The sequence below is a fragment of the Triticum aestivum genome, chromosome 7A (genome assembly GCF_018294505.1).
Source record: "Triticum aestivum cultivar Chinese Spring chromosome 7A, IWGSC CS RefSeq v2.1, whole genome shotgun sequence".
Classification (NCBI taxonomy): domain Eukaryota; kingdom Viridiplantae; phylum Streptophyta; class Magnoliopsida; order Poales; family Poaceae; genus Triticum; species Triticum aestivum.
The window spans coordinates 168,013,940-168,085,572 of record NC_057812.1 but is presented as its reverse complement, the minus strand read 5'-3'; the positions used below and the strand labels follow the sequence as shown (position 1 = coordinate 168,085,572).

General features: G+C 44.6%; 3 protein-coding genes across 3 annotated transcripts; 1 reads left to right on the top strand and 2 right to left on the bottom strand.

Moving 5' to 3' along the window:
- The first annotated feature begins 32,564 nt into the window (after positions 1 to 32,564).
- On the top strand, positions 32,565 to 38,514 carry LOC123149676 (microtubule-associated protein 70-3). Its single transcript, XM_044569383.1, has 11 exons — positions 32,565 to 32,962; positions 33,043 to 33,128; positions 34,990 to 35,055; positions 35,138 to 35,308; positions 35,756 to 35,926; positions 36,033 to 36,188; positions 36,270 to 36,416; positions 36,584 to 36,655; positions 36,751 to 37,317; positions 37,404 to 37,588; positions 38,076 to 38,514. Exons 1-11 carry the CDS (start codon positions 32,800 to 32,802, stop codon positions 38,113 to 38,115), a joined length of 1,824 nt encoding a protein of 607 aa, XP_044425318.1. The 5' UTR covers positions 32,565 to 32,799; the 3' UTR covers positions 38,116 to 38,514.
- LOC123149677 (MACPF domain-containing protein At1g14780-like) lies at positions 38,515 to 43,489 on the bottom strand. The gene is made up of 8 exons (XM_044569384.1): positions 42,916 to 43,489; positions 42,052 to 42,293; positions 40,325 to 40,526; positions 40,141 to 40,224; positions 39,881 to 40,064; positions 39,592 to 39,761; positions 39,452 to 39,516; positions 38,515 to 39,329 (listed from the first exon to the last, which is right to left on the bottom strand). The coding sequence occupies exons 1-8, from the start codon at positions 43,204 to 43,206 to the stop codon at positions 38,699 to 38,701; spliced, it is 1,869 nt and encodes a 622-aa protein (XP_044425319.1). The 5' UTR covers positions 43,207 to 43,489; the 3' UTR covers positions 38,515 to 38,698.
- Positions 43,490 to 48,236: 4,747 nt separating this feature from the next.
- LOC123151141 (proline--tRNA ligase, cytoplasmic) lies at positions 48,237 to 67,406 on the bottom strand. Its single transcript, XM_044570903.1, has 12 exons — positions 66,720 to 67,406; positions 65,979 to 66,073; positions 65,392 to 65,484; positions 64,703 to 64,819; positions 63,456 to 63,643; positions 62,778 to 62,844; positions 51,823 to 51,945; positions 51,563 to 51,742; positions 49,230 to 49,514; positions 48,899 to 49,117; positions 48,707 to 48,800; positions 48,237 to 48,585 (listed from the first exon to the last, which is right to left on the bottom strand). Exons 2-12 carry the CDS (start codon positions 66,021 to 66,023, stop codon positions 48,521 to 48,523), a joined length of 1,476 nt encoding a protein of 491 aa, XP_044426838.1. The 5' UTR covers positions 66,024 to 66,073; positions 66,720 to 67,406; the 3' UTR covers positions 48,237 to 48,520.
- Positions 67,407 to 71,633: the final 4,227 nt, after the last annotated feature.

Here is a 71,633-nt window from a genome sequence, read left to right as displayed (position 1 = left end):
CCAAATCAGTCCCTTACGGAATAGCGCATAAACTAGGGTTTAAGCTTCTGTCACTCTCGCAACACATCATCTAATAACTACTCCGCAATGCATTCCCTTAGGCCCAAATATGGTCAAGTGTCATGTAGTCGACGTTCACATGACATCACTAAGGGAATCACAACATACATACCATCAAAATATGGAACGCATATCAAGTTCACATGATTACTTGCAACAAGATTTCTCCCGTGACCTGAAGAACAAAAGCAACTACTCACAAATAATAATCATGCTCAAGATCAGAGGGGTATTAAATAGCATAATGGATTTGAACATATAATCTTCCACCAAATAAACCATATAGTAATCAACTACAAGATGTAATCAACACTACTAGTCACCCACAAGCACCAATCTATAGTTCCGGTACAAAGATTGAACACAAGAGATGAACTAGGGTTTGAGAGGAGATAGTGTTGTTGAAGATGTTGATGGAGATTGCCCTCCCCAAGATGGGAGATTTGTTGGTGATGATGATGACGATGATTTCCCCCTCCGGGAGGGAAGTTCCCCCGACGGAGTTGCTCCGTTGGAGGGCAAAAGTGCTCCTGCCCAAGTTCCACCTCAAGACGGCGGCGCTTCATCCCGAAAGTAGTACCTTGTTTTTTCTAGGTCAAAATGACTTATATACCAGAAGAGGGGCACCGGAGGTGGGCCGAGGAGGGCACAACCCACCAGGGCACGCCTGGGCCTCCTGGCGCGCCCAGGTGGGTTATGCCCACCTGATAGGCCCCCTCTGGTACTTATTGGCTCCAATATTTCTTGTATATTCTATAAGAAATCTCCGTAAAGTTTCAGCTCATTTGGAGTTGTGCAGAATAGGTAGCCTGGCGTAGCTTTTTCAGGTCCAGATTTCCAGCTGCCGGAATTCTCCCTCTTTGTATGAACCTTGCATATTATGATAGAGAAGGCATTAGGATTACTCCAAAAAGCATTATTATGCATAAAAAAATATAAATAACAGTAGGTAAACATGATGCAAAATGGACATATCACCCTTCTGGCGATTCCCCCACCAGATCCATTCGGGAGATGATGATTTCTTGTTCCGCATTATAGTTGTTGTCTCTCTGTCCGTCTCTTTTCCAATCCGATCACACAAGGCTAAAATTCTTGACTAAGGGGAAGTGGCGCCATTTCGTACCGCACGCTATCTTCACTTGTCGTTGTCGTTGGGCGACTGGTTCCCCTACCCTTGCTCACAAGTTATGGATTTGAGAAAAAACCTATTTCTTTAATGAAAAATCATGGGTCTAAAAATAATTAAAAATTCTAGAAATACTCGTGAATTTTAAAACCTCGTGAATTTGAAAATATTTTTGCTAACAAGAATTTATTTGCAAATTTGATTAATTTTAGTCAATGTAAGAAAATGTGTGTAATTTTTAAAAATATTCCTGAATTTTCAAAAAAAACTTTATTTTGAAAAATGTTCTCAAGTTTGAGAAAATAACAAATTTCAAAAGGTCATGAAGTTGAAAAATACTAAAAAAATTAAAAATGGCCTGTTATTTTTAATAACAACATTTAAATATAAAAATAATAAACAAAAAATGAACAAAAGCTAATGAAAAATCAGTAAAAACAAAGTAAAAATAGAGAAAATCCAACCCAGAAACCAGAAAGGAACCTTCCAAGGGCGCTAATGTGGTATCTAATGTCTACTAAACAACTTATTCTTGTAGACTCGTGTTGGGCCTCCAAGTGCAGAGTTTTGTAGGACAGTAGCAATTTTCTCTTAAGTGGGTGACCTAAGGTTTATCAATCCGTGGGAGGCTTAGGATGAAGATGGTCTCTCTCAAACAAACCTACAATCAAATACAAAAAATCTCTTGTGTCCCCAACACACCAAATACAATAGAAAATTGTATAGGTGCACTAGTTCGGTGAAGAAATGGTGACACAAGTGTAGTATGGATAGTAGATATAGGTTTTTGTAATCTGAAAAAATAAAAACAACAAGGTAATAAGTAGTAAAAGTGACCACAAACGGTATTGCAATGCTTGAAAATAAGGCCTAGGGTTCATACTTTCACTAGTGCAACCTCTAACAAAATTGAATCATATAACAATCCCTCAACGTGCGATAAAGAATCACTCCAAAGTTCATGTCTAGCAGAGAATATTCAGAAAAAATGTTGTAGGTAGCAAACCACCTCAAATTTATCCTTTTCGATTAGTCTATTGACTCGTCCCTATAAGTGTCACAAACAGGCTAGAGTTCGTACTAAAATAACACCATATGAAAGAACATCAATCAACCCTAATGTCACCTAGATACTCCAATGTCACCATAAGTATCCGTGGGTCAATTATATGATATGCATCAAACAACTTCAGATTCATAATATTCAATCCAACACAAAGAACTTCAAAGAGTGCCCCATGATTTCTACTGGAGAAAGTAGGACAAAAACGTGCATCAACCCCATAGATTACACCAATGTCTCCTCGGGAATCCGTGAAGAGTGTCAAAACATACATTAAGTGAATCCATATAATACCCCATTGTCACCACGGGTATTCATATGCAAGACATACATTAAGTGTTCTCAAATCCATAAAGCTATTCAATCCGATAATAGTGAAACCTCAAAGGTAAAACTCAATTCATCACAACAAGATAGACAGGTGAAAACACCATATGATCCAACTAGATTATCAAAGCATGCGGTACATCAAGATGAAGGAAATATGCCCTAGAGGCAATAATAAAGTTGTTATTTATATTTCCTTATATCATGATAAATGTTTATTATTCATGCTAGAATTTTATTAACCGGAAACTTAGTACATGTGTGAATACATAGACAAACAGATTGTCACTAGTATGCCTCTACTTGACTAGCTCATTAATCAAAGATGGTTAAGTTTCCTAGCCATGGACAAGAGTTGTCATTTGATGAACGAGATCACATCATTAGAGAATGATGTGATTGACTTGACCCATCCGTTAGCTTTGCACTTTGATCATTTAGTTTACTGCTATTGCTTTCTCCATAACTTATACATGTTCCTATGACTATGAGATTATGCAACTCCCGAATATCGAAGGAGCACTTAGTGTGCTATCAAACGTCACAACGTAACTGGGTGACTATAAAGATGCTCTACAAGTGTCTCTGATGGTGTTTGTTGAGTTGGCATAGATCGAGATTAGGATTTGTCACTCCGTGTATCAGAGAGGTATCTCTGGGCCCTCTCGGTAATGCACATCACTATAAGCCTTGCAAGCAATGTGACTAATGAGTTAGTTACGGGATGTTGCATTACGGAACGAGTAAAGAGACTTGCTAGCAACGAGATTGAACTAGGTATTGAGATACCGACGATCGAATCTCGAGCAAGTAACATACCGATGACAAAGGGAATAACGTATGGTGTTATGCGGTTTGACCGATAAAGATCTTCGTAGAATATGTAGGAACCAATATGAGCATCCAGTTACGCTATTGGTTATTGACCAGAGATGAGTCCCGGTCATGTCTACATAGTTCTCGAACCAGTAGGGTCCGCACGCTTAACATTCGGTGACAATCGGTATTATGAGTTTATGTGTTTTGATGTACCGAAGTTAGTTCAGAGTCCCGGATATGATCATGGACATGACGAGGAGTCTCTAAATGGTCGAGACATAAAGATCGATATATTGAAAGGCTATGTTTGGACATCGGAATGGTTCCGGATGAGTTCGGGCATTTACCGGAGTACCGGGGGGTTACCGGAACCCCCCGGGGAGTGTATGGGCCTTAATGGGCCTTAGTGGGAGAGAGGAGGAGGCGGCCAAGGTGGAGGGTGCGCCCCCTCTAGCCCAATACGAATTGGGTGGGGCCCCTTCCCTCTCTCTCCCCCTTCCTTTCTCTCCTACTCCAACAAGGGAAAGGGGGAATCCTACTCCCACCGGGAGTATGACTCCTCCCGTTGGGAGCACCATAGAGGGCCGGCCCTCCCCCTCCTCCACTCCTTTATATACGGGGGAGGGGGCACCCCATAGATACATAAGTTGATTGTTTAGCCGTGTGCGGTGCCCCCCTTCACAGATTTTCACCTCGGTCATATCGTTGTAGTGCTTAGGCAAAACCCTGCATCGGTAACTTCATCATCACTATCATCACGCTGTCATGCTGACGAAGCTCTCCCTTGACACTCAGATGAATCTAGAGTTCATGGGACGTCACTGAGCTGAACGTGTGCAGATCGCGGAGGTGCCATACTTTCGGTGCTAGGATCGGTCGAATCGTGAAGACGTACGACTACATCAACCGTGTTGTCATAACGCTTCCGCTTACGGTCTACGAGGGTACGTGAACAACACTCTCCCCTCTCGTTGTTATGCATCACCTAGATGGATCTTGCGTGTGCGTAGGATTTTTTTTTTGAAATTACTGTGTTCCCCAACACAAGATCCTGCCAAATCAAAAACACAAGAGAGAGAGAGATCAAACACATAGCTACTGGTACAAACCCTCAGCCCCGAGGGTGGACTACTCCCTGCTCACCATGGTGGCCGCCGGGATGATGAAGATGGCCTCCGGTGATAATTTCCCCCTCTGGCAGTGTGCTGGAACAAGGTCCCGATTAAGTTTCACGTTGCGATCGCAATCACAGCGACGCTCACTATAGCCCGCATATGAGCTAGGCTCGGCACTCGAGTGTGACTTCCATGAATCATCGCTAGATGGGACCTCCAATTAGGCGCCATTAGCATCAGGAAAACCAAATGACGCTCACTATAACGCCCAATTGGGCTGGCCCAGGAACGCGCAAGCGCAAGGAACTTGTAAAAGCGCAAAAAACCCGCAAACAATGAGGCTCTCCCCGGGATTCAAACTCACGCCGTTGTGTTCAAGTATGAGTTTGGCTAAAAATTAGACCTACTCGACTGTTGTGACCGATAATAGCGCCAACCTTATAAGAACAATGTGTCCATGCTATTTATTGCACAGTACCATCTACTGTATCACTTAGTTTTTTGAATTATTTGAAGAAAAATTGTGAATTTGAAAATGTTCAACATTTTTCAAGAATTTGAAAAGGTTGATCAACTTTTAAAAAAGTTTATCAAATTTAAAAAAAGTTCATCAAATTTGAGAAAAAGTTCACACATTTGAAAAGGTTCGTCGATTTTGGAAAATGTTCAACAAATTTGAAACATAAGTTCATCGAATTTGCCAAAAAAGTTCAAAAAATTGAAAAAAGCTCCTTAACTTTGAAAACAAGTTCATTGAATTTGCAAAATTTTCAAGGCTTTGAAAAACAAAGTTTATGAATTTGAAGAAAAGTTCGCGTGTTTCAAAAAAAGCTCACAAATTTGAAAACAAAAGTTCATGGATTTAAAAAAAGGTATTGCATTCATAAAAGTTCACATATTTGAAGAGAAAAAGTTCATAAATTGAAAAAAAAACAAAAAGAAAAAAACAGAAGAAACCGGAAAAAAAAACATGGAACCACATGTTTTTAGCCTTATACTTAGAGTGGAAAGACGTATAGTCATCACAAATGCTAAGGCATCCTGTTGGTTACAGCGTACTTGTGATTCCTAGAGGTCGCGAATCCCACGCTCGGCCGGCGCATGTTTTTTGAAATTTTACATAAGAAGAAAAAAGGATGTACATGGGCCGGCCCAAGGTGGATGGGGTGTGTGTGCCGGTTGGCCTTTGGCGCCAACTAAGGATCTCGGCGCTCACGCAGGCACGCTATTGGGGCCGGCCCAAAAACGCGCGTGGTTGCTCGCTGGCAGGTCGCTTTAGTGTTGATGGTCGCCTGGTTCGCTGCTGATTAGTCCCGGTTGACCGGTCGAACCATTGACTTTCAAAAAAAGGAAAAAAGATCACAACAAAATATGAATTAAAAATGTATGTAAAACTAAAAAAAGTTAATAAATTTGAAGAAAAAATTTCATCAAATTTTAAAAAAAGTTCATCGGATTTGAAAAAATTTCACCGAGTTTGAAACAAGTTCATCTGATTTGAAAAATATTCATCGATTTTAAAAAAAGTTCGTCGAAAAAAACATGATTGAATTTTTAAAAAAACATCAAATTTTAAAATAAGTTCATTGATTTTCAAAAAAGTTCACCGAATTTGAAACGGTTCATCGATTTTGAAAAAATTCACAAATTTGATAAAAAGTTCATCAAGTTTTAGAAGAAGTTCATCAAATCTCAAAAAAGCAACAATTTAAAGAAAAGTTCATGTATTTGCAAACAATTCATCAAACTAGAAAGAACAAAAAAGGGAAAAAGGAATGCGAAAAAAGGAAAAACAAAAAGGGGAAAAGGAAAAGGGGAAAAGGGAAAAGAAAGAATAAAAAAAGAAAAATGTTCAATCTTACCAGATTCCGATGGGTGGCTGGGTGGTTACACTAGTGTAACTAGATGAATGAAGTCGTTGGTTCGAATCATGATGGGCTGGTCCAGCGTGGGAGCGCTTCAGGCGCCCGTTTGCGAAAACACTAGTAACGGGGGCCTGAAGCGCCAAATTTCTATAGTTCGCCTATATGGCTGGCGCCTTATGCCTATTTCCCGCGCCGAATAGGAATTTCCTTTGTCTCGCTAGATGCGTCAAAAAAACATCGCTAGAAAAAGAGATCGCCTATATGGCTGGCGCTACATGTTTGCAATTTTGTCCTTTTTTCCTTGTTTAAGTATATTTCCAAGAATTCAAAAACTGTTCGTGGGTTCAAAAGTTATTCATGATTTTAAAAAATGGTTCAGACTTTGGAAAAATGTTCACAGTTTCCAAAAATATTCATGGATTTGAGAAAACATACATGAATTCAAAAAAAAGTTCATGAATTCAAATAATGTTTATGAATTCAAAAAATAAGTAATGAATTTGGAAAAATGTTCATGAATTAAAATTTTGTTCGCAAATTCAAAAAAAATTCATTAATTTTATAATGTTTGTGAATTCAAAAAAATGTTAATGAATTCAGTAAAATGTTCACAAATTCAAAAAACCATACGTGAATTCAAAAATTACTTACAAATTTGTAGAAGTATTCACGGCTTCAAAAATTGTTCTCGGTTTTTAGAAGTAGTTTGCCCAAAAGAAAATCCCCCTTACTCGGCTGGTCTAAGTTCTCTCGCTAGCCCGTTTATTTCAAAAAAAAAATCTTGCATGGCTTTTGCGGATATGACTCTACTTTCCCAGATAAAAGAACTAATATGGTCTTTTATAGGTTAAAAAATCCATACATTAAAAGGGTGAAATAATCATGAATCTTAGAAAAATGTTCATGGATTTTGAAAAAAAATCATGAAATAAAAAAATTCACGATCCTCTCCTTCCTCGGGTGCATCGTCCCCTTCTTCCTCGGGTGATGCTCTGAGCTCTGATTTTATGCATTCGGCGGAGGTTGATCTCTGGCGCCGTGTATGTCAAGTTTTCTCCCGGTGCCTCTCTAACCTCCATCTTCGGAGGCCCCTTCAAGGGTCCCTGACGCTGGAGAGGGGTTGGTGGACTCAGCCCCATTCTTAGGTCATGTGCGATGCTCTCTGTTGTTGTTGGGATCTTGGTGTGTTGCTGCTCCTAAGCAACTTGAGTGTTGGTTGTTGGCACATATGCTTCATTGTTTGTCATGGCGTCGGCATAATCTCTACTGGTGCCATCCTTACCGCAGTGGTAGCTCCATAGCCCATGAGCCCAGAGATATTGCTAGTGTAGCCGGAGACTGGCTACACTAGCGGGCCATTGGCGGTGGTACTACCTAGCTGGTGGTAGACAAAGCACCTGCATGTCGTTGACAAGCCTCCTCCAGTCAGCGATGGTGTCGAGAATGCTGTGAAAGTTTGTTCTAAAGCCCGAAGCAACTTTTGCTCTCAAGACTGACATGTGGATCACCCACCAGCGGCGGGGGTACACATCTTCTTTTGGGATTTACTTGTAGTCTGTTTCTTCAGCAGGGTTGTTTCTGTTCATAGGGTTTGCCATGACCCTAATATGTACTATGAGCTTAAATGATATTCACGGAAAGCCATCATTTGGAAGGTCCATGTTTGCCAAAAAAGCAGGGTGTTTGATCATACCTTGTCCATTTGCATCGGCCTAGTGAGCCAACACCATGACAGGCTCAGTCACAAGACACAACAAAAGTAAGAGCATCTACAAGCGGAATTGCCTAATCTGGATCCCGATACGTTCGTAGATAGTAACCGGCCTAGCCTTAAACTCTATTTTTAAAACATCAAATACATGCATGTTGATCACTTTGGTCAAACATAGTTTAGTGCGCACAAATAGAAAATTTCAGACCTGGCAGGGTTGGAGGTTTTCAGTGTGGATGTAACATCCGTGCTGGGCCGGCAGGGTTGGGGGTTTAGTCCCACCTCGCCGCGAGAGGAGTGACACGACCGAATTAAATAGGCGCACGATAAGCTTCTCTCTCACTCTGAGTAGGGACATCAATGCATCCTTTGTGAAGGATATGAACTGTCACTATGAACAGATATTGATACCCTCACAAAGTGAGCATAGATGGCTCTGCTTTTTTATAAAGTTAAATCATTTTTCCATTTCTTTGTTATGTTTTGAATAATTTTATTGCAGATGAGAATCCATCTGCATACGGGTCCCATAGCCATCATTCCACGACGTGGCGGGCAAAGAAGGGGGGCGGACATGGACGAATTGGCGCGGACCCTAGCGGTCAGTCCAACGTGACGGGCATATGTCCGGGCGTCCCATATCTGCCTAAATTTGGGACGGATATGGACAGTGTCAATCAGTTCGGGCATTTGGGCTGGTTGCGGAGAGCCTGGTTTGGTGTTGCTTTTTTTTCAGCCAGTGACTAGACAGCCTATCCAGGCGTTTGAAGTGGATATGTAGGATCTGATTGTAAATGCTCTAACCACTCCACCTGCCAACGTCCCCGGAGCCAAGCATCTAATCCCCCGGGTATGCACCGCCATTAGCGTCAGATCACAACCCGTAAGCACGTTGGTGTGGGACATCACGGCCTCCTGTCGGATGATCACCAAGCAGCCGCAAATTAACAAAGTGGGTGAGAGCTTGCTAATCTCGTCGGCAGGGAGCGAGGCGGTCGCTAGCTAAGCCAGCTTGGAAGGCTGCGTGGTTCCTTTCCGGTAGACCAACAAGCAAGTAGGAAAGCATGTCCTTGGACACGTACGCCTCACAAGTTGGGTGGTGGATCATCCCCTTCATCGATCCTCCGGTGGGTTCGCTGAACGTACTACACTATATTGCATGTGCTCGCGATGGAGACTTCAAATCAATGCGATCGACCGCGCCGCATCGCGACTCTCTAGCTACTACTATCTCTAGCGATCGTATGCGGTTCTCCTTCAGCTCTTGCCTAACACTTTGCTTGGTGAATTATCTATCCCCTTCATCGATCCTTTGAGTGTACCATCTCTATCGATTGTATGGCCAGCATGTACGTCCTTCTCTTTCCGCTCTTGGCTAACACTTTGTAATAAATGTTATGTTGTGGATGTGGATTTCAAGCTTTCGGGTGCTCCCGCCGCCTCCCCCTTTTAAAATGTCAAATTCAAAAAATACCAGGAAAATAAAAAAACTAAATTTTTGGGATGTCAAACCTGGATGTCCAATCTACTCTAGTTTGAAGTTTCGTGAAGAAATGTCATCCGTAGTATTCTCCGTAAAAAAGTCAAAAAAATCCTTTGTATAGTGAAAACAGTTTGGATGGTTTATAGGTCGGACTGTATTTTCTTCGCCACGGATATCACATGAGCCATTTCTGTCAAATTCTAGTTTTTTCTATAAAACGATCTGGTATTTTTTGGAATTTAATATTCATAGGCGGGTGGCGCACCAAGGAGCTCATGTGTATTTTCCTTATGTTGTGTGCGTATTAAGCAAAAACATCTTACATTAAGTAACAGGGAGAGTAAATTACTATTACGAAAAGCTATCTAATCTGAACGTTTGTTGAACTTATGTGAGCACGTAAGTCGTCACGGATTGTTTATAGGGAAATGTTATTGTGTTGACGTTCCTTGGGAGGGCATGGCAATTTACGTTGTTGTGAGGGTAGCAAACTCCTTCAGGAAGCCCATCAAATCCTGGCAAAAAACTGAATTGGATGGATTTATCATGCTTACTAAAAGAAATTCATCTATGGACAACACAAATTGATAGGAAAATCGTTCGATTTTCCATGCCCTTCCAGCGAACGTTCGCTAGTTATGAAAATCAAAGTTTTATATGGCACCCGCATTGCATAAGTCGCACCAATCAAAAGATGAAAAGTCTGTGCGAGTGTCAATTCGGGTTTTCTTATAACTAAGAAAAACATGCACGCATAGGCCGCATCGCCGTGCATCCTAGGAACCATAGGTTGCAGTGATATTTGAAAACAAATGAATATCGACACGTCGTCATCCCAAAAATATTAAACCTATTGCGCCTCATATTAACTTGCTTAAAAATTATCTAGACTCACAAAAAATCACTTAATGAACCAATCAGAGAGAGAAACATGTTATTAATCGGGAGGTAGTTAAGAAGAAGTGAGAGAGTGTGAGAGTGAGTAGGGTTACCCGGAAGGGGGAAGGGGAGAGAGGGTGAGAGAGTGTGAGAGTGAGTAGGGTTAACCCGGAAGGGGGAAGGGGGGAGAGTGATGGGCTTATTTACATAAGGTCTAGCAGCAACGCACGTGGTCGGAAGTACTAGGTTGTGTGCAATGGCCCATAGTTCGGCGACGCGCTAGGATCCTCTACCGTTCGGCAGCCTGCCGTTCTACCACTGACGTGTGGGCCTGTTGGAAATCTGGCCTACATGTAAGCGACCCAACGTCACCTAGCGCACGGCAGAGGAGCCGTGTCCTTCGGCGACATGATTCTTGGTAAAGCACTGTGCCGATGGGACACCTCACATCGCACATGTGTATTTTTCGTTGACTGCATGCCATGAGCTAAACTAGAAGGACTAGCCTTTGGGTTTTGCCTCTTCGCAAACGGGTACATTTGGGTTTCCATATATAATCATTGCTTCTCACACACCATTAGGTCGATGCAAGATGCAGAGAGCTCCTAGTCAGTGCCTTATGTGTTGGCTAGCCAACTGGCGCTCACACCGTCGCTCGCGTGGACCGGCCCACTAACATTAGCTGCAGGCTCACTCGAGTCGTCTCCCCTCGCTCGTTTGGTTGACCGTTGACTTTTCTAAAAAGTTTGTGGATCTGAAAAGGTTCATGTTTTTGAAAGAAAAAAATCATGAATATGAAAAATTGTTCATGAATTTGAAAAAGTTCACAAATTTGTAAATTGTTTGTGACTTTAAAATAAGTTCATGGCTTTGAAAAAACATCAGGGATTTGAAAAAAGTTCATCTATTTTGAAGAAAAGTATCATAAATTTGTAAAAGTTGATGGATTTGAGAAATGATCGTGAATTTAAAAAACATGGATTCAAAAATATTCTAGAATTTAAATAAAGTTTGTGGATTAAATAGGAAACAAAAAAAGGTAAACTAACCATCAAAAACGGGAAAAACCCTAGTCCAAGAAAACCCAGAGAAAACCGGCCCGAAAGAACCAGAGGGAAGAAGGTTCCCAAAATCGGTGCAGATTAAAATATCATATGGGCTGGCCCACTACGGAAGGGATCGGGGGAAGCTATGGGGCATTGCGGACGAAGTACACTGTTTTTTTGTTTTTTGACAGCATCCTATGAAGTATTTTTTTTTATGGGAACGCCTCATGGCATTTTATTCAATTTGGGGTAAAGTAACATCATAGAGTACAAGAGGTAAAAGAAAAGCAGGCGTTACATCTATGAAGTATACACTGTTAGTGGCCCCTTAGGCGGTAAATAGGATCTGGCGTCGATGCGTGCAATTAGAGGTCATGTTAAATATGTGCCATATTTTACGCAACTTCCTACTGGCCTAGGCTTTAGTCTAGGTAAATAAACATATGAATCACATTTGTCAGGTTGACGTTGGCCTATAAACAAACTATTAAATGTGCTACAGTGAAAGCATCTGATTAGGGATCCTAGACTCTCCAACTTCCGAGGGTAGGGTACACGCTTTTTGACAGCCGCATGCTCAAGCGTCTTTCACAAAAAGATGTTTCTAATGGGTCATTTTCGGCTCTGTAGCTGATGCTCAAACGGTGCTTTGGCATGTTTTCGTTTTGCAGCAATACCAAAACTGGCGAGAGATGTAACACGATTTGATCTGTCGCCTTTGATGGTAGGAAGACAGTTACCAGCAAACGCTTTCTTTTTGTAGATACGGGCGAACGGTGGGGTAGCCTATGGTTGAGAATTGATTGTTGTGTCGTGTGGAAACCGATTGCTGCTTGTAACGTCGTCTCTCCTGTCAAAATGGCCGGTCCTATTCAATTCGTTTGAGATGTGATTTTCAGGTCTTCATCATCAATGGCTCTTTTCTTCCTGTCCAGACGCCCGTTGCGTCCCTTCATGCGAGAAGCGCCATGGACCTGATCCACAGCTGACCGCGCTAGTGTGCGGAGCAAGGATCGTGGTCTTGCACAAGCGGCCGTGCTGATCAAACCAGCCACTGTGAATGGTGGCGCTTCCACTCCGCTTGCGGCTCGTCAATGTCACTGTTCTTCTCGTCAACTTCAGACTCGCCAAAGACTTTCATGATGTCTTCCACACCTACGCCACCACTTCTATCTTGTACTTTACTCCCACAAGTTACATGCATGTACTACCATATTAATTTGGTAAGTGTTGCAATGGAGAGGCGCAGGTGATTTGTTGTCTAGGCTGCAAACATGGGCTCGGATGTGTCTGGTGCCTCTGTCGTTATACCCTTCTCATGTTGTTGTAGGTCCATGGGGTTTCGTTGGTGCGCCCCAAGTCTTTGGGGGCTGGAGTGGTTCTGCGTTGGGTGTGTTTGTTCGGGGGTCATGTGGCTATAGTCTGGGAGTAGTCCACATGAGTGAACAAGTTTCATCAGTTTATGTTAATTAGTTGGTTAACTTGTTTCTTCTTAATTAGTGGATGAGATCCTTTTCGAAAAAATTAGTGGATGAGACAATTTGTTTTTTGCGAAACGGATGAGACAAATTTTACCTTCGTTTCCAAAAGAAATAATACTAATTTGATTCGGTAGGTACCATATTAATAACTATAAAAGCTATTTACCAAACCGAAACTAATGTTTCAATACCCTTGCAAAGCGACATATCAAACAGATAAAGCCACCACATCGACAAATCGCAAAGCGCACAAACAAACGGCAACGCCATCAGAGCATCTACAAAGACATATGATCGCAAAGCGCACCTACAAAGGACGATTTTTTTGCCGAGCTTCTCACACACAAGCCGACTGCTGGTGTCAAATGGGTAGTGATGGGTGATTTCAACCAAATTTACAAGGCTCGAGATAAAAACAAGCGCAATGTAAACCTGAGCCGCATAAACCGCTTCCGGGCAGCCCTAAACCTCTGCGAGCTTAGGGAGATCCATCTCCAGAACAGGCGCTTCACTTGGAGCAATGAACGACAAAATCCGACCCTATGCAAGCTGGACTCCATTTTCTGCAATGACGAATGGGACATTCACTTTGGCTCTCATATCCTACACGCCTTGTCATCATCTCTCTCAGACCACTGCCCACTTCTCCTTGCGGAGGACAGTGGGCCTCGGCGGCCGCGCACGTTCAAATTTGAAAATTTCTAGACGTCCATCCCAGGTTTCCAAGATGTGGTGAAAGAGGCTTGGCATCATCATTCCGGGCACTTCGAGCCATGCCAGAACCTTTTCCACAAGCTTAAGAGGACTGGGGCTTGCTTGTCCAAATGGAGCAGGACACTTTTCTCCCAAGCTAAGATCCACTTTCGCGCAGCACTCATGGTCATCCTCAGACTAGATGTGGCCCAGGAGACAAGAGAATTGTCGGCCGGAGAGATTGAGCTTCGGGCTAGGCTCAAGAGGAGAGTTATTGGTCTCGCAGTGATCGAGCGCTCAAGGAAAAAGCAGTGCTCCAGAATAAGGAATTTAAAAGAAGGGGACGCCAATACTAAGTTTTTCCACCTGAGGGTGAATGCGCGTAGAAGGAAAAATCACATCCACCGTCTCAAGCACAACAATGGCTGGATCACTGGGCATTTTTAGAAAGAGGAGATCATTTTTTAGCACTTCTCTAGTGCTTTGGGCAGGGATGGCAGGCAAGAGAAGGACTTCAACTGGGATAACTTCAACTTTCCCGAAGTGGACTTGCACGAGCTTGGGAACCCTTTCTCGGAGGAGGAGGTGTTTGCGGCCATGTGCCAAATGCCCAAAGATAAGGCCCCCGGTCCCGATGGGTTCACCGGGCTGTTCTTCAAGAGCTGTTGGAATATAGTAAAAGACGATATCATGCGGGTTATACACTCTTTTGGGACTCTACGGACTTCCAACTTGCACTGGCTAAACTCAGCAAACATTGTGCTTCTGCCGAAGAAGGATGGCGCGGAAGGAGTTGCTGATTACAGGCCCATTAGCCTCATCCATGCCATTGCCAAAATTATAGCCAAGATGCTGGCACTTCGACTGGGTCCCCACATGGACAACTTGGTCTCCAATGCCCAGAGCGCGTTTATTAAAAAGCGAAGTATACACGACAACTACATGTACGTCCGCAACCTCGCTCGGCGTCTGAACAAAAGCAAGACACCCTCCTTGCTTTTCAAGCTGGATATCCGCAAGGCTTTTGATTCCGTACGATGGGACTACATCTTGCATCTCTTGCAGCGGAGAGGTTTCCCGAGCATCTTCAGGGATTGGATTGCTGCGCTCTTGAGCACGTCCTCCTCTCGTGTCCTTCTGAACGGTGTGGTGGGTCCCCCTTTTTTGCACGGTCAGGGCTTTCGTCAAGGCGACCCGCTTTCACCCCTTTTGTTCGTCATTGCCATCGACCCGCTCCAACAGGTTCTCGACTTGGCCACCAGGCACGGGCTGCTTCACAAGATTAGAGGTCGCGGGTCTACCTTTCGGACCTCGCTCTATGCCGATGATGCAGCAATTTTCATCAAGCCTATTAAGAAGGATGTGGACAACCTTGCTTCCATTCTGAAAGGTTTTGGGGAGGTCACGGGCCTCTGTACAAATGTCTCCAAAAGCTCAGTTGCCCCCATTCGTTGCTGAAACCTTAACCTTGACGCCATTCTTCATGGGCTCCCCGCTAAGAGAGCTTCCTTCCCGCTAAAATACCTGGGGCTGCCCTTGTCGGTGTGGCGGCTCAAACGTGCCGACTTTCAGTACCTGGAGGATCAGGTCGCTGGAAGGCTTGTACCTTGGGAAGGGAGATACATTGCAACACCGGGCCATATAGTGTTGGTCAAATCGGTCCTGACCTTGCAGGTTGTCTTCATTGCTACTGCTCTTCCCATTCCTAAGGGCACCCTGAACAACATCAGCAAGATTGAGCGAGCGTTCCTTTGGTCGGCCTCGCACAAGATGACTGGGGCCAAGTGTAAAGTCAATTGGGAGCGCGTCTGTAGACCCAAGGACCTTGGGGGCCTTGGGATCCTACACCTGGAGAAGTTCTGTCGAGCGCTTCGTTTGCGCTGGCTCTGGCTTGAATGGACCGCGCCAACGAGATTGTGGGTTGGCCTGGGTAGCATATGTGATGAGGAGGATAAGCTCTTTTTCTATGCTTGCGCGACCATCACCATCGGCAACGGCGCCCGTGCGCCCTTCTGGGAGTCCCCTTGGCTAAACGGGTGCAAGCCCAAGGACATCGCCCCCCTAATCTTTGAGGCATCGTCGCGAAAGCAATGGAAGGTCAGGGAAGCTTTGCACAATGAAGCTTGGATTAGCAAAATCAACTATACGGCTGCGTTCTCTTTTGACCACCTGAGACAATTTCTGGTGTTGTGGACTTCGATCCGCGGTTTTAGTCTGGATGAGCATGCCGAGGACTCCATCATTTGGAAGCATACGGTCTCAGGAGAATACTCTGCTTCCTCTGCGTACAATGCGCAATTTCTCTCCATCACTCGCACAAACATGTGCAAGGTTGTCTGGAAGACCTGGGCGCCCCCAAACGCCAAATTCCTCGCGTGGCTTGCTCTACAAAACAGGATTTGGACAGCTGACCGGTTGGCCAAGAGGGGGTGGCCAAACTGTTGCCCTTGCCGTCTTTGCCGCACGGGCCTTGAAACTGTCGAGCACCTTTTCTTTGGCTGCCGCTACACGCTGAGGCTATGGGGCTTGGTGAAGGACTGGTTTCAGCTTGTCAGCTTGGATGTTGCAGTCTGGGCAAGCTATAGCAGTATCAAGGATTGGTGGTTCGACATGGTTGCCACCCAGAGGATCCATGGAAGGGCGATGTCTTCCCTCACTATGCTAGTATGCAAGTCGATCTGGGACGAAAGAAACGCAAGGGTTTTTCGACGCAACTTTGCTCCTCCAACCATCCTTCTTCGCACCATCCAGAAAGCGGCGATTCTTTGGGCGACCGCCGGGGCGAAACATTTGGGCCACATTCTACCGGGAGAGTAGTGCGGATGGGTTATGCTCCCCATGCGTGGGGCTTTTATTTTCTTGTCCTCTGTAACTTTGAAAGACCTTTTCCCCTCTCCTAATTAATGAAAAGGGGCAAATCTTTTGCCCCACGTTTCAAAGAAAAAAAATGATCCCTCAAATGTCCGTGGATGCGCTCGAACGCGTCCGTGAGGAGTGACCAGGCACGCCTTAAATTAGCACAACTGCATCCGGACACCTCATACTAGATTCTTAAATCTATAAAAAAGCATGCAAAGGAAAAAAAACCTACGTACTACGTAGATCACCTAGCTACTCCACGTCGGAGATGTCGACTATTTTCGTGCCCGGCTCCGGGTACATGTGAGATACTACTCCTCCTCTATCTCCGCTTCGAGTTCGGCGAAGGATTCCTCCACTCCGGCCCCCTCCTCTATCTCCGCTTCGAGTTCGGCAAAGTATGCCTCCGCTCCGGCCTCCTCCTCTATCTCCGCTTCAAGTTCGGCGAAGAGCATTTCGGTCGCCACCCGCTCCTGCCAGAGGAACTGTCAGTTGCCCTTCACATAGGCCTCATCCTAGATGGACTTCAGGATGGCCTGCTGCTCCACCATCTCCGTGGCTTGAGCGACGGCGAACTCCGCGTCCTTCATGTTGAACCCCGGAACAGGCTGCTCCGCCTCGTCCTTCTCCGGATCCGCCACCTCCATCGGCTCCGGCAGCTGCTCTCCCTCCTCCTCCTCTGGCTGATGCTCCTCCTCCTCCTCCGGCTCCGGCGAGTCAAAGGCAACCCGGCAGCGATGCGGGCGCACCTAGACTGGATCTCCTCCACGATCTGCCTCCGGCGCTCCGACGTGAATATAGCGTACGTGGTGATCTTCTGTGGGACCATGGTGGGCATGCTCATCCATGGATGGGCTAGAGTTGGGGGGCGTCGTCCGGCTTAAATAGCCGGATTTGACCTCGGGCGGCGAGTCGGAGTGGCGCTACGCGGCATTCACACCGCGGCGACGAAGAAGGCATCCGTCGGACCGCCGGCTTTCCGGATGATTCCGCATGGGACCCCATCGGCAGTCCTACATGGCGGGTGCGCCCGGCCACACCCATATCCGTCCTCATATTTAAGCTGGATATAAGAGGTGTCTGGCAGTCCGGACATTTGAGACCTGTTTGAAACGTCCATCAGGATCAGATTTTCGTGTCCGACGAGCTGTCCGGACATTTGAGACCGGTTTGGAAGGCCAGGCTGTAAGATGCTCTCATGAGAACTGTGCACAAAGAGCGGTTTCCCTAAAACTAATCTCCGGCGGGCGACAATGGCCAACGATCAGCTAGCTATGTTCGTCTAGGTTCGACCACCTATGCATGATTAATTAGCTGGTGTAATATGGACCCAGGAGAGTGACGAGGCCTGTAGCTCGAACGCTCGACCGGCTAGGCCAGCCCACCAACCAGCTCATCGTTTGTGCTTCACGTGAGCCACATAACATGGCCAAAACCAACGATCGGCTAGCGAGCTATTCGAACTTGAGAGGAGGGAGGGAGACGCATCCATGCATGCACGGGGCTACTACGGACCAAGAGGGACCCTGCGCACCTGCGCTGGACTGGATGTACGCTCGCACTCGCGGTCGGAGGGCCGGGCCAGCGGTCCATGGGCACGATATTCTCTGCCGCCACGGACGGTCGGCCGACCATGCCGTTTTCCCCGTTGCACGTAACGGCCAGACCGTTTTGGTTTCTCGTCCGTGGTGGTCCTCGGCTCGTGAACTCACTGTCCATGGTTATGTCGGGTGATCAATGTCAGATACCTAGAAGGTGATACCTCCCGAGTTACATAGGCTTAAAATCTTGTGCAAGGCGAAACTCGTGCGACTAGGGTTAGCCGGTCCGCCATCTTGGCGGCGGCACTAGCGCCCCATGATGGTGCCCGTGAGGTGTAGTCGATGGCACTGGCCTTCAAGGTTCCAGGCCAACAGTAGATTTGTTTTCGTCCCGAGGACCTTATGCGGCATATTCCTCATATTAAGCCGATGTGTGTAAGTACTGAATATTATAACCAACCCGAAACACCAAACAATGGACAGCAAAACATGTTCAAGCCACGGTGGTTAAGGGAAGAGAGCTTTAAGGCGACTTTGCTAGAGGCCTGGTCTAAGATTGAGACTAACCCGGACGTCACATGTATCTATGAGAAGTTGAATAAGATGCACGCAGAATCCATGGTTGGGATTAGCGGGTGTTAAAAAAGAAAACGAAGAGAAAACAAAACTTGCAAAACTGATTGAATACCTAATGGGGTTCGAAGAAATTCAAGTTATGAAAAGGTCGCGTGCGACTTGACTGAAAAGTGGTGACCTCAACACTGCTTTCTTTCAGGCCTTTGCGTCTACTAGAAGAACGAGAAACTCCGTTAAAAGATTGAGAGATGGCAATGAGAATTGGTTAGAAGGTATGGCTGGATTAAACCCTCATATAGAAAACTATTTTACTTACGTGTGAATTGCAGCAAGCAAACCCCTCTATTCGGCAAAAATTCAGTCCAAAGTTACAAAATAGATGAGTAATTTTTTTATGGCACCTTATAATGAGGATGGTGTGAAAATCCAGCATTTAGTACGGGGTATCTAAAAGCATCTGATTGAGGAAAAAATAATAGTGTCTGGGGCTTGATAGAGATGTACGGGAAATTTCATTGGGAGAACAAGCATCTGGCATGATACCGTATGAGACAGCTACATCAAAGTCTTGATCGCCTATGGATTTTGTTAGGCAACCTTAACGAAATATAGTTCTTGAGTGATAAAGAAGGCGGGATTCCACGTCCATCTCGGTATATGCAAGCGTTCCAAAGAGCTATCGATGATTGCGAGCTGCGCGACTTGGGGTTATTGGGGACCCCTTCACATGGCATAGAGGACGAAATAGAGCAAGGTTGGACATGAGACTTGTTAATGATGCATGGACGACACTCTTCCACAATGCGGCATTTGAAATATGGAGTAAAACCATTATGATCATCGCCCCTTGTGTATAAATATTGATGTTATAACCAACCTGAAGTACCAAACAGTGGACAACAAAACAGGTTCAAGCTATGGTGATTAAAGGAAGAGAGCTTTAACGCGACTATTCTAGAGGCATTGTCTAAGGTTTGGGCTGACCCAGTCTTCACATGTATCTATGAGAAGCTGAATAAGATGCACACTGAATTCCATTGTCGAGTGCTAAAAAAGCCAAAGAAGAGACTTTGTAAGGCACAAAGAGACCTGAAAAAGGCCATGTCATGGCCGATGAATGACAAAAATGATACAAAGAAAACAGAACTTGCATAACTGATTGAATACCTACTAGAGTTGGAAGAAAGTCAAGTTATGCAAAGGTCTCATGCGACTTGGCTGCAAAGTGGTGACTACAACACCGCTCTCTTTCAGGCCTTTGCGTCCAATAGAAGAAAGAGGAATTCCGTGAAAAGATTGAAAGATGGGCGTGAGAATTGGTTAGAAGGTATTGATGGGTTAAACCCTCACATAGAAAACTATTTTACTCATTTGCTTACGTGTGAAGTGCAACAAGCAAACCCCTCTATTCGACAGAAAATTTAGTCCAAAGTTACAAACATATGAGTAATATTTTGATGGCACCTTATAGAGGATGACGTAAATACTGAAAATTATAACCAATGTGAAGCATTAAATAATGTACATCAAAGCAGGTCCGAGGCACAATGGTTAAGGGAAGACAACTTTAACGTGATTGTGCTAAAGGCCTGATCTAAGGTTGGGGCTGGCCCGAACGTCACATATATCTATAAGAAGCTGAATAAAATGCACACAAAATCCCATGATTGAGATGAGCGAGTACAGAAGAAGCCAAGGAAGAGACTCCGTAAGGCACAAAGAGTTGGAAAAGGTTTAGTTAGGGCAATGAATGATGAAAATGATACAAAGAAAAAAGAAGTTGCAGAGATGAATGAATACCCACTGGAGTTAGAAGAAATTCAAGTTACGCAAAGGTCTCATGCGACTTGGCTGCAAAGTGGTGACCGCAACACCGCTCTCTTTCAGGCCTTGGCATCTGCTAGAAGAAAGAGGAACTTCATAAAAAGATTGAAAGTTGATAGTGGAAATTGGTTAGAAGGGATGGCTGGATTAAACCGCCATATACTAAACTGTTTTACTCATTTGTTTATGTATGAATTGCAGCAAACAGACCCTCTATTCCACAAAAAGTTTAGTCTGAAGTTACAGAACAAATGAATAAGTTTTGAAGGCACCTTATAATGAGGATGAAGTAAAAAAAAGAAAAGCAATATTTAGTATAGTGGATCTAAACACGCCTGGTTAGGGAAAAGAATAATAGTATTTGGCATTTGATGGGGATGTACGAGGAATTTCATTGGGAGAACAAGCACCTGACGTGGAACCATATGAGACAGCTACACCAAAATCTTCATCTCCCATGGATTTTGTTAGGTGACCATAATGAAATATAGTTCTTGCACAAGAAATAAGGCTGGAATCCACGTCCATCTCAGTACATGCAAGACTCCAGAGCGACATTGGTGATTCTAAGCTGCACGACTTGGGGTTTGATGTCTACTACACAACTTTATTCTTTTAGACTTTGTTGGGTCTCCAAGCGTAGAGTTCTGTAGGACAGGGGCAATTTTTTCTCAAGTGGATGACCTAAAGTTTATCAATCCGTGGGAGGTGTAGGATGAATATGGTCTCTATCAAACAACCATGCAATCAAATACAAGAAATTCCTTGTGTATCCAACACACCCAATACAATTGTAAATTGTATAGGTGCACTAGTTCGGCGAAGAGATGGTGATACAAGTATGGATAGTAGATATAGGTTTTTGTAATTTGAAAGGACATAAACAACAGGGTAGCAAGTGATAAAAGTGAGCACAAACGTTATTGCAATGCTTGGAAATAAGGCATTGGGTTCATACTTTCACTAGTGCAATCTCTTAGCATTACTAACATAACTGAATCATATAATAATCCCTCAAAGTGAGGCAAAAAATCACTCCAAAGTCTTTATTTCTATCAGAGAAAGTAGAATGAAATCACGTAGGTAGTAAACCGTCTCAAAGTTGTGTTTTCACTCAATCTATTGAACCATCCCAAAGTGTCACGAATAGCTCTAGAGATCGTACTCCAACAACACCATATGATTCACATAAATCTAACTCTAATTTCACCTAGATAGTTCAATGTCACCACGAATATCCGCGAGTGAGACATGCATGAAGTGATCTCAAATCCAAAGTATTCAATCTGATAGAGGGTGGCATAGAGGTGAATCGGAGAGAGGTTTGACAGGGACTTGTTAATGATGCATGGACGACAATCTTCCTCAATGCAGCATTGAAAAAATATGAAGTACAACCATTCTGATCATTGTCTCATGCACCTTGGTAGAAAAAGTGATGACCGCAACACAACTTCCTTTCAAGCCTTTCTGTCTGCTAGAAGAAAGAGAAACTTCATAAAAGATTGAAAGATGACAGTGGGAATTGGTTAAAAGGTATGGCTGGATTACCTCTGAAGTGTAGAACAAACCCCTCTATTCTACCAAAAATCCGGTCCAAGATAGATGAATAATTATTTGATAGCACCTTATAATAAGGATAATATGAATAATAAATTAATGTATGGGATCTAAAGGTGCCTATTCCTGATGGACTACATGCAATTTTTTTCAAGAAATATTGGCATATTATCGATGCAGACATTAGACATTGGGTACACCGCCACCCTGGCATCCTACTCCATATTGGGGAACGTAGTTACTCAAAAAAATTCCTACGCACACGCAAGATCATGGTGATGCATAGCAACGAGAGGGGAGAGTGTGCCTACGTACCCTCGTAGACCGAAAGCGGAAGCGTTAGCACAACGCGGTTGATGTAGTCGTACGTCTTCACGATCCGACCGATCAAGTACCGAACGCACAACACCTCCGAGTTCTGCACACGTTCAACTCGATGACGTCCCTCGAACTCCGATCCAGCCGAGTGTTGAGGGAGAGTTTCGTCAGCACGACGGCGTGGTGACGATGATCATGTTCTACCGATGCAGGGCTTCGCCTAAGCACCACTACGATATGATCGAGGTGGATTATGATGAAGGGGGGCACCGCACACGGCTAAGAGATTAAGAGATCAATTGTTGTGTCTAAGGGGTGCCCCCTGGCCACGTATATAAAGGAGTGGAGGAGGGGAGGGCCGGCCCTCTCTATGGCGCGCTCTAGGGGAGTCCTACTCCCACCGGGAGTAGGATTCCCCCTTTCCTAGTAGAACTAAGAGCCCTTCCAAGTAGTAGGAGTAGGAGAGAAGGAAAGGAAAAAGAGAAGAGAAGGAAGGAGGGGGCGCAGCCCTTCCCCCTAGTCCAATTCGGACCAGGCCTTGGGGGGCGCGTGGTCTGCCTCTCTCTCTTTCCCCTAAAGCCCAATAAGGGCCATACACTCCCCGGCGAATTCCCGTAACTCCCCGGTACTCCGATAAATACCCGAATCACTCGGAACCTTTCCGATATCCGAATATAGTCGTCCAATATATCAATCTTTACGTCTCGATCATTTCGAGACTCCTCGTCATGTTCCCGATCTCATCTGGGACTCCGAACTACCTTCGGTACATCAAAACACATAAACTCATAATATAACCGTCATCGAACTTTAAGCGTGCGGACCCTACGGGTTCGAGAACTATGTACACATGACCGAGACACATCTCCGGTCAATAACCAATAGCAGAACCTGGATGCTCATATTGGCTCCTACATATTCTACGAAGATCTTTATCGGTCAAACCGCATAACAACATACATTGTTCCCTTTGTCATCGGTATGTTACTTGCCCGAGATTCGATCGTCGGTATCTCAATACCTAGTTCAATCTCATTACCGGCAAGTCTCTTTACTCGTTCCATAATACATCATCCCGCAACTAATTCATTAGTTGCAATGCTTGCAAGGCTTATAGTGATGTGCATTACCGAGTGGGCCCAGAGATACCTCTCCGACAATCGGAGTGACAAATCCTAATCTCGAAATACGCCAACCCAACAAGTACCTTCGGAGACACCTGTAGAGCACCTTTATAATCACCCAGTTACGTTGTGACGTTTGGTGGCACACAAAGTGTTCCTCCGGTAAATGGGAGTTGCATAATCTCATAGTCATAGGAACATGTATAAGTCATGAAGAAATCAATAGCAACAAACTAAACGATCAAGTGCTAAGCTAATGAAATGGGTCAAGTCAATCACATCATTCTCCTAATGATGTGATCCTGTTAATCAAATGACAACTCATGTCGATGGTTAGGAAACATAACCATCTTTGATCAACGAGCTAGTCAAGTAGAGGCATACTAGTGACATTTTGTTTGTCCATGTATTCACACATGTATTATGTTTCCGGTTAATACAATTCTAGCATGAATAATAAACATTTATCATGATATAAGGAAATAAATAATAACTTTATTATTGCCTCTAGGGCATATTTCCTTCAGTCTCCCACTTGCACTAGAGTCAATAATCTAGTTCACATCGCCATGTGATTTAATACCAATAGTTCATATCACCATGTGATTAACACTCATAGTTCACATCGACATGTGACCAACACCCAAAGGGTTTACTAGAGTCAATAATCTAGTTGACATTGCTATGTGATTAACACCCAAAGAGTACTAAGGTGTGATTATGTTTTGCTTGTGAGAGAAGTTTAGTCAACGGGCCTGCCACATTCAGATCCGTAAGTATTTTGCAAATTTCTATGTCAACAATGCTCTGCACGGAGCTACTCTAGCTAATTGCTCCCACTTTCAAAATGTATCTAGATTGAGACTTAGATTCATCTGGATTAGTGTCAAAATTTGCATCGACGTAACCCTTTACGATGAACCTTTTGTCACCTCCATAATCGAGAAACATATCCTTATTCCACTGAGGATAATTTTGACCGTTGTCCAGTGATCTACTCCTAGATCACTATTGTACTCCCTTGCTAAAAAAACAGTGTAGGGTATACAATAGATCTGGTACACAACATGTCATACTTTATAGAACCTATGGCTGAGGCATAGGGAATGACTTTCATTCTCTTTCTATCTTCTGCTGTGGTCGGGCTTTGAGTCTTACTCAATTTCACACCTTGTAACACAGCCAAAAACTCTTTCTTTGACTGTTCCATTTTGAACTACTTCAAAATCTTGTCAAGGTATGTACTCATTGAAAAAACTTATCAAGCATCTTGATCTATCTCTATAGATCTTGATGCTTAATATGTAAGCAGCTTCATCGAGGTTTTTCTTTGAAAAACTCCTTTCAAACACTCCTTTATGCTTTGCAGAATAATTTTACATTATCTCCGATCAACAATATGTCATTCACATGTACTTATAAGAAATGTTGTAGTGCTTCCACTCACTTTCTTGTAAATACAGGCTTCACCACAAGTCCGTATAAAACTATATGCTTTGATCAACTTATCAAAGCGTATATTCCAACTCCGAGATGCTTGCACCAGTCCATAGATGGATCGCTGGAGCTTGCATATTTTGTTAGCACCTTTAGGATTGACAAAACTTTCTTGTTGCGTCACATACAACTCGTCTTTAATAGATCCATTAAGGAATGTAGTTTTGTTTATCCATTTGCCAGATTTCATAAAATGTGGCAATTGCTAACATGATTCGGACAGACTTAAGCATAGATACGAGTGAGAAACTCTAATCGCAGTCAACACCTTGAACTTGTCGAAAACCTTTTGCGACAATTCTAGCTTTGTAGATAATAACACTACTATCAGCGTCCGTCTTCCTCTTGAAGATCCATTTAATCTCAATGGCTCGCCGATCTTTGGGCAAGTCAATCAAAGTCCATACTTTGTTCTTATACATGGATCTCATCTCAGATTTCATGGCCTCAAGCCATTTCGCGGAATCTGGGCTCATCATTGCTTCCTCATAGTTCGTAGGTTCGTCATGGTCAAGTAATATGACCTCCAGAACAGGATTACCGTACCACATTGGTGCGGATCTCACTCTGGTTTACCTACGAGGTTCGGTAGTAATTTGATCTAAAGTTACATGATCATCATCATTAGCTTCCTCACTAATTGGTGTAGTAGTCACAGAAACAGATTTCTGTGATGAACTACTTTCCAATAAGGGAGAGGTACAATTACCTCATCAAGTTCTACTTCCCTCCCACTCACTTCTTTCGAGAGAAACTCCTTTTCTAGAAAAGATCCATTCTCAGCAATGAATATCTTGCCTTCGGATCTGTGATAGAAGGTGTACCCAACATTTTCTTTTGGGTCTCCTATGAAGACGCACTTCTCCGATTTGGGTTTGAGCTTATCGGGTTGAAACTTTTTCACATAAGCATTGCAACCTCAAACTTTAAGAAACGACAGCTTAGGTTTCTTGCCAAACCATAGTTCATATGGTGTCGTCTCAACGGATTTAGATGGTGCCCTATTTAACGTGAATGTAGTTGTCTCTAATGCATAAGCCCAAAACGATAGTGGTAAATTGGTAAGAGACATCATAGATCACAGCATATATAATAAAGTACGGTTACTACGTCGGACACACTATTACACTGTGGTGTTCCAGGTGGCATGAGTAGTGAAACTATTTCACATCATTTTAACTGAAGGCCAAACTCGTAACTCAAATATTTTACTTCTGCGATCATATCGTAGAAACTTTTATTTTTGTTATGATGATTCTCCACTTCACTCTGAAATTCTTTGAACTTTTCAAGTGTTTCAGACTTGTGTTTCATCCAGTAGATATACTCATATCTGCTCAAATCATCTGTGAAGATCAGAAAATAATGATACCTGCTGCGAGCCTCAATATTCATCGGAACACATACATCAGTATGTATGATTTCCAACAAATCTGTTGCTCGCTCCATTGTTCCGGAGAACGGAGTCTTAGTCATCTTACCCATGAGGCATGGTTCACAAGCATCAACTGATTCATAATCAAGTGATTTCAAAAGCCCATCAATATGGATTTTCTTCATGCGCTTTACACCAATATGGCCTAAACGGCAGTGCCACAAATAAGTTGCACTATCATTATTAACTTTGCATCTTTTGGCTTCAATATTATGAAAATGTGTATCACCATGATCGAGATCCAACAAACCATTTTCATTGGGTGTATGACCATAGAAGGTTTTATTCATGTAAACAGAACAACAATTATTCTCTAACTTACATGAATAACCGTACTGCAATAAGCATGATCCAATCATATTTATGCTCAACGCAAACACCAAATAACATTTATTTAGGTTCAACACTAATCCCGAAAGTATAGGGAGTGTGCGATGATGATCATATCAATCTTGGAACCACTTCCAACATACATCGTCACTTCACCCTTAACTAGTCTCTATTTATTTTGCAACTCCCGTTTCGAGTTACTATTCTTAGCAACTGAACTAGTATCAAATACTGAGGGGTTGCTATAAACACTAGTAAAGTACACATCAATAACATGTATATCAAATATACCTATGTTCACTTTGCCATCCTTCTTATCCGCCAATTACTTGAGGTAGTTCCGCTTCCAGTGACCAGTCCCTTTGCAGTAGAAGCACTCAGTTTCAGGCTTAGGTCCAGACTTGGGTTTTTTCACTTGAGCAGCAACTTGCTTGCCGTTCTTCTTGAAGTTCCCCTTTCTTCCCTTTGTCCATTTACTTGAAACTAGTGGTTTTGTTTACCATCAACACTTGATGCTTTTCTTGATTTCTACCTTCGTCGATTTCAGCATCACGAAGAGCTTGAGAATCGTTTCCGTTATCCCTTGCATATTATAGTTCATCACGAAGTTCTACTAACTTGGTGATGGTGACTAGAGAATTCTGTCAATCACTATTTTATCTGGAAGATTAACTCCCACTTGATTCAAGCGATTGTAGTACCCAGACAATCTGAACACATGCTTACTGCTTGAGCTATTCTCCTCCATCTTTTAGCTATAGAACTTGTTGGAGACTTCATATCTCTCAACTCGGGTATTTGCTTGAAATATTAACTTCAACTCCTGGAACATCTCATATGATCCATGACATTCAAAACGTCTTTGAAGTCCCAATTCTAAGCCGTTTAAGCATGGTGCACTAAACTATCAAGTAGTCATCATATTGAGCTAGTCAAACATTCATAACATCTGCATCTGCTCCTGCAATAGGTTTGTCACCTAGCGGTGCATCAAGAACATAATTCTTCTGTGCAGCAATGAGGATAAACCTCAGATCACGGATCCAATCCGCATCATTGCTACTAACATCTTGCAACTTAGTTTTCTCTAGGAACATATCATAAATAAAACAGGGGAGCTAAATGCGAGCTATTGATCTACAACATAGATATGCTAATACTACCAGGACTAAGTTCATGATAAATTTAAGTTCAATTAATCATATTACTTAAGAACTCCCACTTAGATAGACATCTCTCTAATCCTCTAAGTGATCACGTGATCCATATCAACTAAACCATGCCCGATCATCACGTGAGATGGAGTAGTTTCAATGGTGAACATCACTATGTTGATCATATCTACTATATGATTCACGCTCGACCTTTCAGTCTCAGTGTTCCGAGGCCATATCTGTTATATGCTAGGCTCGTCAAGTTTAACCTGAGTATTCCGCGTGTGCAACTGTTTTGCACCCGTTGTATTTGAACGCAGAGCCTATCACACCCGATCATCACGTGGTGTCTCAGCACGAAGAACTTTCGCAACGGTGCATGCTCAGGGAGAACACTTTATACTTTGATAATTTAGTGAGGGATCATCTTATAATGCTACCGTCAATCAAAGCAAGATAAGATGCATAAAATATAAACATCACATGCAATTAATATAAGTGATATGATATGACCATCATCATCTTGTGCTTGTGATCTCCATCTCCGAAGCACCGTCATGATCACCATCATCACCGGCGCGACACCTTGATCTCCATCGTAGCATAGTTGTCGTCTCGCCAATCTTATGCTTCTACGACTATCGCTACCGCTTAGTGATAAAGTAAAGCATTACAGGGCGATTGCATTGCATACAATAAAGCGACAACCATATGGCTTCTGCCAGTTGCCGATAACTCGGTTACAAAACATGATCATCTCATACAATAAAATTTAGCATCATGTCTTGACCATATCACATCACAACATGCCCTGCAAAAACAAGTTAGACGTCCTCTACTTTGTTGTTGCAAATTTTACGCGGCTGCTACGGGCTTAGCAAGAACCGTTCTTACCTACGCATCAAAACCACAACGATAGTTTGTCAAGTTGGTGTTATTTTAACCTTCGCAAGGACCGGGCGTAGCCACACTCGGTTCAACTAAAGTTGGAGAAACTGACACCCGCCAGCCACCTGTGTGCAAAGCACGTCGGTAGAACCAGTCTCGCGTAAGCGTACGCGTAATGTCAGTCCGGGCCGCTTCATCCAACAATACCGCCGAACCAAAGTATGACATACTGGTAAGCAGTATGACTTATGTCGCCCACAACTCACTTGTGTTCTACTCATGCATATGACATCTACGCATAAAACCAGGCTCGGATGCCACTGTTGGGGAACGTAGTAAATTCAAAAAAATTCTTACGCACAGGCAAGATCATGGTGATGCATAGCAACGAGAGGGGAGAGTGTGTCTACGTACCCTCATAGACTGAAAGCGGAAGCATTAGCACAATGCAGTTGATGTAGTCGTACATCTTCACGATCCGACCGATCAAGTACCGAACGCATGACACCTCCGAGTTCTGCACACGTTCAACTCGATGACGTCCCTCGAACTCCGATCCAGCCGAGTGTTGAGGGAGAGTTTCGTCAGCACGACGACGTGGTGACGATGATGATGTTCTACCGACGCGGGGCTTCGCCTAAGCACCGCTACGATATGATCGAGGTGGATTATGATGGAGGGGGGCACCGCACACGACTAAGAGATCAAGAGATCAATTGTTGTGTCTATGGGATGCCCCCTGGCCACGTATATAAAGGAGTGGAGGAGGGGAGGGCCGGCCCTCTTTATGGCACGCCCTAGGGGAGTCCTACTCCCACCGGGAGTAGGATTCCCCCTTTCCTAGTAGAACTAGGAGCCCTTCCAAGTAGTAGGAGTAGGAGAGAAGGAAATGAAAAAGATAAGAGAAGGAAGGAGGGGGCGCAGCCCTTCCCCCTAGTCCAATTCGGACCAGGCCTTGGGGGGCGGGGCTGCCTCTCTCTCTTTCTCCTAAAGCCCAATAAGGCCCATACACTCCCCGGCGAATTCCCGTAACTCCCCGGTACTCCGATAAATACCCGAATCACTTGGAACCTTTCCGATGTCCGAATATAGTCGTCCAATATATCAATCTTTATGTCTCGATCATTTCGAGACTCCTCATCATGTCCCCGATCTCATCCGGGACTCCGAACTACCTTCGGTACATCAAAACCCATAAACTCATAATATAACCGTCATCGAACTTTAAGCGTGCGGACCCTGCGGGTTCGAGAACTATGTAGACATGACCGAGACACGTCTCCGGTCAATAACCAATAGCGGAACCTGGATGCTCATATTGGCTCCTACATATTCTACGAAGATCTTTATCGGTCAAATCGCATAACAACATACGTTGTTCTCTTTGTCATCGGTATGTTACTTGCCCGAGATTCGATCGTCGGTATCTCAATACCTAGTTCAATCTCATTACCAGCAAGTCTTTTTACTCGTTCCGTAATACATCATCCCGCAACTAATTCATTAGTTGCAATGCTTGCAAGGTTTAGAGTGATGTGCATTACCGAGTGGGCCCAGAGATACCTCTCCGACAATCGAAGTGACAAATCCTAATCTCGAAATACGCCAACCCAACAAGTACCTTCGGAGACACCTATAGAGCACCTTTATAATATCCCAGTTACGTTGTGACGTTTGGTGGCACACAAAGTGTTTCTCCGGTAAACTGGAGTTGCATAATCTCATAGTCATAGGAACATGTATAAGTCATGAAGAAAGCAATAGAAACAAACTAAACGATCAAGTGCTAAGCTAACGGAATGGGTCAAGTCAATCACATCATTCTCCTAATGATGTGATCCCGTTAATCAAATGACAACTCATGTCTATGGTTAGGAAACATAACCATCTTTGATCAACGAGCTAGTCAAGTAGAGGCATACTAGTGACACTCTGTTTGTCTATGTATTCACACATGTATTATATTTCCGGTTAATACAATTCTAGCATGAATAATAAACATTTATCATGATATAAGAAAATAAATAATAACTTTATTATTGCCTCTAGGGCATATTTCCTTCACTCCAAACCTCCCGCTGATGTCAAAACACATGAATGTCACCCCGAAGTGGAGGCAAAATACCTCACCAACAACCTTCATGGCCCATCACTTGGCCTGCCGGAGGGGGCATTGCCATCCAGGACCGCCGCCATGGCTGCCCAGCCAACACTGGATTGCGAGAGTGGAAAAGCCTGTCCTGGGCAGGGGCGTCCTACACCAGACTCGCACCGCTAGCCACCTCCTGGTAGCACCACCAGAGGGAGTGTCATGCATCGCCCCGTCAGATCTGACCATCCAGATCTCAACAGGGGCTTCCTAGGAACTGGCACGTCCGGTCGACGGGCAACGTTGCTCGCGCCGACCACCACCACCTCCAAGCCCCCATACTAGCGCTAGCCCCCACAATAACCACCGAGGACTGCCAACTCACCGTCAAACCATGATCCATGCACCCATAGAGAGAGGCGGAGACCCGGACTATGCCAGCCACATGCCACAAGGTCGCCATGACCAACCAACATTAGGGCACCATTGTCCTCGACCACCGCCAAGGCAACAGCTAACAGCCCAAGCCGCCGTAGCTCGCGTCACCCGTCTGTCCAAACCTGGCCAGCCGCCGCCGCCGAAGCCTGTTGCGCCCGCCGACACCAACCCGTCAGGCATGCACCACCTTGACCACCTCCAGGCTCCCCGTTGCATCACGGGCACACTGTTGCCCCTTCAAGCTTTGGCGCGCGACCACATAGCAGTCCCCATCACCATGACAATGTCCTGCGTCGAGCCAGCCATGGGGGAAGACGAGTAGACCTCGTCGCCGGTGCCGGCGTCCGGTCCCAACCGCGCCCTCTGGCCGCAGCGAAGGAGAGGAGACATGGTGTAGGGACTACCTGGCTACATCTGCTAGGGCTGCCCTCCTCGTCGCACGCGGGTGCAGGGTGGGAGGGTGATATTTTTCTTCCATATTACACCTACCTTACATGACGACAAAATATCAAGACTAAATCAAGACATCAAGGATGCACAAAGCCAAGAAAATTAGAAAAATAAGGAAAAACAAAGAGAGTCGACCAGATGAGCGACTTGCAAGGGAACACCATCCATCGTCCTTGGCAACACACGGGCCACGGGAAACGTTTTCCAAAAGCAATCCCCTAGGAATGAAGCTGTCATAGGCGTCAGTCGTCGCCGGGCCCACCACCGAGGATCATATATTAGGTCTTCACCCTGAAATGCACATCTGAGCAAACTCGAAAACAACACCTTCAACTGTTCAACAAAGGACGTGATGCGTAAACATCGCTTTGCCAGGTGCAACCATCCAAGTCCAAACGGATGATCTTCACACCTAAGCTCGAGACTTGTGCTCGCAGAGCACCACCGCCAAAGTTACCATGTGTTGCCCTCCATATTCAAAGTGTTTTTTTAAGATATAAATACACCCATTCAAAAGAAACCTAAGGTACAAAAATCCTAAATAAAAAACTAAAAAATAAATAAAGTACAAAGGCTCAATAGAGAGGGAGACACTTGAGTAACAATACACTCCATCTCCGTCTCTAAAAATAGCATTGTGAACCACCCTAATCCTCCTCCATGAAAAAGAAATCAAGCCACTAATCGCTCTCAAAACCCGACACGCTTATACGTACTACTAAGATAATCCAAAAAGCCCCTCCCCCCGACCTCCCCTGCCCCGAGTTTTTTAAACGCGCCACTTAAGAGCAAGACAACCGCAACTACTAAAAGCGAGACACGCACAGCAGACAGCACACGCACAGTGACGCGGGGGGAAGAGGAGGAGCAAGCGCCGGAGCTCAGCTAGGGTTTCCCCGATCCCGGCGCGCGGCAGGGGCGCTCCCCGAGCTCGCCGCTTAGGGCGGGGGAGGCTCGCCGGCGCGGCGGGGCGAGGGCTCCCTCCGACGCGGGGGGCGCGGCGGACCCTGCATGCCGGGGCGGCCCGCCGGGGCTCAGATCTGAGATGGCCGACGGCGGCGAGGAGGGGAATGTGGCGGCGCCCAGGGGCTTCTCGCGGCGGAGGGGCGCCGTGCGGGCCAGCCTCGACGCCGACGAGCTCATGGCGCTCATGCACGGCTCGGATCCCGTCCGGGTCGAGCTCACCCGCCTCGAGAACGAGCTCAGGGGTGAGCTGCTGATCTGCCCCTGCCGTTTCGCTCCGGTGTTTTCGATAGGGTCTGACTGTTTTGCTGGTTTGTGGTGCCAGACAAGGAGCGGGAGCTCGGGGAGGCGCACACGGAGATACGCGCGCTGCGGCTGTCCGAGAGGGCGCGGGAGAAGGCCGTGGAGGAGGTAAATTGCCGATTGCTCTTGGGATTTTGTGGTACGGAGGTGCGGTATCTGCTATTTTAGGCTGGAATTGATGTCAGGGATTGCGGGGAAGTGCCAAATTCGGTTAGGTTATTAGTTAGAATGGGCACTTCAGTATGCTAATTGCATGGCTCTAGCCTCTTGTTGCGGTGTTGAGGTACCTTGTACTGTCATTGCATTATGGTCCATTTTGGCCCACTGAATGCTAGATTATCAAACCAAAATTTTAGTTTTGCAACGATGGGTTTAGGTGTTCAGCAGCAATGAAGTCGATTTGCTAAGTGGGGACCTATGCTGTCAACTGTCGTATAGGAGGTGTTTGTGTTTCTACAGCCATCTTTAATCTTGTTCTTAGCAATGGAATATAGCCATTTGTTTTTCATGCTTCATATTTTTTAGTGGTCCTGTGCCTTGTATTTTTCTGGGCTGTACTTGTGGTATTTCGGTGCTCAACTCTACCAAATTTCCATGACTTCATTCTTAAGCAATGCCAGAAGCACCTGTGGTAAAAAGATAAAGCTGTTCGTTTTTTTGCTGGTCTTGTATTTATTTAGAATGGACACTTCAGTATGCTAATTCATGGCTCTTGCTGCGTGTGCTGTCACTGAATTCTGGTTCATTTCGATATACCGTGTGCTAGGTTATCAAACTAGATTTTTAGATTTGCAAGGACTGAATGTGAATGGGTTTAGATGCTCAACAACAATGAAATCATTCTGCTAACCGGGGACTTATGCTGCCAAACTGTTGTATAGGAGGTGCCTGGCTTTTCTTTTCTTGTGACATAGGCCCTGTTTGGTTCAGCTTTTATCGACAGATTCCGCTGCCGCGCAGCAGAATCTGAACCAAAGGGCGAACCCAGCAGAATCCGATTCCAGAAATCCGCTGCCAAAATCTGAACCAAAAGCAGAATCAGCCCAGGACGTGCTTTCCAAAATCTGATTCCGCTGCGGGCCAAAATCTGAAAAGGCTGTATCAGCTGGTTTGCCAAATGACCTACATATTTTTTACATCAGATTTTCCACAGCTGTTTTTCCGCAGCAGATTTTTCACAGCTGCTTTTAGAAATCCACAGCCGAACCAAACAGGGCCTAATGGCTCTTGTTGCCAACTCTTAGGATTACTATGACTGGGTTACTGTATGCTTATAGCTTACTTTCGCTCTCTGTTATTCTTTTATCAATATTTTTTTTTGGCGTCAAGAGTTAATTGGTCAAATATGGTAGCATGGCTTTTCACGAATTGAGTTCTTCAGTTGCACTTGAATAATACAGCTTTCTTCCACTCTTGGGTTTCAATACATTCCATGGTCCATAGATAAGGTAGAGGAGCTTATATATTTGTGCATTGGCATACTATATCCTGCTTTCATGTTAACAAACTTTGAAATATAAAATATTTATGATGTGCTATTGATTATTATTTTCATTTTCTTGACCATTCGAATGTCATAATGCACTAGTAGTCCTTTTATTTTATGTGAATCACTATCGATGATTGCATATTTTTTGGTGGACAATGAGTTCTTATTATAAATTGGCGTCGAAGAACTTAAAATGCTTGTGTATACCTATATTGAATTTCACTTGTTTGTTGTCAACCTATCATTATGGATTGAAACTTAGGGCTTGAAATCCTCTGACTAGAGAACTATGAATTAGAAAACAAGTTTGAGTATAAGTTATTGCAGCTCATATTATACTGAATATTTTTTCTGTTTCGTGTAAGTTCATAAGTTAAAACGCTGAATTACTTGTTGATACTAATTATTTTTTATTAACCATAAACCTGACGATGATTACCTACTTTCTCTGATTAACATGACTGTAATCTTGTGTGGCAGCTTACAGATGAGCTGGAGAGGATGGACGAGAAGCTCAAGTTGACAGAATATCACCTAGATAACAAAGTACTGTCTTATGATTTATGTCTTATCTTTTGCTATTCTCTGTCTTTTGATTGTGCTTTAATATAGAGAATAAAACTTGTAGAATCTAGAAGTCAAGAAGATAAATGACGAGAAAAAGGCTGCAATGGCTGCTCAGTTTGCGGCAGAAGCTACTTTGCGAAGAGTGCATGCAGCTCAAAAGGATGATGACATGCCGCCAATTGAAGCCATTCTTGCCCCACTTGAAGCAGAGCTAAAGCTATCTCGGCAAGAGGTTCTACTTTTACTTCATATATCCCCCCTTCTATTTTTGTGTTTGTCATGAATTTATAATGTCTCCCTAACAGCCCACAATCTTCATCCTCCAATGCACCTAGATGGTTACTCCTTGTCACAAATAAGTGATGTTTTGGACATGTCTCCAGTGATTTTTTTTGAACCTTGACTGCGAATATCATTTTAATTATTCATATTGGAAATTTGAAAATCATGTGTAAATTGTCTCGAAAGGTATTTCTAGAGCACTATATTTTTCTTGTCTTTTATACATATATTACAATAGGAGTTAGTGGACAAAATTACATCTCGAAGGCTGTGTCAACGTCCAAAATGTCACTTATTTGTGATATGGAGGGAGTATCTAATTGCAACTTTCCAGTAGTCATGTATTCACATGAACAAAAGAGATGATAAACTATGAAATTGACTTGGTTGATTTCAGATTGCAAAGCTCCAGGAGGATAATAGAGCCTTGGATCGACTAACAAAACAAAAAGAGGCAGCACTACTGGAAGCAGAAAGGACTGTGCAAATAGCAATGGCAAAAGCTGCTATGGTTGATGACTTGCAAAACAAGAACCAAGATTTGATGAAGCAAATTGAGATCTGTCATGTATGTGGGTGCATGTAGTGTATTCTTGGCCATCTGGAGTAAATAACTTCCAACATATAGCAATAGAGCTATGAAAATGCTGAATTGTTTACTTTATGCATTGCAGGAAGAAAATAAGATATTGGATAAGTTGCATCGCCAAAAGGTTGCAGAAGTTGAAAAGCTTAGTCAAACTGTGAGGGAGCTGGAAGAGTCTGTTCTTGCAGGTGGTGCAGCTGCCAATGCTGTTAGAGATTACCAGCGCAAAGTGCAGGAGATGAATGTAACAAACTACCCTTAATTTGTTGCCTTTGCCATCAAATATTAATTGGCTGATACCTAGTTATGTTCATGATTTTGTCAGGACGAAAGAAAAACACTTGACCGTGAACTTGCTCGTGCGAAAGTTACAGCAAATAGGGTTGCTGTGGTGGTAGCAAATGAGTGGAAAGATTCTAATGATAAAGTGATGCCAGTTAAACAGTGGCTTGAAGAGCGCAGATTCATGCAGGTGAGACTAGTAGGATTTATTTATGCCTTTCTGTTATTGATGTGCATTGTTTGCTTAGATGCAGGCATATGCTTGTTCTTGGTGAAGTTAAACGTTTTGCCTGCTGGCTCTTTTATTGAAATCATATGTGGCAACCTGTAATTACCTTTTTTGGGGGGTTTCTGCAGGGTGAAATGCAACAACTTCGTGATAAGCTTGCTGTTGCAGAACGAACAGCACGGTCTGAAGCTCAACTTAAGGTTTGCAAACCGTTCTGTTTTAATTCAGTGTGAGCTAGAACTTGTTAAGGGAATTGTTCAGACAGGCTAAACTTGTTAGTTCTTCATAAACTCAGGAAAAATACCAGTTGCGCCTGAAAGTTTTGGAAGATGGACTGCGAGGGCCACCAAGTGGCTCTAGTCGACCGCCTACTGAAGGGAAGAGTTTCAGCAACGGTCCTTCCCGTCGGTTATCACTCGGCGGAGCAGATAATGTGTCTAAAGTCTCACCAAATGGCTTATTAACAAGGAGATCTCCATCTTTCCATTCAAGATCCTCTCTTTCTTCTAGCAGCAGCTTGATACTAAAACACGCTAAAGGAACTTCAAAGTCATTTGATGGTGGAACTAGGTCACAAGACAGGGGAAAGGTCCATGGGAATGGATCACATTTACTTAACAAATCTACAGATGCAGTTAAAGATCGTGAAGCGAATGATGGTTGGAAAGGGACTGTGGATGAGGGAACTAATGAAAGTCCAAATAGCAATGCAGATCAGAGAAGTAATGAAACCACAAATAGCAACTCAATTGAAATGGTCTCTGGTTTCCTGTATAATATGTTGCAGAAGGAGGTGGTATCTTTGAGGAAAGCATGCCATGAAAAAGATCAAAGTCTAAAGGACAAAGATGATGCCATTGAAGTATGCAACCATTTCTTATTTATGCAGTTTGTGCGGACATGATGCGGACATTATAAAGTTATTTATTATCTCCTTTTGTCTTGCAGATGTTAGCAAAGAAAGTTGATACCTTAACCAAAGCCATGGAAGTGGAGGCTAAAAAGATGAGGCGAGAGGTTGCTGCCATGGAGAAAGAAGTTGCAGCTATGCGTGTCGATAAGGACCAAGAAATCAAAGCCAGGCGGCTTGGTAACTCAAAAGGGTCTGGGAGTTCTCAACTGCTTCCTGGAAGGTACATCTTCACAGATTCTTAAACGTTTTCAGGAACTTATTCTGATTGAAATAGTTCAAATGACATTCTTGGGATGATGATTTGCCATGTGTGACATTAGTAGCAATTTCTGTTTAATATTTCCATCACCAAGTGATCTTAGTTTTGTTATGTTGCACCTGCAATTTTATGTCCATATTTGCTCTTAGTGATTAGTTCTCTTACGATGTCATGCCACTAAAAAAATATACGAGGAGAACATGTGAAATTGTGAATTATTCAGGTGTACAGAACTACATTTACAACAAAAGCTTAGAATTATTTTGCCACTTGGTAAATTTGATACTGGAGAAAGCTCTCAAGTCTGTCGTACCTATAAGCTCAACTACTATGTGGTGAAACTGAAAAAATTTAAGGAGACTTTATCTTTTACCACCCTCTTCCTGAAATTACATCTTCATACAGTTTCTTCCTCTAACCCACAGTGAATTTTGTTCCTTGTGTGCAGAAGCGCAACACGAAGTGGGTTGGCACGCAACTTCCAATGACGGCGGCACTAACTTGAGGCGGCGTACTATTCCATAGAGTCCATTTCGCTCTGTATTTGTTTCGTTCCATTACGTATTAGTTTTGTGGTTGAGATGATAGCACAGATGACCCTGTGATAATCTTGGGAGCCGGGGAAAGGGCAGTAGGCTCGGATCTGACGTGATTGCTTCTCTGCCGTAGAGGAGGTGGCCCTGAGGCGAGGTCTAACCCCCTACGGCTCGCCCTCGTTTTGTCGTCGATGCACCTGATGCTTTTGTATAGGCTGGACGGGTCTCCACGTCCTTCTCCCATCTGTAATGTAGCTAGAGTGTTTGCTTGGTTCTGCTCCTCCATACCCCCGCTGCCCAGGTTGTGAATATATTGTTATTCTCACATGATTATTGGCTCTCCTCTATTTACCATGGTGTTTTGGTTGGAAATTCCATTACAATACTCGTCGTTGATTTACATTCCAGCCTGACAATCAGAAATAGAAATGTTGCCCATTGGATTTCCCTGGGTCTGATTCCCTGTACAAATTTCTGAAAGAATGCATGACAAAAGATAGCAAGTCTGATACTGTACAGTTCTTGGAGCAGCTTGTCAAGAAACTGGAGCCAGCAGTGAGAACTTGACATGGAGTGAGATCTTCCCCTTCTCGACATCAAGCTTTGCACCTGTGACCAGCCAGTACCCAGGGGCGTCCTGCGGCCCCATGGTAACCTGAGACGTGTCAACAAACTTGAGCAGCTTCTGGTCGCCGACGGGCACCGGCGGCCCTCCGGCGAACACGCCGGAGTCGACGTTGACTCTTGCCGGTTCCTGCCGGTCTCTCTCAGCGGCGCCCGAAGACGCCGCCGCCCCTAACGACTTGGACAGGAAGCTCCCTTTACCCGAGAGCCTCGCCGTGTTGTGCGCCCATTTGGACTGCACCACGGCGTACCCTGCCAGCTCGGTGTACAGGACCCTGAGGTGCAGCACGGCGGTCGAGTCGTGGGCCCTGACGTGCAGCTGCACGCCGGACACGACGTACGCGGTCCGCCGGTGCGCGCTGCACCAGTTGGGATCGTACTTCACCGGCGCGGTGCAGACGCGGGCGAACATCCGCCGCTGCACCGGCTCGTGGTACCGCTCGTCGGAGACCGCCTCCGACCCGCGCCATATCGGCGGCTTGTCCCGCCGTCCCTTGATGAACGTTGGGGTGCTCGCCAGATGCTGCAGGTGGAGGCCTAGCCTGACCATGACATGAAGATGTTCAGTCAACATTCCAATAGAAGAAAACTTTTTTTTTTTTTGCGGGACCAATAGAAGAAAACTGAACATACTGCTACAGCAAACTGCAGATAGCACAGCTACCTGTTGTTCTTCTTGCCTTCTAGATGCAGTCTCATCCCGGTGACCGGCAAGTTTGGAATGATAACCTGCATTTAGTTGAGTGAGCATGCATCTCCATTGGATTTGCAGATGGTTTGAAGCAAAGGGGAATGGTTTCTTGCCTGGTTTGAGTTGACATGGAGCTTTGATCCCACAAGGCTGAAGTGCAAGGCTTGGCTCGCGCCCTGCCGGTTCGAACACAGAGCGAGGGGTAGGTCACTGAGCACAGGGGCCCATGATCTGTGGTGCTGGAAGTCGAGGAAGTACCTCAAATCTTCTACCGGGGGTTTGTCTGTTGGAGATCAGTGACATAGTTAAGCATTTTTAGCTGCACATAGACGTTCTCTCCTCTGGTGATTTTCCATGAAACTGCTAGACCAAAAATGTTGTTGGAGTAGATAGAGGTCTTACATCTCAGGTAGAGGTTTATGGCATGCGAGAGGAAGCCCAAGCCTGACACTCCCTTGAGAAGGGATGTCAGGGGCACAAGCTTGAAGCCGATGGCGTCCGGCTTTGCCGGCACGGTGAGCAGCCACTCGGCGTGGCTCCTCGCCGCCGTGTCCCCTCCCCTCTTGGAGTATATCACTGTCACGCCCTGCATCAGCTGAAAATCAGCAAAGACGACCTGCTTCATGACTGTTGATAAGTTGCAACTTGGAATAGTAGTGTACCTCTTTGCATGCGACCTGACTAGTCATTCCTTCAACCCTCGGCTGTGTTAACTGGGCATCAAACACGTTGAAGGCCTCAGGGACCTGCTGCAGTCATAATCATGGAGTTCTTTTAAGCACATTTCGCTTGAGGTAATCATAGTTTCAGTTTGGGATGGTCAGAAAATTAACAAAATTTCTTGACCTTGGTCTTGTTATCTCTGGACTTGCTGTGTGAAGGAGGCATGGGGCATGTCCCGGTGAAGAGCTGGTCGCCTAGCTTCTCCAGGTGCTCCTTGATCTCGGACTCCGGTAGCAGCGACGACTTGTCCTGCTTCACGTAGACCACGTCCTGGCCGCCAATGCTCACCCCGACGACGATGTGCGTCCCGTACCTCTCGATGAAACTGCTCACAGATTCACAGAGTGGGAGTGGGGTTAGTTTTCATGCAGTTTATCAGTGTGGAGATCAGCTACAGTCCACTCTGGCAGATCAGTCCAAGATGTTGCAAGGCTTGATGGCACGTGTTGAGAGTTTTCTGGAGCGGGCGGAGGCTACTCTGACCAAGCTCTCCCTCGTGTCGGCTTTGTTGCCGACTGCTCCGACGCCGCGACCTCCTGTTGTTTCTGGTGTTGGTTCCGTGGGAGACGAGGGGACGGAGCTCTTCGGTTGTTTCTCCCCTCGTGCTGGGGCCAGTTCTTCGCCGGTGTTTGTCTTGCCCCTTGTGTCGGCTACTGTTGAGGATAAGGCCATCGTCGAGGTCGTCACCCCTGTGCTGCAGGTCATGCCCGAGCTTCAACAACTATGTGTGAGACCAGCTTCGCCTCCGTCTGTGGAGCATATGGAGGTCGACGCGCCAGCGACCTCGTGTGAGGGACATGATTCTCGTTTGTCATGTGAGCAACTGGAGGCGCCTGAGTCCACTGTGTCGGTGGCACCTGAGTCCATTGTGTCAGTGGTACCCGTGGCTGATGATGGTGAGGCGGTCAGTATGTTGGCGCCTGATCCTTCAGCGCCCAGCCAGCCGCTCGCCTCTGTGGATCGTGGAGGTTCCGACGTTGCGGTTACCGGCTCGCATGTGGCTGTGAGGCACGAGGCGTCTGTGCGCGACAAGGTTGATGAAATTCTCTTCGAGATTGAGATTCACAGTTTGCTCAAACGTTTGAAGAGGGCTAGCCCTGGATCTGGCAAGACGATTGTGGAGGAGGCTCTCAGGAGCAATGCAAAGAAGAGTAGCGCCACAGGAAAGGTGTCCGCAGCAGCTTGATGGTTCAGTGGATTTTGGTGATGAGCATGGTATTTAGCGAGGTACTCTCGTTGGGGTCTTCTTTGCGATGTAAGAGTGTGAGGGTTGATGGACCTTGCGTGTTGGTTTTGGTTGTCGGGTTGGTTGTGTGGTTATAGGGTTGCATGCTCTGTGAGTAGTCCACATGTGGTGAGTTTGTATCGGTTTTCGTCCGGTTTTTCTTTAATTAACCGGGCAATTCTCTTCTGCTTAATTAATCGATGAGGCAAATCTTTTGCCTCCGTTTCGAAAAAAGTGTGGAGATCAGCTGATAATTTGAATCCTGAGTCCCGAGTCCTAAGTCCTGACTGACAAAACATCATCTGATGCATCATGCTTCCATGACTCTCGAGGGTGAAATGATCAGGGTTCACATACTATTAGGCCCCACAAAGTTGTGAAAGGTAATTCGAGACCTTGACTTGAACAAGTCAAGCCCTGCGTCAATTTTCCACCGCGCACGCATACGATCTTTCACACCACATGGGCACGAGTGTCGTGGGCGGCCTTGCACTATCCTGGCAAAGGACGAGGAGGTCGCCGTCCACAGCTGATCGCCTCGTCAATTGCATGATTCGTTTCCAAGTACGGTCAAGCAGGAGCTGCTCACATGTATGCATTGCACACTATGTAGACTGTAGAGTACCTTGCTATGGCTGACGGGTCCCAGGCGGCGGGCACGTCGGCGACGACGCGGTCGGCGAGCGCGAGCGGCCGGCAGTCGAGGTGGAGGTCGAGGAGGGAGATGAAGTAGCCGTCGAGCGCCAGGCACTTGGTGCTGGAGGCGTCCTGCGCCCAGGACCCGCCGTCCAGGCCGAAGCACGCGTTGAAGAGCCCCGACGGGATCTTCCCCGCCACCGAGCTCCGGCCGTTGAACAGCTCCGTCATCTGCACCCACGCGCGCGCGCGGTCAAGATTCAATCCACGGTCACGAACGCGTTCTCTAATTTCCTTACAAAAATTCAAAGTTTTGAATAGCGGGATATAACGGTTTTAGTCTTATTTTGAGGCCGTCGCTGTTTGCCATTGTCCATTATTTTTAAACTTTGATGAATTCTCTGCTAGAGTGTATTCTTTTGTAGTAACTGTTCCGTCGCGTTTGGCTTAGTCAAGAACTCCAGGATTCAAGACAACTAGAAAGTCAATACAAGATAATGTAATTCGTCATGCTGCTCTGATTTGTTTGGTCGGAAAATTTGACCAGGGCGAGGAGTTGAGTACTCGGGTGGGATTGCGAGGGAACTGGATTAGAATGATAATGAATTATCTTGGTCAATAGTTTCATGACTTGACTAGTTAATTTTTATCATCTCTGATTTATCAATCTGACATTTTTTTGGTGCATATAGATCTAACAGTTGAACACAGCTCAACAAATTCCATTTTCATACTAAATCATTTTAGCCAAAATTCTTCTCCTCCAACTCTAAGGCATGAGTAGAAAATTAGAGGGCCTCTCAAGAAAAAAGGAGGAGAGGAAGGTGCAGTTGAGCAGCAGCTAGTAACAAACCTTGTTGAACTCGAGCACGTCGGACCTGATCCTGACCCGGTTGCCCTTGCCGCACATGACGTCCGCCGGCACGTCGGCCACCGCGCCCATCCCCGGCACGGGGACCGCCGCCGCCTTGCCGCCGCTCCGGGCGACGAGGCACCCTTCCGCGGCCTTGCAGTGCTTCAGCCGCAGGTCGCCCGCCATGTCGACCCCCGTGCCGAGGCAGCTCACCGCGCTCGCCACCGCCGCCGCCATCTCCTCGCCGCCGCCGCTCACCGCCCTGGCCCTGGCCATCGCTCGTCCCACCATGAACCGCTCAACGAACCAGCCTATGCTTTGCTTGCTAGGTGCACAATCAAAATGGACCAGATCAATCCACGAAGGTTTCTCAAGGCGTCAAGCGCATGCGATATGTCCAATTGTCCGTCTCTCGTGGCTTGGCTCGTGCTGCCTGGAAGCGGCCAGAGACTGCGATGGCCGATTTGGAGCTGCCGATGCATAATTGGCACTTGTTGTCTCAGCGCAGATATATATAAAGAGAGAGGAGGAAGTGGCGGGAGCAAGCGGAGGGGGGAGGGGGGCGGCGCCATGGTCATGGCTGCTATTTCTCGTTCCCTTTTTCTTTGGCATCTTCTTCTTGAATGAATTGAACACCTTTTACTTGCTTATTATTATTTCTTGGGGACTAGTTTGCGCCCCTCCTCGATGGGGCACCGCCAAAGCGTGGAACTCCCCATTCTGCGGCGATGTGGACACCGGATTTGAATTGATTTCCGGGCCTTCGTGGTGACAGAGACCTGGCTCCCACATGAAACTCCCTATGAAGACCGTTTCAATTCCCCAGAGTGACTAGTGGTGGACACGTACTCGTCGCCTCATAGTAATTGCTGAAGCTGTTCCAAAGCATAGACTAGGCATCTCGGAGTGAAAATTATGCATGGTTTCAAATTTCCAATTTGGAAATGTCCCGGGCAATCTCTGAAATTTATGACATTTCGGTTGATCTGTTTTCTTAATATAAATTTTGCACCTCTATTGATTCCGCTCCCTCATCATTTCCCCTGGCTCTTTGTATCGAGCGCTTCATGATTCTTTTGTGGCTAGATAGTTTGAAAGTGTTCATTTCAGTTGGAAGTAGATTGATGCGCTTTCTAATTTAATTGGCTTCCTCATTTCAAAGCGGATATCGTCGTATCACCTAACCATTTTTAGACTAACTTGTACTCCCTCCGTCCCATAATATAAGAGCGGTTTTAGTGTAGTGCCAAAAACGCTCTTATATTATGGGACGGAGGGAGTATTTTGTAAAACACATATTAAACAACCTTTCGAAATTAATTGAAGCCCATATATGTGTTTTTGTAGAATATTTAGGACAAACGTGCTTTGTTAATAATGTCTATAAACATGTTTTTTCCATACGTTCTCTTGTTTTTTCACTTATCTTTCAAGTATTGTGTTGTTTGGGTTTGCTAGGTCTGCAAAATTGTGGCCACATCACTGTCAAAGTTATTTTCGATCGGGGTAAAGCTCGATGGTTTTGACACAGACCAATCATATGGTTTCAGTTTATCCTTTTTGAGAAAAATATGGCATTAGGTTTGACGGACCAGTCTTAGATTTTTTTGCAGTATGAGAGGGACTCTGATATGAAAATTCCCATTTTTAATTCAAACATGGCAAGTGCTCATTTAGTTGGAAATAGATTGATGTGTTTCTGAATTTAATTGACTTCTTCATTTGAAAGTGGATATCATAACACCGAACCATTTTTAGTCAAACTTATATTTTGCACCATATATTGTAATTTATCATGCCACGTGAAAAATGAACCCACTTGTGCTTCCAACGGTTTTGGTCAGGTTGCGAACCTCACTAGCATTGCTAGTTGCAATAAGTTATGGGCACATGATGTTAATATAAGTGTTTCTATAATTTGAGATCAATTAATTACAAAAACTAAAAGTGCATGTAAAAGTAGCTTGAAGAAGTTTGTTATGTAGGAAATTCTACAGGGGTTCATAAATTCACCAGTAAAATTTCTCAAAGCAGAGGTGACACATAAATATAAATATACGTATGTGTAATGGCCAATTAAACATTCATAACAAATCATAACATACGTTGAGACTATGTTATAAAGGCAGCATGTCCATTATTCTACTAGACTAACACATACCTCATTAATAGCTAATACTCTACCGAAAGGTGTTTGAAATTCTCTTGAATTCACCTCAAGTTTCTTTGAATCGCAAACCGTAGAACAAATAATTGTAAAGGAAAATAACTAGGAACAAGTGAAACAACAATAAAATTAAAGAAAAAATACTGAGTTCAACCAATTCCTACTCTTGGGAACATGAAATTATCTAGTAGATTTGATTCTCAAAGTGCCAGCATCATAGATGTGCACTAATCCATCCTTTCAAAGTATTTAAATGTTTTGCCTTGATTATCCGCTCCAACAGTACAACATCTTCCTTGAGCTTGAATTTCCAACAGGTAACAGTCTCGACTTCATTTCTGAAGACCTTGCCATTTATTTGGATCCCAAATGTTCCAACATCCTTGTATGAGACATCAATAGCAATTTTCCTTGGAAGTAGTTGGTGGGCTAGGAGTATATCATCCAAGTTAGAGATACCCATCTTTTTGCTTGGAATGATGTTGGTCCAACAATCTTGAGAGAAACAACAATCCCAGAAGAGATGCCTTGCACTTTCCTCAGATTTTTCATTATAGAAAACACATTCGTAAAATTCCAAGTGGAAAGTTTTTCTTCTTAAGAGATTCCCGATGTTGACTCTATCATGCAGGAGAAGCCAGAGGAAAATCATGTGTCTTAGTTTGTTTGCACTTTTCCAAATCCATTTGAAGAAAATGTGCTCCTCCTCATTTGCACATAGGTTCTGATACATCTTAATTTAGGAGTATTTTTGTTCCCCCCATGACATTTGCAATGTCCTGTACCCAAAAGTTGTTGCGCTGATCAATCAGACCTTGAAGCTCAATGTACTGAAGAAAGGCTTGAGCAGACAGAGGTGTATGAAAAAATTGGGTTTAGTCATCAGATGTTATCCAGCTTGCAACAGTTTGGAATCATTTTTGACAAAAGAATGCAGCTTTGGATATTTATTAATCAAAGGTTGCCCTGGCCACCGGTCATGCCAAAGGAGTATGGTTTGTCCATTGCCAATTTTTCCATTCAGAATTTTGTTTGTACATGTTTAAAAGTTTCAGGTGGTTCTTCACCAACTTGAGCCCTCCATCCTAATACCAGAGAGGTCTATAGGTAATAGGTCTCCCAGATCAGGTTAACCGTTAACCCAAGGTAGATTTCCCTTGTTAAATAATCTATGCATATTTTCATCATGAGGCCTTTGTTATGCGGAGCAACATCCAGGATATCTGGTCTTCCTTGAAACCTTGCCTTACACACTTTTTTCTAAGAAATTAGTGCAAGTCTAGCATTGCCCTGACCAAATTTTCTCCATAGGAAGTGTCTTAAATACTTGTTGATGTGGCTTGTGATAGCCACTGGAAGAGCCAGGGTGCTCATGAAGAATATTTAGAGCTCAAAACACTAATTTGACGAGCCAAAGTCTACCATTATAGGATAGCATAGTGGAGCACCTTGCAAGTCTTCTCACAATTTGCTGGCAAATGGAAGTCTTCAATCTTAATTTTTTTTGCACTTAGAGGCATTCCCAAGTAAGTAAAAGGAAAACTCCCCTATTTGCATCCAAGAGCATTGAGAAGTTGAGTCAGAGTTACCTCAGTGACATTAATAGGTACCATAATTGACTTATGATAGTTAATCTTTAAACAAGTTTGAGAAGCATAGTGACCTAACAGACTGCTCACTTGCATTACTTTGCTTTGAATAGCAGGCAGAATGAGGATCGTGCCATCAACATATTGAATAACAGAAATCTGGATTTGCTTGATAGGGTAACGATGCTTGGATGATGTTTGCCTGCATTGCTCCATTACTGTTTGCAAAAGATCAGCAGCCAAAACAAAGGTCAGTGATGACAAAGGGTCCCTTGTCTTACACCTCTTTTGCAGTGAAATTGCTTTTAAGACACCCCATGTAACATAATTGAAGAACATCTTGAGCTGAAGATCATCTTAATCCACATAATCCATCCCACAAGCGCCTCCAATTTATACGTCGTCGAGTAGGGAGTCGTGGGCCTGGGCTTAGACCCACGATTGAGTCGCATTTGTGAACGACTCGCTAATTAATTCCGAATTAATTAACCTTTCCCAACAAAAGTAAAGCGCAAGCATAGGTCTGAGCTTGGCTCGATTCATGAAACACGATGCATGCACATGATGAGGTGGGCAACGGCGTAGGAGGAGCACACGTGTACCACTCTTCTCAAGTTTCGAATGGCAAGTGGTAGAGCAGCCCATATAAAGAGGCCTCAACTCTCCTCAATTTGGGAGGTGATACTAAACTTCACACCACTTGTCATGCACCTACATGGCCCTAAAAGATTGACCACGAATTATTGTCTTATATGGGCCAAGGCCCATCTATAATTCAACAGTGGCCACCGCCTATAATGGTGTGTGTCACTGAGCCGACCTTTATTATTATTATTATTTTGAGAAGATATTGCCTGGTCTTTTGTTTTCTCACCTTTCTATGTTTTTCATCAATTTTAATAGTTTTTCTTTGGCTAGTTCCTGTATTTTTGTTTTTTGTTTGTTTTATCTTTTCCCCTTTGTTCTTCTCTTTTTATTTTTTAGTTTTCACATGCTAATTCATGAATATGTTTAAAAGGATGATTTTTTAAAGACATTGAACTTTTTTAAAAAGAAATCACTATTATTTTTTTGAACTCATGACCATATTTTAATTAGTGAATAATTTTAAAGTTCATGAACATATTGTAAGTTTGTGAACATTTTAAATTTTCAATTTTTTCAAACTCATATATGTTATTTGAAATCCACGGATATTTTTAAATTCACATTCATTTTATAAAAATCCAAGATCTTTTTAAAGTACATAAACTTTTGATGTAATGAACTTCTTTAAGTAAAAAGTACGATAACCGTTTTTTTTTTCTGAGCTAGCAGTGGAGCGACTGAAAAAAACTAAGAGAACAAGTGAAATAGGGAGCCGAGCTAAGCCGAGAGCTTCATGTGCCGGCCCATGTGAGCCTTATAACAACAATTCCACGATTTCAGCATGGAATGAGAGCTCTCAAAGGACTCATACAACCACCATCAACTGACACCGAGGCGGAAACATAGAAGGACTCCACAACAATGCACCTAACAACTTCACTCTTATCTCAGAACAATATTGTCTTCAGTAGCAGGCCAACACGATATATATATGGATGAAAGAACATAACATAATTTAAACCCAAGCCAACATAGAAAAAAGAGTTAATCCTACAGGTGAAGAACGGCGCGGCGAAGCGCACATTAGCCTCTAGTAATAAGCAACACCGCATGCTAAATATGTGTGCATGTGTGCGTGCGCGGGTGCGTGAAGTCCAAGATTGCAGGCCTATTCAAAATCAATGGGCTCTCCAAACGGCAAGGAATGGCAAAGAACCGCAGCATGGCAGGCGGTATCATGGCACACACGGAGAAGATTCAATCAATAGCTGCGGCCCCAAAACGACCAGGTCTTGGCGGGCTTTCCAGAAGCAAAGCACACAGTTCCTGAAAATTTCAGCGCAACATACCACATGCAGACGATCAGAGCCACGAACATCAGCAAAACAGAAACCTAAAACGTAGCCCACCTGCACTGAAATTTTAGGAAATCTGATACCGTATATACCTTCTGGAAGATCTGGTTGATCGAATGGAGCACACAATGTTTTGGCAGAGCCGAGATTGCCTTCGGTCCGAGCCCTCACGTCCTTCTCAACCTCCTGCACCGAAGGCAAGAAATTGAGTGATAAACATGCTGAGGGGAAACCCTATTACAACGATGCAGAATATAATATACGTGGAGAAGGCCTTCACTTACCTCTTCATCGCACCATGGAGCCAAGATCAGCTTCTTGTCATTCAAAGCTGCTGTGAATTCGTCCCAAGTGTAGACGACTTCAATGCAAGCATCTCTCTTCTGCTTGGCTGTTTGAAACAAGCTATCTTGAATCCCATCCAGCAACACCTTTACATGCTCAACCAAATCGGTCGAAAGAATATCAACCTTTGCACCATTGTCTCGCCGGACGACGCGCACCTGAAAAGACAAAAGATTATGTGTTTGAATAACCCGCAGAATGGATGTTCATGACATGATGACAAATCTTTGTTAACTCTGTAAAAAACTGTATGCTGACAACTCCAGGTACCTGCTTGTTTGCCAGATCTTTCAGATCTATCTCGATTCTCAGGGGAACACCTTTCATTTCCCAGTGAGAATATTTCCATTCCAGAGAGTAGTTCTCACGAGTATCCAAGTCTGCGCGAATCCCAGCTTGGTTTAGAGTGCATACAATCGTCTCGCATGCTTCGTTAATAGCCGTCGTGTCCGCATCCTCTAATGGATCAGGAATAACTATGACCTGGATAGGTGCCACCCTTGGTGGCAGCACTAAGCCCTTGTCATCGCCATGGGTCATCACCATCACCCCAATCTGCAAGAAGACCATAAGTGCTGCATATGATTAGATATCTGAACATAATTTAGGTGGAACATTCGGATGGGATATTTCAGACACAAAATAATTGTACACATGCAATACATTTTCCGACAACATATAGAACACCCCACAATATTGCCAAGATTACCACATGGTTATTCACAGCCCGCTGAATTAGCACCAAAATTCTCAACTTGATGAGAAAATAAAACAGAACACTAACTACCAACTGTCCAGCTGCCACTACACAGAAGTGTCTAGTTAGTTACAATATCAAAAACAGTTGTCGTGAAAATTAAGAAAAATGGTTTCCCCCGCTTTATATTATAAAGCAAACACCCGATACATCCAACTCGCTGGGGCCGCAGCACAGATAAGCCCAAAAGAAAAACAACAAGAAGAAAGAGAAATAAATGCCGACACGGCAGATCAACGAAGAAGGGAAGTCCGGTAACCGCTGCACCCTCCGAAGAAGTACCACCACGCTCCCAGCATCCCGAAGCGCCGCGCCCCAAGCAACATCCTCAAGAGGGAGTGCGACGATGCCGCCGCTGTTGCCCGAACAAGTTCTAGGGTTTCCCCCGGTATGCGAGGGATAGTGGGGAAGGGGTATACCCGATGCCCTCAGAAAGGTCCGACGGCTCCCGCAGGCGTCATCGCATCGGTGCCGGCCAGGCCGACAGGGATTTCTCCCGATCCACAACCACCACCTCCACCTCAGGCATTTCGAAATGCACCACCTCCTCAGCCACCCACCAGCTTGTGCCACCATGATTACCGGACAACCCTCCCCGCTTCACTGGAGCTGTCAACACGAGGCTTGGAGAGGAAGAGGAGACACCAGCCACGGGAGCGACCTCAACTCGACCGGAAGGAGGGGACAGCCTCCACCGCCACAGCGGAGCCGACCGGACGCAGTGACGAGGACTTGCCAGGCCTCGATGGCCCGGCCGGGCCCACATGGACCCGGACAGTCCTGTCACCACGCTGCAGCACGCCGGCCAACGAAGTCCTCACCGCCCGAGACCGCCACCACCAAGGAACTTCGCCGCCGAGCACCAAGCCACCGGCCCGCCCCAACCCAGATGGGCCCAAAAGGGCCCAGATCTGCGCTGGGCGGGCGCCGCCAGCCACAACGCCACCACGCCGCCCACCGGCCGCACCGCCGCGTCGAGAGCCACCGGGCCCGCGGCACCACCATCGAGGGGCCGCACCGATGCAGACCGAGGAGCACCGCCGCAGGCCACCACCGTCCGAGCAGGAGGGAACCGCGCGCGGGGAAAGGGTAGGCCCGCCGCCGCCAGCACCACGCGGCCGAGGCCCGGTGGCGCTCGCTGGCGGCGGCGGGAGGAGGCAGGGGCGGGGGAGGGGCGCTGGAGAGGAGCGGCAAAGGGGCCCCCGGTCGCCCCACTCGGGGAGGCGACGCGGGGGTACGGGGAAGGGAAGGGAGGGGTAGGGGAGGGGTAGGGAGCGGGCTCTAGCCGCGGCGGCGGCCCCGCGCCGCCGGCGGCGGCGAGGGAACCCTAGGAGCGGGGCGGTCGCGAGAGGGGAGCGGGCTCTCACGCGCGGCTTCGCACTGACTGGGTGTTCTTTTTTCGTCGTGAAAATTACACCCAGATGTATACCAGCATTCCCCACCTTACCATTTCCTACTATTGATACGTGAATGCTTTGGCAGTGCTAAGAGGATACTTTTGAAAGAAAGTAGCTATGCATGTATAGAATTGACAGCATGTACTCCCTCTGTAAACTAATATAAGAGCGTTTAGATTACTAAAGTAGTGATCTAAACGCTCTTATATTAGTTTACGGAGTGAGTATGTCATAAATGCCATGTACCTATTTTGCCACCTGTTGTTCTTACAAAGTGAATTGATAAGCTAATCAAATAATTTACATCAACCAGCAAGATGTATAATCAGGTAAGTACATATGTATAATATATGAAAACCGTCATTGTCATTTCCAACACTTCAGCATTCAGAAGAAAGTAAAACAGAGAAAGAAATAGAAACCCATATCAAGTAGAGGGTAAGAATTACCGAGCGGGTGGTGTACGCCCAAGAATTCTGGCACACCAAGGACCTTTTGTTCTTCTCTTTCTTTTTTTGAGCGGGATCATTCTCATCCTCGAAAAAGATTTCAAACTTCTTTGCAAAGTTTTGACCAAGACAATTTGAAGTTGCGGCTTGTATACCACGGCCAGTGTTTGGAATGAAGGCCTGAAAATAAACATACAGCTAGCCTTCTTACTAGGACAGCTTTAAGAAAGCTAAATCTAGCAAAGTTCTCATATCAATACCTCAACACTAGCTGTATAAAGTCCACCAGCGAATTTTTCCATCTCACTTTTCCTCCCTTTGGACACTGGAACTGCTAAAAATTCTTCATATATCCTTCGGTAGAGTTCCAATATACGGAGAACCTGATAAAATTGTGAACATTGAAATTCCACATGTAGGTTGGCATAGAATCATTTTATCAAACACACCTTATAATGAACACAGCAATATTTCGTTCATTCGAGTATGCCTTTGATACGCGAGGACTTGAGCAACTAGTTATTGGGAAAAATTACTTACATAAAAATAAGATTATTTGTGTTTGAGATATGAAAGAGTGACGTTATATGAGTTTCAACTTTCCGATGATGTAATTTAAACAATGATATTTTTTAATCCATAATAGACGTTTCGTATCGTATAGCTTCATACGCTAAACTAGGTCAGCTGCTGCGCTGCTTCAGACTAGTCATTTGTTGTAACATCCTAAATTTTCAATTTAGAATATTATACACTAGATTATCATGGCATATCATATTTATTTGCTTTTGGTTTTGATCCTAGAAATTCCACGCAACTCAAGGACCCACGGAGAGAGTTGGGGATTTCGTTATTTTCATATTTGAGCTTTCTCAAATTTTGCGAATAGGATCATTTGATTTTAATTATTTTATCATCAATTATTTCTATTACAAAAATATGAGAGAGGGAATAAAATGACTTTCCCAAAATAAATAAATATTGAGGATTTAATAATAAAATCAAATAAGAATTTATTTCGGAGTTTTTCGTTATTTTATTTGAATCTAGGAAAAATGTCCGTTTTCCAAAATTACATTTAGGCCCCAAATAAATGTTCACCTTGTGCGGCTTGATTTTAGAAGTCCGGGGAAATTTATTTCAGGATTTTTAAAGTCCGTTTAGTATTTCTTTTATTTGTTTTTCTGCGCAAATAACTAAAAAAAAACGCGAACCGACTTTGGGCCGTACCCGAGCGGGACTCCGCCCGGGGGCAGCCTTTAAATAGCCGCCGCCCGAGCCGCCCCAGCCCACCAGAGCCGCCGCCAACCCTAACCCTAGCCGCGCCTCGATTCGTGCGCCTACCGCCGCCGACCCGCCTCCCGAGGTAAAAAAAAGAAGAGAGAAAAAAGGGGTCGCGGTTTTATTTTTTTAGTTTCATTTTTTTAAAGTAGATCGGTTTTTCCGGTTTATTTATTTAGCGAGCGTTCGTCCGTTCGTTCGTTCTAGCGAACGTTCGTCGTTCTTCTTTTTCTCGGATTAAATCCGCGATTTTTTTGATCGCGATTCCTGATCCGATTTTCGTTTTAGTATAATTTTTCGCTCGTTTATCGGAATCAGGCGATTCAAGCGCCTGGAGTTTCGTCTCGAAACCCTCTATCCGTTTAACCAACTTAAACAAGTTTTTGCCACTATAAAAATTGCCCTAGATCCAGAATAGTAAACGAAGCTTGTTTCTTTTGCCGTTTGACTTTCGTTGCTTCGTTTGATTTGATTCTTTTTGCAAACCGGAGTTCTTAAGTTGAACCTTCTGGTTAGATCTCTTATTTGAGTTTTACCCATGCATTAGATGAATACTTATTGTATGCTTGTTTGTTTGTCTGCGATAGAATACCCGGAGTGCGCCGCCTGTTACTTCGAATCTCTAGGTTTCGCGGATCATCAGCAAGGCAAGTAACACTTTGATCATACCTCCTACTACCCAGTTTTATTGCATTATATCAATCCTCAAACATTGCATGATTAGGATCTAATTAAATTGTGGGATGGGAAGTAGTTGAGGTAGTACCTATTACCTGTTGTATTATCAAACCTTTGGGAGTTATTTTTACGTTTGATTACTATTGCCATGCTATGCTAGTAGACGTGGATTGGGTGAGTGATATCCATGACAGATGTGAGTTTGTTAATTAATGGTTTATCTAAGGTGGCAACTTAAACACACATCTGGATGGATTGAGGTACCTGGGTATTCCAGGATTACCTGTTTTTCTTTATGGACCGCCACCCAGGCCCAAAGGGATCATGAGACTTTTCATACTAGAAACTTCCGTGTGTAGCCACAAGCTATTATGGGCTCTAGCATAGTTGATTAAGTCATGCGAACTCTTACAGGGTAGACTAGCAGATGTAGGGGAAAGTAGGTGTAACGGTCTATCCATCGTAAGGTGCTAGCGCTTCTGAAAGACTATGTCTCGGTCATCCGTTTCTCAAACACCATGTAGTGCGAGAAACCAAACGGAGGCGATCGAGTCTTGTGGGGAAAAGTGCGCAAACCTCTGCAGAGTGTATAAACTAATCATGGTTAGCCGTGTCCCCGGTTATGGACAGCTTGAGTATCTAGTACTTGGATTATCATGTGAATCTCAACATATTACTCTAAAAATTAATTTTGTTGGGTTTTGTTTAATGATGATGCTTAATTGGGATTGAGGATGCTGTCAACCATTCTCAATGTTTAACAACTACCATGATAGTTAAATAAAATTTATTCCTTTGCAGTAGGGAAAATTTGGCTTTTCGCAAAACAGTAACCATAGAGCTTTCCACCAGCCAAATATGTATATAGTATAGCTGTTTCATTCCATTACTCTCTATGTGTTACTTTACCAGCATATTCCATGTGCTGACCCGTTTCGGGCTGCAACGTTAATGTTGCAGACTTTTCAGATGACGATTAAGGAGTTTTAGGTCGTAGTTCTATACTCAGTGATGCCGTTGGAGTTGATGGACTCACTTATCTTCCAAGCCTTCCGCTGTTATAGTTATTAGATGACCTTAAGCCATATTTATTGTAATAAGTTCTCTATTGAGACACTCAATGTAATAAGTGTGTGATTGCTACTCTGTTATAAATCCTCCAAGTACTATGTGGTGTCAGCATTACTGATCCAGGGATGACACCTGAGCACAAAGATCAGACTGTTTGAGGTCTGGTCGCTACAGAGATGGTATCAGAGCATACGCTGACTGTAGGACACAACCACTAAGCTAAAGATCTAGATCACTATTCACTCTCTTCTCTTCTGACCTCTCATCTTTTCTACTCTTTAGGATGGCGGATGCAAGGAACAAGTTCAGGCAACCGGATGACGATACACCCTTTGGACGTCACTTGAAGGAAGTCACTAGATACTTGAACATAGGAGTACCAAGCTTCACCGGAACCTACAATGCCACCTTACCTGAAGAAGAGCGCTGGATGATTCAAGTTCAAGTTCCAGGAAGGACGTTCATACCAGTCACTGAGCCCATAGAGTTTTCTTTTGATGCACCAACTTGGAGTCTAAGAAAGAGCATGGCAGCTCACATCGCCATGGGACGCATTAGAGAAGTCTACCGCAATGTTCTCAAGGATACTATCTACCAGATTTGTGGGCGCCGAGATGAACACTGGGAGATGATCAGCACCAGGAAGGATAGATCAATTGCAGCTTTTATCCAGGAGTTAAACCAGCACATTCGACGACAGGAGAACCAGATGTGCACCGACATGATAGACCTGAAGAAGGCAAGGACAAAAATCAAGGAACTGGAGGAAGAACTCAAGGCTACACGTGAAGATTATGAAGAGGAAATAGAAGTATTAGTGGAGAAGAATGACGATCTGATCAAGAAGATCGGAATATTTATGGGAGGCCCTATACCAGTAGATGAAGACGAAGAACCCAATGAGATTCGCCCAGAAGACTACATCATCATCGACGACACCGACTCGGATCCAGATGATAGCGATGATGACTATGTTGATGAAGCTGGAGCAGATATCATGGAGTCTGCAACCGAAGAATATTTCTAGTAGACCACCTCATCAGTAGTAGCAGTCCACCATGTAAATACAGTAGTCTGAAGCACTTTTGCGATAGTTAGATCAATTGTATGCCCTTGTTTGATTGAATGAAGTGAATTGTTTGCTTTTGCCTCATGTGCATATGGGTAGTGTTTTCTCTTTAGACCCCCTCTATTCTAAATCTCATCTTTTGTAAACCCTCAGATGCCTCTGAGATGTGACCCCGGATTTACCTTTCCACCGGAGCTCACCCAGTTGATCCAGCAGCAGAACACATTGATGCAGTTGCTAGTCCAGAATCAGAATCAGGGGAACAACAACAACAAACCACCACCACCTGTTGATCACTTAGCCCGTTTTCTTAGGCTGAATCCGCCGGTGTTTTCCAGTAGCACCGAGCCGATAGTAGCAGAAGATTGGCTCCGCAAGACAGCTAGAGAGTTGACCACAGCAGGATGCACAGATACGGAGAAGGTGAAGTTTGCCGCACATCAACTTGAACGACCAACAGCATCATGGTGGGAGAATTTCACAGCCACTTTCCCTGTCGACACTGTCACATGGGACCAGTTTCAGCAGGCTTTTCGAACTGCCCATGTTTCAGCAGGAGCTATGGCCATGAAGAAGCGTGAGTTTCGCAACTTGCATTAGGGAGGACGGACAGTTGGCCAGTATGTGGAGGACTTTAGTAAATTAGCACGTTATGCCCAAGATGACGTTGTTACGGATGCAGCTAAGCAGGAGAAGTTTCTGAAAGGACTGAATGATGAGTTGAGCATGCAGTTGATGGTAGCAACCTTCAACAACTACCAGGAGTTGGTAGACTGTGCTCTTATGATTGAAGGCAAGCAGCAGCAAATTGAGAACTGCAAGAGGAAGTACAATTCTGGAGCCCAACAGAAGCCACGTTTTACCCCTAGACCGGGAGGACATTTTCAGCATACCCATGAAGGAGGTAGCTCGCACAATCACAACGGCACCAAGAATGGTAATGGCAATGAAAGAAGCAACGGCCAGAACCGTACCAACCCATCAACCCCAGCCAAGAAGGACCTGAGCCAAGTCACTTGCTTTAAGTGCCAGAAGACCGGACATTATGCCAATGAATGTCCTGAAGGCCAGAATGGCAATGGAAGCTCTGGGAAGAAGCCGAACCCTTTCAACAGGGGACAGGTGAACCACGTTAACGTGGAGGAGGTTGAAGAGCAGCCAGATACCGTAATCGGTAAGTTTTTGGTTAAGTCAATTACTGCACTCGTTCTTTTTGATACTGGTGCATCGCATTCATACATATCAAGGGGATTTGTGGATAAGTATAACCTGCCCACTAAGGTTCTTAGAACACCTATGCTAGTAAGCTCACCAGGAGCGGAGTATATGGCCAGTTAAGGATGTTTTCAAGTGCCATTGAGTATTGGTAGGCATGTGTTTCCCTCAGATTTAATCATTTTGGAATCACAAGGATTGGATGTAATTCTGGGTATGGATTGGCTATCGATGTACGGAGGAAACATTGATTGCGCCAGTAAGACAATTTTGCTTACTACCCCAGAAGGGAGAAGGATCAAGTATGTATCCCGACATGTGCCAAAAGGGACTCAAGTAAATTGTTTAACAAGAGTTGTGCAGGAGGAGGTACCAATGGTAAGGGATTTCCCTAAAGTATTTTCAGAAGAGTTGCCAGGCATTGCCACCGGATAGAGATATTGAGTTTTTGGTTGAGCTATTGCCAGGCACAGGGCCAATATCAAAGAGACCATACAGGATGTCTGCAAAGGATTTGGTGGAAATTAAGAAGCAAATTAAGGAGTTATTGGATAAAGGATACATTCGCCCAAGTTCGTCGCCTTGGGGATCACCAGTACTTCTAGTGGAGAAAAAGGATGGATCGTTAAGGATGGTTGTTGATTATCGAGGATTGAATGAAGTAACCATCAAGAACAAGTACCCACTACCAATGATCAATGATCTGTTTCATCGATTGCAAGGAGCTAAGGTGTTTTCCAAGATCGATCTACGATCAGGATACCACCAGTTGAAGATTCGAGAACAGGATATACCTAAGACAGCTTTTACCACCAGGTATGGGCTGTACGAGTATACCGTTATATCATTTGGTCTGACTAACGCACCTGCCTATTTTATGAACATAATGAACAAAGTGTTTATGGAGTTCTTGGATAAGTTTATCGTGGTGTTCATTGATGATATTCTGGTTTACTCGAAAAGTGAAGAGGAGCATAAGGAGCATTTGCGATTGGTACTTGAGAAGCTCAGAGAACATCAGTTGTATGCCAAGTTCAGCAAATGTGAGTTTTGGTTGAAGGAAGTAGGATTTCTCGGACACGTTATATCCGGAGAAGATATATTAGTAGATCCCACTAAAGTTGATACCGTGACCAAGTGGGAAGCACCAACCACAGTTGGAGAGATCCGGAGTTTTCTTGGACTCGCAGGATACTACCGGAGATTCATTGAGAATTTCTCAAAGATTGCGAAGCCTATGACGGAGTTGTTGAAAAAGGATACCAAGTTCATATGGACTGAGGAGTGTGAGGCTAGTTTCCAGGAGTTGAAGAAATGCTTGGTTACTTCACCCGTGTTGATTTTGCCAGACCAGACCAAGGATTATGAGGTGTACTGCGACGCTTCACGTCGAGGACTTGGAGAAGTGCTTATGCAGGAAGGGAGAGTTGTTTCATATGCCTCAAGACAGCTTAAACCTCACGAGTTGAATTATGCTACGCATGATTTGGAGTTAGCAGCCGTAGTGCATGCACTGAAGACTTGGAGACATTTCCTCATTGGAAATCATTGTGAGGTGTACACGGATCACAAGAGTTTGAAGTACATTTTCACGCAGAAGGAGTTGAACCTCAGACAAAGGAGACGGTTGGAGCTCATCAAGGATTATGATATGAGATTGCATTACCATCCCGGAAAGGCTAACGTAGTAGCTGACGCATTAAGCCGTAAGAGCCACGTCAACACCCTAATGACGGGAGAATTACCAAGGGAGTTAGTCGAAAATCTTCGAGAGTTATGTTTGGAAATAGTCCCGAGAGGCTATGTAGCAGCATTGGAGATTCAGTCAACTTTGATGGATAGAATCAGAGAAGCTCAGAAGACTGACAAGGAGATTGCCTCTATAAAGGAGAAAATAAACGAAGGAAAGGCTAAAGGATTTCGTGAGGATGAGCACGACACCCTATGGTTTGAAGACCGTGTTTATGTGCCCAATGACCTGGAGATCAGGAAGTTGATTCTGCAAGAGGCACATGATTCACCGTATTCGATTCACCCAGGAAATACCAAGATGTATTTGGATTTGAAGGAGATTTTCTGGTGGACCGAAATAAAGAAAGATATTGCGGAGTATGTAGCAGTTTGTGATGTATGTCAGAGAGTAAAAGCAGAGCATCAGAAGCCAGCAGGATTGCTACAACCATTGCTGATACCCGAATGGAAGTGGGATAAGTTAGGCATGGATTTTATCACGGGATTACCCAGGACTCGTTCATGCTATGACTCGATTTGGGTTGTAGTTGATCGGTTGACGAAAGTAGCTCATTTCATCCCGGTAAAGACCACTTACACCAATGCTAAGTTGGCAAAGATATACATGACCAGAATTGTATGCTTACATGGAGTTCCGAGGAGTATAGTATCAGATAGAGGAACCCAGTTTACCTCAAAGTTCTGGAATCAGTTACACGAAACTTTGGGTACCAGGCTAGAGTTCAGCACAACTTTTCATCGACAGACAAATGGACAGATCAAGAGAGTCAATCAGATTTTGGAGGACATGCTGAGAGCTTGTGCGCTAGATTATGAATCTAGTTGGGACGAGAATTTGCCGTATGCAGAGTTCTCTTACAACAACAGCTATCAATCCAGTTTAAAGATGGCCCCTTTCGAAGCCTTGTACGGAGGGAGGTGCAGGACACCCTTGACGTGGGATGAAGTTGGAGACCACCAGTTGTTTGGACCTGACTTGATTAAGGAGTCTGAACAGAAGGTGAAATTGATTCGCGATAGGCTTAAGATAGCCCAGTCTAGACAGAAGAGTTATGTAGATTCTAAACGCAAGGAGACAATTTACGAAGTTGGAGATAGAGCTTATCTTCGAGTATCCCCACTTCGGGGAACAAAGCGCTTTGGTGTTAAAGAAAAGTTAGCGCCATGATTTATAGGACCATACCGAGTATTGGAACATATGGGAGAAGTGGGCTACAAGTTGGAATTGCCTGAAGGATTGTCAGGAGTTCATGATGTGTTCCACGTTTCTCAGTTGAAGAAGTGCCACGCGGAGATGGCTGACATACCCTTGAGAGACACAGTGCCATTGGAAGCAATTCAGTTGAATAATGATTTGACCTATGAGAAGAAACCAGTTAAGATTCTAGAGTATGCCAGTCGAGTCACCCGCAACAAGGTTATCAAGTTTTGCAAGGTTCAATGGAGCCACCACACGAAGGATGAAGCCACCTGGGAGCGAGAGGAAGATTTGCTCAAGGACCACCCTCACCTATTTTCTAGCCAACCCGAATCTCGAGGGCAAGATTCATCTTAAGGGGGTTAGGTTTGTAACATCCCAAATTCTCAATTTGGAATGTTATACACTAGATCATCATGGCATATCATATTTATTTGCTTTTGGTTTTGATCCTAGAAATTCCACGCAACTCAAGGACCCACGGAGAGAGTTGAAGATTTTGTTATTTTCATATTTGAGTTTTCTCAAATTTTGCGAATAGGATCATTTGATTTTAATTATTTTATCATTTCTATTACAAAAATATGAGAGAGGGAATAAAATGACTTTCCCAAAATAAATAAATATTGAGGATTTAATAATAAAATCAAATAAGAATTTATTTCGGAGTTTTTCGTTATTTTATTTGAATTTAGGAAAAATGTCCGTTTTCCAAAATTACATTTAGGCCCCAAATAAATGTTCACCTTCTGCAGCTTGATTATAGAAGTCCGGGGAAATTTATTTCGGGATTTTCAAAGTCCGTTTAGTATTTCTTTTATTTGTTTTTCTGCGCGAATAACTAAAAAAACGCGAACCGACTTTGGGCCGTACCCGAGCGGGACTCCGCCCGGGGGCAGCCTTTAAATAGCCGCCGCCCGAGCCGCCCCAGCCCACCAGAGCCGCCACCAACCCTAACCCTAGCCGCGCCTCGATTCATGCGCCTACCGCCGCCGACCCGCCTCCCGAGGTAAAAAAAAGAAGAGAGAAAAAAGGGGTCGCGGTTTTATTTTTTTAGTTTCATTTTTCTTAAAATAGATCGGTTTTTCCGGTTTATTTATTTAGCGAGCGTTCGTCCGTTCGTTCGTTCTAGCGAACGTTCGTCGTTCTTCTTTTTCTCGGATTAAATCCGCGATTTTTTTGATCGCGATTCCTCATCCGATTTTCGTTTTAGTATAATTTTTCGCTCGTTTATCGGAATCAGGCGATTCAAGCGCCTGGAGTTTCGTCTCGAAACTCTCTATCCGTTTAACCAACTTAAACAAGTTTTTGCCACTGTAAAAATTGCCCTAGATCCAGAATAGTAAACGAAGCTTGTTTCTTTTGCCGTTTGACTTTCGTTGCTTCGTTTGATTTGATTCTTTTTGCAAACCGGAGTTCTTAAGTTGAACCTTCTGGTTAGATCTCTTATTTGAGTTTTACCCATGCATTAGATGAATACTTATTGTATGCTTGTTTGTTTGTCTGCGATAGAATACCCGGAGTGCGCCGCCTGTTACTTCGAATCTCTAGGTTTCGCGAATCATCAGCAATGCAAGTAACACTTTGATCATACCTCCTACTACCCAGTTTTATTGCATTATATCAATCCTCAAACATTGCATGATTAGGATCTAATTAAATTGTGGGATGGGAAGTAGTTGAGGTAGTACCTATTACCTGTTGTATTATCAAACCTTTGGGAGTTATTTTTACGTTTGATTACTATTGCCATGCTATGCTAGTAGACGTGGATTGGGTGAGTGATATCCATGACAGATGTGAGTTTGTTAATTAATGGTTTATCTAAGGTGGCAACTTAAACACACATCTGGGTGGGTTGAGGTACCTGGGTATTCCAGGATTGCCTGTTTTTCTTTATGGACCGCCACCCAGGCCCAAAGGGATCATGAGATTTTTCATACTAGAAACTTCCGTGTGCAGCCACAAGCTATTATGGGCTCTAGCATAGTTGATTAAGTCATGCGAACTCTTACAGGTTAGACTAGCAGATATAGGGGAAAGTAGGTGTAACGGTCTATCCATCGTAAGGTGCTAGCGCTTCTGAAAGACTATGTCTCGGTCATCCGTTTCTCAAACACCATGTAGTGCGAGAAACCAAACGGAGGTGATCGAGTCTTGTGGGGAAAAGTGCGCAAACCTCTGCAGAGTGTATAAACTAATCATGGTTAGCCGTGTCCCCGGTTATGGACAACTTGAGTATCTAGTACTTGGATTATCATGTGAATCTCAACATGTTACTCTAAAAATTAATTTTGTTAGGTTTTGTTTAATGATGATGCTTAATTGGGATTGAGGATGCTGTCAACCATTCTCAATGTTTAACAACTACCATGATAGTTAAATAAAATGTATTCCTTTGCAGTAGGGAAAAATTGGCTTTTCGCAAAACAGTAACCACAGAGCTTTCCACCAGCCAAATATGCATATAGTATAGCTGTTTCATTCCATTACTCTCTATGTGTTACTTTACCAGCATATTCCATGTGCTGACCCGTTTCGGGCTGCAATGTTAATGTTGCAGACTTTTCAGACGACGATTAAGGAGTTTTAGGTCGTGGTTCTATACTCAGTGATGCCGTTGGAGTTGATGGACTCACTTATCTTTCAAGCCTTCCACTGTTATAGTTATTAGATGACCTTAAGCCATATTTATTGTAATAAGTTCTCTATTGAGACACTCAATGTAATAAGTGTGTGATTGCTCCTCTGTTATAAATCCTCCGAGTACTGTGTGGTGTCAGCATTACTGATCCAGGGATGACACCTGAGCACAGAGATCAGACTGTTTGAGGTTTGGTCGCTACATTTGTTCCCTTCATAATTCATATTGGGTTAAAACCAACCCAGTAAACCAGCGCTAGTTCATAACAAACCAATATTAAAACAGTACATAAATAAGTAGTTAATACCTCTTCATCTGACTCCTCTTTAGTTGCAAAAACTGTAAGCCCTTCTTGCCAAAGAAATTCGCGGCTCCTGAGTAGAACAGTTGCAGAATGTTAGAGAATTTTATGTGGGTAAGAAAAGTCCGAATGGATGCAGCCATCATCATGCGCCTTTGCAGAAACATAAGGTGCATGGAATTTGCATTATTTCACTATATTGAAGATTTTTTTAAAATTGTCATAGTTCTTGAGTTAGCGAGCATCAGATGGCTATTGTAGCAGAACAGTATGATTGGTGGTTGTAGATACCATATAAGGTTGGAATTATAAAGTAACCGGGCTGAAACAATTCTGTGAAAGTCCAAGTTGTACGAGTCTTATTTACCAATCTTCCTTTGGTCCTTTCGTTCAAAATGTTGACATTCGAGAAAACAGAGTTGGCAACAAAGTATTTGCTAGAGAGCTATTCTATGATTCAAAGAAACAGATGTCCCTGGCCCTAGTACTCCGGCAACTAATATTTCAGCAGCCACTTTGCTACTGTATTTATTTCATTCGCACATAAATGAATATTTTGCATTCACTATTACTAGTAATAACTAAAAAGACAATAATGGCAATCTTGTAGGCACTACAGAAGATAAGCAGAATGGGAGAAGTGCACAAACGTAATAGGCCACCAGGCACCAAACAAGGAGCTACCTTATTAAAGGAATTGGATTGCTACACTCCCATCGAACAACGCTGCACCACTGGTTGCATCTCAAAGGTAAGTTCCGATGGCTTCTTATCCATTTAGCGAAGTATGGATACATGGCCGTCTCACTCGTGGGACGGATTGCAATAGGAGCTTCCAGCTCAGAATTTCCTGTTTTAGTAACCCATGCCACCTGGAAAACAAATTAATGGTTTACTTAGTACTTACCTTTTTACATAACTGACCAAAGGGCAATAAGAGAATGGATAAAGCATCAAATAGAAGCTTAATAAAAATATGACACGGCTTTTTAGGATCATCGCACACATTTAATTAAAGAAATAACATATTTATGTAGCACTGATGGACTAAAAGCCGCACGCAAAATGTTAATTGCAGCCACTGATTTACACAATCTTATTGGTCTGACTGAACTCTGGTGGAAGTTCCTTGAGAGGCAGTGACACGTGTTGCAAACAAGCCTCATAGTCAGCACCAAACTAGTTTGGAGTTTTGACAGCTTGACAGGACACATTCTTCATTAATCATCCATTCAAGGTCTTCTATAAAGGGATATTATCGAGTTCGTTGAATTTAAATTGTCTTTACAACAGCAACGTTTCCTAAGTACAACAGCTTCATAAGGAATAAGGTGCTCAGGGAGTTTCTTCATGAGACTTGTGCACCAAATTTCACAAATAAATATGAGTGGTTCAGGTCCAGTTACCTCGCATTTAACCAAAAGAAGAAAGAAAGAAAAAGGGGAGTGCCTAGAACTCATCTAGATGAGATATAATTTGGTCTCATTCACCTGAAAACAAAAACAAATAGAAATAGTACTACAAACCACGTCAGCACACACGCATCTTATAGTATCAATCCAATGGCTATAAAAGTGAATGAGACATAACTAAAACTCAGCTAGATGAGTTCTAGCAAAGCCGAAGAAAAAGGAAACAGTGGCATCCTTCAGATGATTCATAAAGCTCTGGTTTTCTGGTACCCCTTAGAAATTCTATTTGAACCAAACACTTCTTGTGGGCAGTGTCCACACCAAAAGAAGAAGAAAAAAACGATTTAACTTTCCAGCATCATGTATGCATCATTTCATACAGATTATTTTTCTTTCAGTTGTTAATCGTACAAATGAAGTCACTTCAATGTTGGATATGCGAGTAGCACAAAGTCACTTCAAATGAAGTCACTGGCAAAATACAGAACTGAATGTAAGGGACGAGAGAGAAAAGCACACCTCAGGAGCAAAGCCCTCAAAGTGGTCCTTCTTCTTCTGCACAACATTCTCAGTAACGAACAAAGGGAAATAATAAGATTTCAACTTCAGTTTTTTTATTTCTGCATCAAAGAATTCCTGCACAAAAATTACATATCGGTTATTAAAAGAAACGGGGCTATAATAATAATGTCAATGTCACTTGATAAGATAAAATAATATGAAACAAACAATGAGGATTCCGGTGCAGCCAACGATATAAATCTACATAATTCAGAGTTAGAAGGTACTGATGAGAGAGGCTGATGCAACAAAAGTTGAATACAATACAGCCATAGACTGACGAAGAGAAGTGAAACTTATATTCCTAATGCTGAAATAAATATGGTATCACATATCTAAGTGCGTAAGGGGGATTGCAGCTCAGCATATCAAATGTCGATAAGTTAACTGGACAAATTAAGTTCAAATTATCACCATAATAATGATTAAAAAGAAAGAAGACAAGGCATATGCTTGACAAATCAAGCTTCAGATGGCAGTAAAAATAAGTCTCTACATATAGAGATGCCTTTCTTTCATCACCACAGAAAATGACATTTACAAAACTTGCAACAAAGCATATTTGTATTTAATTGCAAAGAAGGGAAAATACTAACAGTCCATAAAAAAACATCTCAATTAACTGAATTTCATAGCATAAAACTCACTTTCAGCAATTCCCAGATCTCCATCGCCCACGGCCTCAAAATATAACAGCCAGAGATGTCATGATACTCAATAATTTCACTGTTAACAACAACCTGCACAAAGAAACAACAAAGCTTCAGATAAGACCCCCCCTAGCAAGAACGGGATATTATCTGAATTTTGGTATCTGAAATCATCCAACTAGTGCACAGAAAATCAAGTTTTCCTTTTCTCTTTCGAGAAAACGAACTAAATGAGAAAATGAGTATTAAACCAAGAATAATTCAGAGAGCACGACTGCACCAACATCAAGGCGACAGGTGAACCAATGTAATATGTCGCATTCAAGAGCAAAAACTGTAACAAAACACCAAAAAAGCAAGTGAACCAATCTCGGTAGTATTTGTTGACGAAGTCACAAATTTTAAGCTATCGACCATAACAGATATTAACGGAGCCTTAATCATATCAAATCTTGTCCGGGGCTTCTTTCAGCGCCTTAATCATGGCCCCTATATTACACTTCACTTTCGCTTTGTATTAAGCCCAAATCGACTTGGCAAGCCTCACCAAGACGGCAAGGGCCAAAGAAGGTAAGAAAACACACCTCGGAGTACCATTCTCCGAAGTTATCATCCTTCTTGAACGCCATCGTCCCCAGTTTGCTAGTGGATATGGATGGATCCTGAGATGCTGCTGCTGCTGCACGGGATGAAATACAAATGTCAACTAAGTTGGCTCAGAAGACAGAAGAATTCACGAAGAACCGGGGAAACATGTGTAGTATATGTAGTGACGGCGACTCGATTATGAAAAATTGCAAAGTACTTCACCATCATGTTCGTTTGGACTTTGTGCAGACCCAAAATATCCATCCTAAATTCCTAATAATATTTGTAGTAACTATCTTGAAGGCTGCAATAATACTCGGGACAAAGATCGTCAGTGCAAGTTTTCTCCTAGAGCTTGTTTGCATTGACAAAATACTGTAAGCTTATGATGACCAGCAACTGGTCAGCTTTTCATCCCCTACCCCTATGCTTACTACTCCGAATGTAAGCTCCTCTCAACACCAGCTCGGGAGTAGTTACTAGTACTGATGATGACATGATGTAAGCTCCTCTCAACACCAGCTGTATTACATATGTTCTAGTCCAGTTACTCTGCATGCTCTGTTTCTACAACTATGATTACGAAGAAAACCTAATACGCCGAATTGTTTCGGTTCAGTTCTTCCGCTTAAAAAGCTCAACGAAAAGGAGCAGAAAGACAAAGAATAGCACCGGTCCAACGACCAAAATAGCAGAAAACACGGTGACTTGACGGCATAAAGCCAAGTAATCCGCACCTCGATCGTCGGCGCTCGGACACGTAGCGGCTGGGGAGGTGGAGAGTGGAGACAGGGCGTTGCTGCTGATTCAGGGTGGAAGGGGGCGGAGGATGCTGCAGGGCAGAGCGCGAAGCATATATCGCCCCGCTTCCGTGTCCGCTACTGAACCGAAATAGGAATAAGAAATCGGAACGGTTGGTGGTGGAAAGAAAGAAAGAAAGAAGACTAAATAATTCCTGTCAGGAGACCAGGAGAGTCAAGACTCAAGAGGCAGTAGGCGGCGCCGCCACCTCATCGGTGGACGTACGGTGACGTCTCCACGCAGAGGAGTGGAGATCGATGCGATGCCATGCGAGAGACCGGCGAGGGAGTCAGGGTGCGAGGGGATTTCGACGGGTCCCACTCCCTCCCATGCCATCGAGGTGGTGACCGGCGGGGAACATGGCGTCGACGGGGAGCGGGGCGGGGGCGTGCTCGTCTGCGATCCCCGATCCCGTGGCTTGATCGATAGCCCGGGAGGTCGGTCGGTCGATGCGATCCATCACCATGCATGGCTGTGGTCTGGTCGGTAACATTCTCTACGCTGCCGCCTGTGCCGACGAGTGAACCTGGGTCGCCTCCACAGCGCCTCCCGATCGCCACAGCGCCAATCACGGAAACCGTCACGCAAGGGACGTACGGACCAGCATTACCCTACTTGTCCGGCCTCTTTCTTCTTAGCAAGATAGATTATGACGCCCCCGATTCAATCGTACACTAATCATGCACGCAATTGTGTACGATCAAGATCAGGGACTCACGGGAAGATATCATAACACAATTCTACAAATAAAATAAGTCATACAAGCATCATAATACAAGCCAGGGGCCTCGAGGGCTCGAATACAAGTGCTCGATCATAGACGAGTCAGCGGAAGCAACAATATCTGAGTACAGACATAAGTTAAACAAGTTTGCCTTAAGAAGGTTAGCACAAACTGGGATACAGATCGAAAGAGGCGCAGGCCTCCTGCCTGGGATCCTCCTAACTACTCCTGATCGTCGTCAGCGGGCTGCACGTAGTAGTAGGCACCTCCGGTGTAGTAGGGGTCGTCGTCGACGGTGGCGTCTGGCTCCTGGACTCCAGCATCTGGTTGCGACAACCAGAAAGAAAGGAAAGGGGAAAAAAGTTGGGAGAAAGCAACCGTGAGTACTCATCCAAAGTACTCGCAAGCAAGGAACTACACTACATATGCATGGTTATATGTGTAAGGAGGCCATATCGGTGGACTGAACTGCAGAATGCCAGAATAAGAGGGGGATAGCTAGTCCTATCGAAGACTACGCTTCTGGCAGCCTCCGTCTTGTAGTCTGTAGAAGAGAATAGATTGAAGTCTTCCAAGTAGCATCTCCAAGTAGCATCTCCAGTAGCATCGCATAGCATAATCCTACCCGGCGATCCTCCCCTCGTCGCCCTGTGGAAAAACGATCACCGGGTTGTCTGTGGAACTTGGAAGGGTGTGTTTTATTAAGTATCCGGTTCTAGTCGTCATAAGGTCAAGGTACAACTCCAAGTCGTCCTGTTACCGAAGATCACGGCTATTCGAATAAATTAACTTCCCTGCAGGGGTGCACCAACTTACCCAGCACGCTTGATCCCATTTGGCCGGACACACTTTCCTGAGTCATGCCCGGCCTCGGAAGATCAACACGTCGCAGCCCCACCTAGGCAAAACAGAGAGGCCAGCACGCCGGTCTAAACCTAAGCGCACATGGGTCTGGGCCCATCGCCCATAGCACACCTGCACGTTGCGAGGGCGGCCGGAAGCAGACCTAGCCTAGCAGGCGTTCCAGTCCAATCCGGCGCGCGCCGCTCCGTCGCTGACGTCTGAAGTGCTTCGGCTGATACCACGACGTCGGGATACCCATAACTACTCCCGCGTAGATGGTTAGTGCGTATAAGCTCGTAGCCAACTCAGATCAAATACCAAGATCTTGTTAAGCGTGTTAAGTATCCGCGAACGCCGAACAGGGCCAGGCCCACCTGTCTCCTAGGTGGTCTCAACCTGCCCTGTCGCTCCGCCACAAAGTAACAGTCGGGGGCCGTCGGGAACCCAGGCCCACCTCTACCGGGATGGAGCCACCTGCCCCTTCAGCCCCCATCTCCGAACAATATCACAGGTAATGTAACTGTGTAAAGTATATCGTATATGCCCGTGATCACCTCCCGAAGTGATCACGGCCCAGTAGTATAGCATGGCAGACGGACAAGAGTGCAGGGCCACTGATGGAACACTAGCATCCTATACTAAGCAGTAGGATAGCAGGTAATGGTAACAACAGTAGTAGCAAGGACAAGCTATGCATCAAGATAGGAATAACGGAAAGCAGTAACATGCTACACTACTCTAATGCAAGCAGTATAGAGAAAAGAGTAGGCGATATCTGATGATCAAAGGGGGGGCTTGCCTGGTTGCTCAGACAAGGAGGGGTCGTCGGTGACGTAGTCGTACTCGGTGGCATCAGCGTCGGTCTCGCAGTCTACCGGAGATAAGAGGGGAAAAAAACAATGAATACAATGCAAACATAAACACGACGATGCGTGACGTGACAATGAGCGGTGCTAGGTGTGCCCTAACGTGGTATGAGGTGGTACCGGTTAAGGGGGGAAACATCCGGGAAAGTATTCCCGGTGTTTCGCGTTTTCGGGCAGAGGAGCCGGAGGAGGAAAGTTGCGAGTTCGATAGGTTAGGGGTGTGTGGCGAACGAACGGACTGCGTATCCGGATTCGTCTCGTCGTTCTGAGCAACTTTCATGTTGAAAATATTTTAATCCGAGTTACGGATTAAAAGATATGATTTTCTAAAGATTTCATTATTTTCTGAAATTTAATTAATTATTTAATTAATTCGAAAAACAGATTAATGACATCAGCATGATGTCATGCTGACATCAGCAGTCAACAGAGTTGACTTGGTCAACCTGACATGTGGGTCCAGGGGGGCCCACCTGTCATCCTCTATTTAGGTTAATTAGGGTTTAGGTTAATTAGTTAGCTTAATTAACTGTTTAGTTTAATTAGTGATTAGGTTAATCTAATCAGGATTAATTAACTTAATTAATTACTTGATTAATTAAGTAATATTTTAATTATTTTAGTTATTATTCATTTATTTACTTAATATTTATTATTATTATTTTGATGTTCCAGGGGCTGGGCCCTACTTGTCATACTCCAAGGGGCCCCAGTTGCTAGTGGCACATAGGCCACTTGAGCGGGCTTAACAGGCGCGGTCGGGGGCGCTCGCCCGAACCGGCACGGGCGAGGGGAAACATCGGGGCACCGGCGCCGGAGGTGGCCGCGGGGGGGGGGGGGGGGTGCGCGGGCGGGAGCGCTGGGGGCCAGCGCCGCTTGGTAGGGGCGGCACGAGCGGCCGGTGCAGGACGTGGGGCGCGCGCGGCCAACGGCCAGCGGCGACGCCAGGAGAGGGGCGAGGCCATGGCCGAGGCGGCCGGAGCAGGGGAGTTAGTGGCGCAAGGCGGGGCCGGAGGCCACGGCGCCGGCCAGGCGGCCGGGGCGGCAAGTTGCGGTGGCGGGGACGCATGGCGACGGGCGCGGGTCGAGCGAGCCCAGTGCGCGGCCGGAGCGCGGTGGTCGTGCGCGGGCGTCGGGACGGCCGCGGTGAGCGCGAGGGAGAGGGGAGGAGCTCACGGTGGGGGAGTAGGGTCTAGGGCAGTGGGCTCGGGGCGGAAGGCGGGGACGACGTCGACGGAGTCGAGGCGGAGGAGCTCCGGGTGGCGTCGGTGAGGTGGCGGCGACGTCGACGGTGTTGAATAGGCTTCGGGCCACGAGGGAGAGGAGACGGGGCTGCGGGGAGGAGGCCGGGAGGGGCGGCGCTCGGCGATTCGGTGGCGGGGTCGACGCGCGGGGAGACACGGTCACCAGGGTCGGGGGGGTGGCGAGCGCCCCCGATCCAGATCGGGTCGTGGGGTGGGGGAGAGGAGCGAGGGATCGTGGGGGAAGTGGGGGGGTGTGGTGGTGGATCGGGCTAGGGTTCGAGGGTGGTGGGGGGTTATGCGGGGAGAGGTGGGCCGGCCGGGGTGGGCTGGCCGACTGGGCCGGCCGGTTGGCTAGCTGGGTCGGTTGGCCCGGGGGTTTGGGGGGTTTCTTTTTTTTTGTTAGTTTGTTTTTCTATTTTATTTCTTTTCTTCTTTTCTGTTTTATTGAATTTCGGTGTTTATGAAAAACCCAAGTTGCACCTAAAATATTTTTAATACTTATGCCACTACCGCAATTAACTTGGCACCTAATATAAAATCATTTGTAATTGTTTATTATTTTATAATCATTTAACTAATTGTTTTGCTACTATTATATTCATTTTGAGTATTTACATATTTTATACAAGTGTGGTTTCTCCACCATAATTACCTACGCATTATTTGGCACAACCAGAACATTTTAGTTTTATTATTTGAAAACTTTTGTTGTTTGCCTATATTTTAAATTTGAATTTGAATCGTTTTGAACTAACACGAGTTTACCAACAGTAAACGAGGTGACGTGGCATCATTAGCAGAGGTTCACTGTAGCTTAAATACCCGGGCATCACAATTCTCCTCCACTACAAGAAATCTCGTCCCGAGATTTAGGAGCGGGAGTAAGGGGGAATGGATTTGGTTACGAAATTTTAACGAATCTTCTCATTGTGGCTTGCTCTTCTCGAAGAGACCGGTCCAATACATTGATGTCTTCATTCCTTTGCTTCCGGTCATCATGATGAAGTCGACGTCCTTCCTTCGGGATCTTCATCGTACTTACGAATAGGTTTCCGGAAGAACAGACCTCTGCAAGGTCGATTATCTGGTCGATAACATCGAGGAAGGTGGCGGAAGTACTCTCGAATTCAAACTTAAGAAAATATCGAGAGCAAAGTAAGGAGGTACCATGAG

What these genes read in the sequence shown, in the direction of transcription:
- LOC123149676 (XM_044569383.1), top strand. Translation starts at nt 32,800, where the DNA reads ATGGCCGACGGCGGCGAGGAGGGGAATGTGGCGGCGCCCAGGGGCTTC. An exon ending in GGGAGAAGGCCGTGGAGGAG is followed by an intron (nt 33,129 to 34,989) that starts GTAAATTGCCGA and finishes CTTGTGTGGCAG; the next exon opens with CTTACAGATGAGCTGGAGAG. An exon ending in TCTCAACTGCTTCCTGGAAG is followed by an intron (nt 37,589 to 38,075) that starts GTACATCTTCAC and finishes CCTTGTGTGCAG; the next exon opens with AAGCGCAACACGAAGTGGGT.
- LOC123149677 (XM_044569384.1), bottom strand. Translation starts at nt 43,206, where the DNA reads ATGGTGGGACGAGCGATGGCCAGGGCCAGGGCGGTGAGCGGCGGCGGC. An exon ending in ACGTGCTCGAGTTCAACAAG is followed by an intron (nt 42,294 to 42,915) that starts GTTTGTTACTAG and finishes GCGTGGGTGCAG; the next exon opens with ATGACGGAGCTGTTCAACGG. An exon ending in CATAAACCTCTACCTGAGAT is followed by an intron (nt 39,762 to 39,880) that starts GTAAGACCTCTA and finishes GATCTCCAACAG; the next exon opens with ACAAACCCCCGGTAGAAGAT.
- LOC123151141 (XM_044570903.1), bottom strand. Translation starts at nt 66,023, where the DNA reads ATGGCGTTCAAGAAGGATGATAACTTCGGAGAATGGTACTCCGAG. An exon ending in AGATCTGGGAATTGCTGAAA is followed by an intron (nt 64,820 to 65,391) that starts GTGAGTTTTATG and finishes ATTTTTGTGCAG; the next exon opens with GAATTCTTTGATGCAGAAAT. An exon ending in TTTATACAGCTAGTGTTGAG is followed by an intron (nt 51,743 to 51,822) that starts GTATTGATATGA and finishes GTTTATTTTCAG; the next exon opens with GCCTTCATTCCAAACACTGG.